The sequence below is a fragment of the Diadema setosum genome, chromosome 19 (genome assembly GCF_964275005.1).
Source record: "Diadema setosum chromosome 19, eeDiaSeto1, whole genome shotgun sequence".
Lineage (NCBI taxonomy): Eukaryota > Metazoa > Echinodermata > Echinoidea > Diadematoida > Diadematidae > Diadema > Diadema setosum.
The window spans coordinates 8213535-8285623 of NC_092703.1; the positions used below are offsets into that span (position 1 = coordinate 8213535).

General features: G+C 37.9%; 2 protein-coding genes across 2 annotated transcripts; both read right to left on the reverse strand.

The window, feature by feature from the left end:
* Positions 1 to 626: 626 nt before the first annotated feature.
* LOC140243030 (uncharacterized) lies at positions 627 to 4974 on the reverse strand. Its single transcript, XM_072322770.1, has 3 exons — positions 4662 to 4974; positions 1379 to 4094; positions 627 to 723 (listed from the first exon to the last, which is right to left on the reverse strand). Exons 1-3 carry the CDS (start codon positions 4972 to 4974, stop codon positions 627 to 629), a joined length of 3126 nt encoding a protein of 1041 aa, XP_072178871.1.
* A 14415-nt stretch (positions 4975 to 19389) lies between these two features.
* On the reverse strand, positions 19390 to 58261 carry LOC140242506 (polyphosphoinositide phosphatase-like). Its single transcript, XM_072322242.1, has 25 exons — positions 58191 to 58261; positions 57607 to 57705; positions 56743 to 56902; positions 55407 to 55461; positions 53823 to 53924; positions 52443 to 52493; positions 51794 to 51855; positions 50763 to 50903; positions 50144 to 50244; positions 49383 to 49545; positions 47646 to 47743; positions 46691 to 46824; positions 45395 to 45514; positions 44713 to 44761; positions 43691 to 43780; positions 42972 to 43030; positions 42090 to 42256; positions 40729 to 40864; positions 40074 to 40277; positions 38783 to 38863; positions 37989 to 38148; positions 36905 to 36984; positions 34293 to 34319; positions 25716 to 25817; positions 19390 to 23866 (listed from the first exon to the last, which is right to left on the reverse strand). Exons 1-25 carry the CDS (start codon positions 58248 to 58250, stop codon positions 23686 to 23688), a joined length of 2682 nt encoding a protein of 893 aa, XP_072178343.1. The 5' UTR covers positions 58251 to 58261; the 3' UTR covers positions 19390 to 23685.
* Between the last annotated feature and the right edge of the window lie 13828 nt (positions 58262 to 72089).

The window sequence follows — 72089 nt, forward strand, 5'->3', positions numbered from 1 at the left end:
CAAAGAGCAGATAATATTGCGGCCTGAATTTTTATTTCGTTTTAACCGGAATTTCGTTATGATCGTGTTCGGTTTAACGGGAATGCACTGTATTACATTTCACTGGTAGTGAAATGAGAATTTTGTTGACTATAATTGCAGCTGGTCGTAAGCCATGTACATTGTCGGGGAAATAATCTCCGAGCAAAGTAGTGTCAATTTTCCACTTTCCCAGCAACTTATCACTACGGAAAGATGTTTCATGACATGACAACCCAAAACTACAGGAATGGCATGAATAACCAAACATGCAGTATAGATTATTGCAAACAAAAGCAATATATGTTAATTTTCCTATCAAAAAGAAGTTGCATTTCTCACGGAATAAGGATATATCATATCCTACTCATGAAAGCATTGAGTTTTTAGGTGTCCAGTCCACAGATAATCATAGCATACAAGTGATATGTTCGGTCACAACGGATTAATTTTCTTTCTTGAGAGTCTTTGTTGATTTTGTAAGTATTAAACAGTCGGCGGAATATTCTGCCAGTCTCGTAACTAACGCGTGTCCCCACAAGGTACGTTAGTGGGCGTATAGTTCGGGCTCCAGATGGTGAGAAGGGGGAGCAGACGACGACGTGCGATCAGAACTCAAGCACGATCGATCGATCCCGAGCGAAGTCTTCACGTAATCGGTGTAGCTCGCTCAGATCCTGGGAGTGATCGAAGCACGCCGTGAGACTGTGTGCAAAACGTATAAGAATAAAACAAGAAAAATAAAATAAAATGAAATAAAATAAAACAAAACATCTCACTCCTGAGCATCTCATCTTCATGGCAAATTTAGCCTAAAATAACTTCTGTTTAGCGACCCTTGATGGTGCGCCGGAAATCAGTGTAATTATACTTATTCGGGGTCTCTTTCCTCAACATAAAACTGTCAAATTCAAATTTGTCCTGCACCAAATATATTCACCCCCCCCCCCCCGATTTACCCCTTAGTGACTTAATTATTAGAACATCTAATGCTACCTAAACACGTAACACACTTTGTTGTATTAGCTATTGTCCGGGGAAAAGATATCTAACACTTACACAGATTTGGTCCTTGGATGAACAAACAATCAAAAGAAAAAAAAATCTGAATATGTTTATGCTTCTATCCTGCTCTGGATGAAAAGGTAAGGAGGGAGAGGAGTGGAGCTAATTTTCTAGATTTCCTCGCTGAGGAAAAAGATGCAATTCTAGGTTTATTGGATGAGCATTTTACTGTGAAAATGATAAGAACTAAGGTCATTTCTTTTCGACCCCCCCCCCCAAAAAAAAAAAAAAAAAAACTCACTTACTCATACATCTCCCGTTCTTTGAATGAAACATTATGACCTACAATAATTACCTTATAACTCTTACAGTCGTCTCCCGACATACGTTAATGATGTCCAGTCCTTGAGCCGGCGTCATCTTGATACCAGTGACTACAACTCGGTTGAGTATCTTGCACTCCTTGAGCGACTCACACAGCGTCCTCACAGTTGACTCACGAGCCGAGTATGCACAACCTAAACCGACTGACACGTGTATTGTATTTAGCGACCGGAGCTTTGCAAGAAGGGGAATGATGGCATCCATCTGTCTGTCAATCTCCTCATGTTCACCCATCGAGGATGTGTTGACCTCGACATGATTCACATTTGGGCACTTACCCAGGAGAGTATCGAGTTCAAAGCCTTTCCATGAATCGAGCCGCAGCACAAGCTTCCTCACGGTCAACATGTCACCAAGCTGAGAGAAGAAATCGGGATGAAGCGTTGAATTCACCACGCTAAAGTATTTCAGCTTGGTCGCTTTCGTGAGGATTTGGGCGAACCGGCGAGTTGCCAAGAGAGTGAGATTACTGCAGCTCAGATATACTTTGCGAAGTTCGGGTGGTGGAGTTGGGACGTCACCCACGTCTTCAGAATGCTGACAGTCAGTATCTGAACAAGAATCTTGGAGAGTGAGATAGACTTCTCGAAGAACAGGAAATTGTCCCACACAGAAAACCGCCTTCAGCACAAGATCTGCGCATGTTGTTCCGATTGGCAATTCAAGCACTTCAAGGGTCTTAAAACAGCCGTCGGGCAAATGTGCTATATTCTGAATGAATGTTGGTCCAATGGTGGATCTAGTCATCATCAAGTCGGAGAGAGCTGGAAGTTCTCCAAGCGCGCACAACAAAGAATGTGTGTCAGTGTTCTCCAAATCACACCAGGAAAGACTCAGTAAGGTCACTTCAGGGCAGTGTTTCTCGTCCAAAAGTTCGATTAAGTTGAGCATGGGAACAAAGCCGACGGCTGCAAGGAGAAGTTTACTAACTGCGTTTGTAATTCCGTCCTTCCTTGAGGACTTTGCCAAGAAGTATCCGAGGGCGGCGATCGAATGGACGGAAGGATTCGTGAGCGCAACGATGCACTTGTCCGAGAAAATACGCATCATTTCCTCATCAACACATTGACTTTCTGGACTCTCGAAGTAGCACTTCAGAATTACGTCGTGTGACGCAAAGAGAGACGATAAGTGTTGGATGATTTCCTTGGCAACATTCGCATCTTCTCCACATGTCAGCATGAGAAGCGGTTCGAACCGCTCCACGAGGAATTTATCATTGAGTTGTTTTAGAACGTCGTTGAACTTTACGCGGTTTTTCTTCCACAAATAAGCCAGATACACAGCAGCACACTTCTGCATCGTTTCCATGTGAGCGAACTGCACACGGGTCTCATGTTTGACAATCGTGTGTTTCTTTTTGTTTCCACTGTTGACTACTTGTACTTTTGATAGAAGTCCAACAGCAAGACCAACATCGACAAACTCGCGACAAAAGGTCAGATCCTTTTGTTGAAAGCCCAGGTCTTCATCAAATGCTAAAAGTTTCTCAAGGGCAACCTTTCCGAGACGTTGCGTGGTAGATTTGGGGGGATGTATAGAAACAGCATTGTTTCCGTTCTTTTCTCGGGACCGTCTAAGGGGGATTCTGCGAATGGAGCTACAGAAAGATGACAACCTGGACTTTCGCCCAATGTCAGACTCCAATCGCGACCTATTGAAGCCCCCGTCAGGTTCATCCTCCGGATTCTTTGATTCATGATGAGCCCACAGGCATTTGATGATGTGATCGGCAAGTTCGCTATTCGTACCGAGTCTATTTCCTTGTCTGTTACCCTGACCATTGTCTGTTTCCCATAGATAGCAAACGATGGTGCAAAACAAAGGAATGGAGCACAGACTCCCCAGGATCACAGGACTTGCCTCTAAATGTCTCATGAGTCCTTGAGCCATGGCGACATCATCTCCAAAGTAGGAGACAATGAAATCAAAGACATCTGCAGCTCTGAAGCCCTCTACCTCTAGTAGAGTATACTCTCTCAATGTTGACTCTTTCATTTGAGCGACCCTCGTCGGTCTTGCAGTAACCATCACTTTGCACTCAGTCAAACGCCGATTCTCAAGTATTTTCACAATATTGTCAGTTTTGTCTGCTTTTGAGGATCCTTGTGACAACTCCTCTAGTCCGTCTAAAATCAGTATTGAGTCATGGGGTCTTAAGCGGATAAGACTCTCGATTCTTTCGGGAGTGAAAGTTGTGTCTTCTGGAAGAAGATTCTGTCGAATCGCGTCACCGAGTTGCGATTCTTCGCTCAGTTTTTGAAAGGGTAGTATGAACAAGAGCGGGAGGTCGTGGAGCGGTGACGACGGATTCCGCGAAACCCAGTCCTGTGCGATCTTTGCAACAACTGTGGACTTCCCCGTTCCTGGTTCCCCTCGAAGGAGAATCCGATTGATCGGAAGGTTCTTTTCGGCACTAATGGTAAAAATGTGGTGTCGATGGCGCTCAAGCGGAATCATCCTGTGACCTCGGAAGGAGGTGTCTTCGAGCGTAATGGCAACGTCCGTGAAATAACGATCGATGGCCACCCTCGACCGAGAGTCCCAAGGCAAGAGGCATGTAGTCCCCAATCGAGATTTGTAGTTCATTTCGAGTTCTCGTCGGAGTTGTTGTATTTCCACTTCTTGAGCTTTTGTCTCATGTGGTGCATGATCCATGTTGTCGATGTTCAATTGATGGGCAGACCCTGCAAGAATAACAGAACAAAGCTAGTCTTGCATTCTCAGCAAACGATAACCAAAGAACAATATAAGCTGTCGTGTACGAATTTTCAATGTAGTAGTTTACAAACATGTGAGCAAACATGACCTAAGGGTGAAAACTGGTCATTGTGAAACATGTTGATGATTATGGGATGAGTTTGGCAGACGCAGTTTGGATATCCTTCACATGACCTTTGCTCAAAGGCAAGTATTTTAAGTCGCCCCACACCAGTATTCTGTGTCAATGAATCAGTAAATGCAGTCCATACCAAGTGCAAAACTACGAATTTCCCTCAAGCACACCATTTTTAGTTTCTGATTTACCCGCTTTAAAGGAAAAAAAAACTTGTCCATCTTATACAATGGAAGAGAGATCTGATATAACAAACTAATTTATCCGGTCCAAATGAATTTATTTCCTTTCTTTTGTATTGTTTATTGAATGCTGATATAACAAAATATCTGATATAAAGAACAAATTGTCTTGGTCCCAAGGATCTCGATATACCGAGTTTTCACTGTATTAGTGAATCTGCTGTTATTGTCCTTACCAACACCAAGCTGACGGGCCACTGATCCTAGCTTGGCCTTGACAAGCGCATCCCGGAGGTGCACCCGCGCCAAGTTGGGGTTGGTCTCATTCTGGCGCCACTTGATCAGCATCTGGTAAACGCACTCAGTCATGTTTGACCGGTGATTACGTTCAAGGTGGGCCAATTCCGGTTCCCTGAAGCCAAGGCCAAGGCCCACGAGCCGCCAGAACTCGGGGCCTATTTCCTGAGCCATGTTCATCAGCTGCAGGTCGGTCAACACGTCCTCCACCTCCAAGGCAGTTCCCTTGAGCTCTTCGCCGAGGAGCGCCATATTCTGAAGATGACCTAAAGACAGGAGACGAACAACAGTAGCAACCACACAATAAAAAATATAAACATAATTACATCGACGATTGTTTGACTCGAGTGAATGTAACGGTGCAAGCATAGTGTAAATTCTTATGCGTTTAGATAAGATTTAAGATTATTAAAGAGGAAAAAAGAATTCCCTATACCTCCGGATGAGATTCAACTACATGTACGTACGAGTGCAGGTAGAGAGATTTTTTGTTTTTGTTTTTTTGGTGTCTTTACTGGCATCATTTCGGTATGATAACTTTTCGCAGATGGATGACCTCTGAGTGAGTGAATTGCCATAGTACAATGTTCACCTATAATCACCTAGAATATTCACCTATTACTGTAACTGTGTGATGATGACCCAAATTTGATTCTTTTGAGGGTACTTATATGTATAACATCATATTCCATATATCACGGAACCAATTTCACCATGATATATAAATATAGTCAAAATATAATATGTATATATATATTTGTGTGTGTACATGATACATGTGTATGTGGATGTAGATATATATATATATGTACATGTGTATGTGTATGTGTATGTGAATGTAGATATATATATATATATATATATATATGTATAATAATGATTTATATATATATATATATATATATATGTATTGTAGAATATTTAGGCAGTGAATACGCGAAAGAAGAATGAAGATATCTAGGAGTATATGGCATTGTGCAAACTGATTTACCCTTCAGATGTATAGCTTCATATCCACTAATTTTGTATCCATGTACTGTAAATAACTTGCTACCTCCATGCTACATACAGGCCTATATTGTAATTTTATATTCTCTTTTTTTTTTTGCAACTATTCTTTTTCTGTCGTTTACTGTTAAACAGATGTGTATGTGTGAGTGTGTGCATTGCTTTACAAGTATTCCCTCTTCTAGTCAGTCATGTCTATGTGTAAATTGTAATTCAAATATTCTACCATTTAACCATATACTTGATGATAATGAATTTTTCTGGACAATGTATCAATTTTTTCACCTGTCCAAACATGTTGATATTGCCAAACTGCAGTCCCTGAAATTGAATCTCTTTATCATTAACTCAACAAAGCCACGTAATTTTGGAAATCATCACACCCTTGATGACGTAGAGAACAGTATAGACCCAAATTGCAAGTGTTAATATTTATTCACTGAAAATTTCTTGACTAAATATGCAAGAATCCAATCTCAATTGTCTTTATTTCATACAAATGTTAGAAGTCTTCAAACGAATTTTGATCAATTTATTATGTTATTGTCATCCCTTGAATATACATTTGATATTATGGCAATATCTGAAACTTGGTTTACCCCAAATTCCAGCACTGACTTATAAAATTATACCCTTGTACATTTATGTAGACAAGACAAGATCGGTGGAGGAGTAGCACTATATATTTCCACAGAAATGCAATATGTAATACGACATGATTTATCTTGTTCTACCACAAATTATGAAATACTTTTTGTAGAGGTTACTCATTATAATAAATCTATTATTGTAGCCTGTGTATATAGGCCACCGAATACTGACATTTCTTGCTTTACTGATAAATTGAATGATGTTTTTGAATTATTGCAAAGTGAGAAAAAAGATATGTATCTTTTAGGGGATTTTAACATTGATTTGTTGAATTACGGTTCTCACAGCAAAACAAATGAGTTTGTAGATATGATGTTTTTTTATTGTATGTACCCATTGATAGACAAACCAACTCGTATTTCAGTAAATAGAGCCTCTTTAATAGACAATATATATACAAATAGATTTGAAAAGCAGTTTCACTCTGGTATAGTTTATGATGATCTATCATATTTCCCAATATTTTGTCTGTCTGAAGAGAAATTTCAGTGTAACAATAGATCATGTAAGTCTGAAAGATATCAAAAACGAATAGTCACCGAAGCTAATATGTTATTGTTTAAACAGGCTTTGGAGTCAACTGAGTGGTTTGATAGTTCTGAATGTTCTCAGTATTATGTTAGTTATGATATTTTCATTGATAAGTTTTGTATTATATATGACAAATGTTTTCCATTGCAAAGGATTCAACGCAGGAAAAGTGTTAAGTTAAAGCGACCTTGGATAACAAGTGGTATCGTGAAATCCATCAATCATAAGAATAGATTGTATAAAAAAAAAACTCTGGGAAGCCACAGGTCTCAGTATATTCAGAAATACAAATATTATAAAAATAAGCTTGTTAACATTATTCGTAAATCAAAACAAATATGTTATAAGAATTTATTTTCTTCACTGAAAGGCAATATGCAAAAAACTTGGAAAGAAATTAATACCATATTGGGCACTCAAAAACAACACAATTTTCCGAACCATATGTACATTGACAATATAAAATGTACATCAAAAGAAGATATAGCCATGCAATTCAATAATTATTTTGTAAATGTAGGTCAAAAATTAGCAGAAGCAACATCAATCTCGTCAAGTTCATTTAAAGATTATATTGCTTCAGGAAATGTTTCCTCCTTTTTTATTTCACCAACATCTATTCACGAAATAATTGAAATAGCTTCTTCGTTAGATACATCAAAAGCATCTGGGCCAGATGATTACTTCCCCGAGTAGTCAAGGAATGTATTCATTATTTTGCCAAACCTTTGTGTGATATTTTCAATGCATCATTTAGCTGTGGTATCTTTCCAGAAAAATTGAAGACTGCAAAAATTATTTCATTATTTAAAAAGGGTAAGCCTGAGTATATTTCAAATTACAGACCTGTTGCAATTATTTCAGTTTTTGCCAAGCTGTTAGAAGAAATTATGTATAAGAGACTTTATACCTTTCTGACAAAGAACAATTTTTTAATTCCCGAACAGTTTGGATTCAGGAAAACTTATTCCACCTCATTGAGTATTATTCATCTCACTGACTATATATTACAGGAATTTGAAAAAGGAAACCTTTGTTGTGGAATATTTATGGATCTATCTAAAGCATTCGACACCATCGACCACCACATCTTATTAAAAAAATTGCATTTATATGGTATAAGAGGAGTGGCATTACAGTGGTTTCAAAGTTATTTACATAACCGGAAGCAGTATGTGGTGGTCGATGGTGTTGAATCTGAATGCCTCAGTGTGAACATTGGTGTACCACAAGGCTCAGTTCTAGGACCTCTGTTATTCTTGTTATATATGAATGATATTGTGAATTCCTCAAAGATTTTAAAATTCTCATTATTTGCTGATGACACTGTTGTGCTTTTCTCTCACAAAGATATATCCTCATTAATTTCCACAATGAATAATGAACTTGAAATATTAAGTGAATGGTACAAGAGTAATAAACTTTTTTTGAATTTTAGTAAAACAAAATATGTGATATTTCATCCGAGAGGTAAAAAACTGTTGTTTCACGACCAAAATGTTATGATTGATAATACTTCCATAGAGAGAACTGAGTCGATATTTTTTCTAGGCGTACTCATTCATGAATCCCTTGACTGGAAGTATCATGTTGCAAATATTTGTTCTAAATTGTCAAGAAATGTAGGTAATTTATCCAAACTAAAAAGTGTATTGCCTTCTAATATCTTGGTAAATATTTATAATGCAATAATTTTGCCTCATCTTAATTATTGCAATGAAGTATGGGGAAACACATACAGAGTACACATTAACAGATTATACATACTTCAAAAACGAGCTTTGCGTAGTATAAGCAATAGTCATTTTACTTGTCCAAGTTCACCACTCTTTGTACAATTTCGGATACTTCCAATTTTAGATCTGGTCAAGCTGAATGTTTCGTTATTCATGTTTAAGTATCAGCAAAATATGTTGCCCGATGTGTTCAGAAACATGTTCCATATGAATTCCTCATTCCACTCATATCCCACCCGGTACCGCTACAATTTTCGTAAACCTTTTACTTATTCCACTCTAAGATTGCAATCCATACGTTTTACAGGTGTCAAAGAATGGAATTCTATTGATGGTGACCTTAAATCTAGCACTACATTTTCCAGATTTAAAGTATTATATAAACAGAGTGTATTTAGACAGATGGTATCCATGACTGACTAGACCTCCTTTCTTCCTCTACCTTTCTCTTTCTCATCTCTTTTTCTCTGTATACTAAGGATGAATGTGCGAGTGTGTGCGTATGTGTACTATGTCTGCCAACAAATTAAGCAAAGATATGTTTTTGTGTCAATAACAGATGACTTGAGTACACATTGTGTTATTTTAATTTGGACTAATCTTCTGTGTGTATTAGTCCATATCACAAAAAGTGCTGGTTGATTGTATGTACAGTATTTTATCCTTTTTGGTTTGAGGGCTCCAGCCACAAGCATAAATTTGCTTCTTAGGAGTCCCGGCATGTATTTGTTTCTTGTTTCTTGTACATTGTTTTATATTCTGCCAAATAAAATGAAATGAAATGAAATGAAATAAACAGTAAACGCGTCTTGAATGAAGCACACTCCATGCTTTCGCTGACCTCTCATTGTGTTTTGTTTATGCAGTTAAGCACTGGGACACAGCGAATACATCGCCGCACTGTATAAACAGGAACAGTGGCAATCAAAGGCACACACGCGCATACAAACATACACGGTAACCGTTCTTGTTAAGTCACATGAACATCCGGGATGGTAATTTCATCTCTTCCTTTCCCCGGTGCCATTTTCTTGAAGGCAGTAGGGTCTGAGCGATGACAGTTTTCCAAATTATGCGCCATATTGGTGCATTATTAATGTCACTTGTCGGATATGTTTGTTGGTTGGTTGGGTTTTCCACTCTCCCTCTCTCTCTCTCTCTTCCAGTATGAATTCAAAATCGCCATTTTTGTTGTTCCTTACTCAAAACAACAATGAAAGTTAGCTCACAATACCAGCGTGCGGCCTACAACCATATATTATGTCATTAGTGGCTTCATTTTTTTTTTTCAACAGAGTCTGAGGTTCATAGTTAATAAAACAGTATGGGACAGTGAATGATTATCATATTTGTCTGTTACGGCGCTACTTTGTTACACGTTTTTGTTTAAAAAGCAAGTGTGCTGCCACTGTTGGACGATGAAGTGGAAATGCCATGTTATCCTCCCTTCAAATATACACTATAGTATCTAAAAAAAAAAAGAACACACACACACACAAAAAAAAAAACTGTCAAATACATGTGACAATAATTATAATGCATTAGTTCATTGTTGCGACGTAAAGGTCGTTATCAACGACAGGAAGGAAATGATCTTATTTCTTTACCACAATGAGCGCTTTGATCTTTGGCCCATTCTATTCACCATGCTTTTGTTATCTTTTTATGGACATCAAAATCTCTGCAATCTGATTAATTGCCATGAATGTTTACTACGTTAACACCTAATAAAATAAGCGCCCAAACTAATTAACACAATATTGAGCTGGCTGTCGGCATATTATTCTCTTATTACTTTTGTTTGTATATAGTATAGTTTGTAAAAATTTACTGTTTTCCCCGTAAATGTTTTGCACTGGATGCATGACCATAGATAACGCCGTGGCATGTAACTGCTAATGAATGGAAATAATACATCTCAATACTTGTGTTTCCTTATCTTCACGCTCCTATTTTCAATTGAACACAAAATGCACAAGAGAATAGAGAATTGCGCGGAATCTGTTGGCGGCTGGAAACAGTCTTAAATATTATTTCATCGTTTTGTGCATCCATTCTAGAGCGAGATTTCACATGCACGCAGGCAGTGTGCAGCCTGTGTAACATACCGTGTATACCAAGAATTCTGCCGACCCAACTCTTTCGTGCATGTTCTTGTTTACACTTACTGTCCTACAGATAACAGTCCTATTATAATATTTTGTCCATTTGAGCCGCTCCAAACAATTGGAGTTATAGTATGAGTCACTCCGTAGTTTGGTGAAATAATGTTTGCAGATCTTCGGTCTTATTTGCGGGGGCGATACTTCGCCACACGCCAAAGCCATCCCGCAGTAAAATATTGTTATTGTTACCATGATTACTAATTCGGGGCACTACCACCCTCGTTTTGATTTGAAAATGAAACCCGTTGAATATCGAAATCTCTCCTTCATTTTTTACACTGTTTCCATACAATGTAAACTTAATTTACTTATCAATTGATCTTGGGCTTTCTCGGTAGACCGATCTTAATAAGATCGGTTGATGATCGGTTAAATGGTCAGTTGATGATCGGTTAAAGCTTCATGAATGACATAGCCTATAATCATCATATAGCCTATAATCATCATAATATGATGATTATAGGCTATGTCATTCATGAAGCTTTATTTGTTACAAATTACTTTACAACCTCTGCACAACGCATGTTTAATTCCACATGGGCATTCACCACTGGACAGCTAGGATTCTTCGAAGCTATAAGTTATTCATATTCCCTGACCCGTGAAGCGTCCACTCTGTCAACTCTAGCTGTCCCTCACAATAATTACATCTATATTAAATCCATTTACATCTGAGATCCACAGAAAATCGCGATGTGACACTATATAAAATCATCACATCCATTTTTTTTTTCAGATCCTACGATGAACTATGATTAACCAGCACTGAACTAAAATTCGTCCTCTCTGCTATCGGTCCTGTCGAGGCTTTCCTACATAGACCGTTTGTCTCCGCTTAGTCGTGTTTTAAAGGTAGTGGAATGTCTGAGATATAATTACAAAACACACACACACACACACACACACACACACAATATAAAACAAAGAGGTCCTGAAAAAAATTCGTGGCCTGTCGCATTTTATTAGGATCACTTTTTGGACATCTGAGTAGTTTCAAGACCAAGTTTCATCAAATAAATTGTGAATTTCTTTGAGAATTACATGTTCTTCCATATTTCACAAGAGGTTTCGTATTATCTCACATGCACGCACACTTACACAAAAAGTTGGAAACCTGCAGCCCCAGCTACACCAAAACTGTACCATCCATCAAAACTACAACTCCTCGTCGTTCACTGCATGTCATCTTCTGCCTTATGAGGGACTTGGCTTTTCTCTGTAAATATTGATGATAATTTTTATCTTACTGAATTTTGCAGCAGCCCATTTTCGTTTTTAAGAGCTGTATTTTTACTAAATCATGAACACGTTCGAGAGGATCATACTCTTATTGGCCCTGCAATTTTCGTTCTTGTTACGGACATTGTTTCTTTTCAATATTTTCACTGTTAATAATGATAAAAAAAACCACACACAGACGAACAAATCTCTTCTCTTATGACGTTTTATCATAATGGTATGTATAATGAATTATAGTACACTTGGTGTTAAATGAAATTGAACCGAATCAGAAGGAATGGATATAACCTTTAAAACAGAAAACGGATATGCGTAATACACTGTAATATAATCTGATAGGAACCTGTATCTTTTTGTAAGCACATTCCGGGGTGTGTTAAACGATTAGCCCATTAGTCTCTATGTAGATACAGTTCAGCACACGAACACGCCTGTCTAGCATCGCAGGGAGATCCAGTAGGTCTATAATAGCCCGCGGTTCCCCGGCGGAAGAGTGCCTATTTCCTTTCCTGTGCCTCTACGTTAGGTACACGTCATAATGACAGCAATTATGTGTAACCTCTCTCTGCCAAAACACTATGGACCTCTTTCACCATATTATATCATTCACAAACCATCTTAGCTCATCGCATACGGTTCTCACTAACACATTGATAAACCGCGGCTTGAAATTCCTTTAAAACTTGCCATAAGAAATGGCCCCAAAAGTACATTTTACGTATACCTTTTGGATAATATCAGCTGGTAGCTTTTGGTAAATTCTCATGATTTTTCACCGAAACGTATTTGCTCTCATCAAAGTAATGCAAGAAATGACTTTCATCATAAATATGAACTTTTGCTGCCACAAACGACGTCGAAATATGCGTTTTGCACAAAGTGTCAGAGAAAATGATATATGGAACTTCACAGACATTGAAGACATGATTAAGTTATGGAAATATCTTAGCAATGAGAAAAAAAAAAGAGAAGATAAATGTCCAGAAATTTAATTCTGTATTGGTTTTCTGAAATGCTATTCTGCAAATCTGGTTGACAAATTTTGAAAACCTTCGAGTAAGATTTGAAAAATATTGCTGTTTCCATATCTTCTTAAAACTGTGATATTCTTGATATGAAATTTTACATGTGGTATAAAATATGTTTATATTTGAAATTTAGCAAAAGAAAATCTATTGTGTATAACATAATGATATTTTTGAATAATTTCCAGAAGTTTGAGTAGGTCAAAAACTAGAAATGCTTAAAATACTCTCAGCAGGTTAGCAGTACAAAATGGACTATTAAGGAGTACCTATATGTAGGTAAAATAGCGCAGAAAATCAGCGGATTCCACTGATCGAGATTGATATGTCAAAGAACAAACTGAAGTTTTCGGGTAATAATTATCAGCACTTTTGAAGTCTCTTCAATGCAGCCGGTGTGGCTTTCAAAGAATGGGCAAAAATCATTTGTGAGGGATTCCAAAGCGTTACGTTATATCATCTCTCGCTTGACTTGTGGGATATCAAGAGACCAATAATACCACTACATACAATAGACATTAAGTGACACAACATGCAGTGAACTTTGAACACTATTGTACGAACGCTTTCGGAGTGAACAGGATTAAACAGTTTGCCAGAGCCTATAACAACATGCGCGGATTCAGTCGACAGCAAATATCAGTGAAAAGTGAAACTCGGTCAGTCTGTCCCATAGCCATGACAGTGTGGTTTGAATGTGGGCTTATTCAAAGAGCTCCTCGGTTGATTCTATAATCTATGTGCCAACATCGCTTGGTTGCAACTCTACGGCAATCTGTAATTGGCCGTATACTTATTCGTATTCAAAAGGAGTGGAAGGATAAATGAAGACAATTTTTTATATATGAAGAGTTCCACGCGGGAATGGGGGGGGGGGGGGGGGGGGGAAGAGGGTAAGAAGCACATTTATTTTATTTATCTATTTATTCAGTCTTCTTTAATAATAGGGTAGTCTTTTCAGAGCCAAAAGGCCTGCTTTCAAAAAGAGCCCTGTTAACATAAATATACAATTACACATCGGAACATATTACATTTGCATAAGTGTAAACAAAAAGTAATTACGACAAAACCAAAATATACCAAGTCAAACACAATAACCACAGGAAAAAAAACAAACAAACAAACAGAAACGATTAAACTAAGCTCATAACAGAACAAGACAGCCGGGGTAACCAACATGCCACATAACTTGAGTTGTGGCTTCAGTTGGCGCGCAAAACTGTAAGAATAAACCAGAATTTTCGTTAAATCTGCACTAAGAAGTTAATTGACTGTATTTGTGAGTGTTGTTGCCGTTCGAATATCGGTTGGGAGTTTGTTGTAAATACTGCATGGGTGCTATGAAAGAAAAGGATCATGTTTTTGGTTTGTTTGTTTTTTTTAATTCGGTGTTGGGCTTTGGAATGAACAGTGGATTTAGAGTAGAATGACGGGTGACATAATTATATAGGACGTTTTGTGGCAAGATCATTCAGGTAATACGGTGCTAATTTAGTCATTAAGCCTCCCTCCCCGCTTTCGGTTCTGAAAGGCGAAACAAAGAGAAACACAAGAAAAACCCCTGGGTGTCGGTCGAGATTGTTTTGATCAAGAGGAAGGGGGAGGTGTTGCTCCTTACCCCAATCACGAGCACTATAGCGCAGTCCGGACACCCCTCCCCTTTTTAATACCGAAGCCCCCCCCCCCCCTACACACATACACACCCACCACACGTACAGCCACAGTACACATGGAAACAGCAGACACTATTATCAACTTGTGCGAGTCGGAGTCATCAGCATGGTAATTGCATGAAATTATGTTACCGCACTGATATAGGGCGATTTGTTTATATCATTTCAAGCTCTATTGATAAAGCCCACTAAATAAGGCGTTTATACGAAGTAAAAGGTAAAATAATATCATAGGTGTCCAAATAAAATTGCATGATGTAGGCCTTTGGGCAGTGAAGAGGCACGGTCTCAAGAAGACGAGCGCGCGTAATAACCCGTATTGCGTGAGGATAAGCTTCAGGTTGTAACGTTTATACTGTTGATAGATATATATTGTAATAAGTCAAAAACCCAAAGGTCCATAGATCCAATCCATGCAGACATATCGAATATTGATAGAATATCGATCGCACTGCTTTACTCACCCTCTTCACTCAATCCTGCAAATCAACGACAAATACGGTATTCCGTCATTACTCTCAATGATTTTATTCCTGTCAAAAAGTCACTCGCCACTTGAAGTGTGCAGCCAGTGCTCAATATGGGGTGCCGTCGTTCTACTATAGCATTCAATACGTACACTTCCTGGTTGTTCCCGTCCCGCGGTGCTCGTGTTAGAGTGCACCCTGCGTCTAGACCCGCAACAATCAGTGCGTCACACCTCACCAGTCATGTCAACCGAAAAAAAAAAAAAAAAAAAAATCGCAAAGATACGACTTCACAGGTGACTTCAAAAGTAAAAAAAAAAAAACCAACAACAACAACAAAAGAAAGTCCAACATTACAAAGAGCAAGACAAAGATCGAAAAAAAAAATACCGAAATCAGAAAGTGAGCCTTCCACATTGATAGAGTACAAACATTTTGAGGGAGTTAACTCGCAAAGAATTAGTTACAGGGATATTTTGGGCACATTCCGACAGTCCCATTACACAGTCTAGTGCTCCCTTGAAACTGAACTTCTTTTCATGACTTTGGCTGGAGAAGTTTTTTTAGAAGGGAAATGAATGAATGAATGAATGAATCAATGAATGAATGAATGAATGAATGAATGAATGAATCAATCAATCAATCAATCAATCAATCAATCAATCAATCAATCAATCAATCAATCAATCAATCAATGAAGAGAACTGAAACGTCATGATTGTTTTTAATGTGTTTGTAGAGTGTTGGTGCAGCTGGACACTAGTTTAATTGCCAGTATACAATCTTTGAGAATGGGGGCGGGGGAACGGGAGCTCTGACTTCTGAAACAACCTACCACAACGTATACGCTAACTAACTCCTCCCCCCCCCCCCCACACACACACACACAATCAACATAATACAGTACTAAAGTACGTTATTACATATAGGCACCTGTAAACGATTAACTCTTACATTCAATATTAAGTGTACTGCAATATGTGTCACTATTGATAAACAGCGACCCAGAACTGATTCGACGTCATCTACTTACCTACAGTGAATCTTTTGTGGTGTCGAAAGGAACCGGAAATTAACTTCCTAGAAAGTTGAGTACCTTATTTCGGAAAGTTTATTTACTCAGTTTTACTTCATTTATTCCATTTTATGTTCAGGGTAGCCCTTAATTTTCAGTTTAAAAAACAAACAAACTGATTTACAAAGGAGCCCTGCATAAAAACAATACAAAACACATACAAAGTTACATACAAAAGTACAGTGAATCCCCTCCCCCCCCCCAAAAAAAAAAAAATATGCATGGATTACAAACCCAATACAGAGGGCACGTATCTCTCTGAACAAGTTTATCGGTAAACAAGTTGTTTACTATTCATTAGTATATTCCACAGTAAGTTTTTCCAGGGTGGTATTGCATACCTCCTTGGTTTATCGCATGATATCACGGGCTTTACAAATGCACTGTATATGGGGAAAAGAAGTTAGAAAAGTAAACACACTTAGCTTTTGCACAAGAAATGGTCACACTATATTCAAATTTATTTCACCACGTCCTACAAAGCATACGGATGTTGCGCTTAACTAGAATTTTCGAGGTCTCCTTAATGATCTGGAAAAAAAAAACCCAGATGTACTTCACGTTTCTTTTCTTTTTTTTTTTTGCGAATCGTTATATAAAATATTTTAGCGAATTAATTACGTCTTAGAATAATTCCACACACCAAAAAAAAACTTGTACATTTATACATGATAAAAATCACTTCTCTAACTTTTACTTTGAAAAACTTCAAAATTGTAAAAATCTGTATTATAACTGTATCGTGAAAGGACTGGCCTCGGCTAGCCTACTTCCTCTTGCTGAATCTTTGCAAACAATCATGGTCATATGTTACCTTGGACTATTTTTGTTATTTATATGTTTGCCAACGGTACTATTGTTTGGTAAATGTTATTTCATTTCATTGCATATATTTCATTATACTGTATACACATTACACATTTCTTTTCCCCACATTTTTTGCTTCCTAAACATTTTGGTACCCCCCCCCCCAATATCTAGCTACATGACTACCAAAATGAGTGTGAAATATGTTATGTTATGTTATGTTATGTTATGTAATGTTATGTTATGTTATGTTATGTTATGTTATGTTATGTTATGTTATGTTATGTTATGTTATGCTATATTATATTATTTTGTTATGTAATAATGTGTGGAGACAGAAAATAAACCAATTAAAACCAAAAATGCGTACTCATTGGGAAATAACAACCTCTTTCTAACACCGAATTTGTTGTCCTTGTTTCAGTTTCAGTTTAATTAAAGTTCCGAATATTTCCACGAAAATTCTACCTAGCGTTGACAGCTGAACATTTCGGAGAGGCAGATATTTCGTATTGAGAACAAATTTTAACACAAATTTGAGATGAATTTCCATCACAGATGAGCTTCTCCTCTTTTAGGAGTTCCTGTATTGTCCATCATGAAAATACTGTATAGTAAACTCATCCAGGTACATTATTTCCGCAGTACAAACTGTACATCAAATCTTTCGTCTTCTTCCTTTATGGCAAAGGCAGACTCATTCCTGTCATAAATGAAATTAATTTTCTCTATATAATTACAGTTTAAACGTTCTCCCTCCATCGACTTTCGAGCATTTTACCCGATTCTTAATCTGTTCTTCCTCACAAATCTCCCTGTCTCCTATTCTCCCGTCTCCGCACTGGTGCAACCTCAACTTCCAGCTCACCACTGCTCGTTGAATGTGTCTATGATTATGCCTACAGTGGACTCCCGTAATATAACGAAGTCCTCGGGATCGGCAGCTTTCTTTCGCTATACCGAGATTTCGTTATGACCCCCCCCCAAAAAAAAAAAAAACAAAAAAAAAAACAAAAAAAACAAAAAACAAAAAACAAAAAACAAAAAACCAAAACAAACCAACAACAACAACAAAACAAAACAAAACAAACAAACAAACCATAGAGTGGGTATTGCTATGGTGTGAATTTTAACTTCGTTGTAACCGGAATTTCGTATTTATCGTGTTCGTTGTAACGGAAGTGCACTGTATTAATTTTGTACTCTCCCTATATACATTCCCTTTCTCTCCGTCACTCTCCTCTTTCTATATAGAGTGTTCTTTGGCTTAACAAGTCCTCTAAAGGTCTACAATAACCACGGTGTTCCCATAAAAGCTCTCTTCCGAAAGACAATTACATACAGTGGAAAATACATATAAAGAGATCTGATAATAACAAAATACCAAGTACAGCAAACTAATTTCTCTGGTCCCAATGAATTCATTTCCTTTGTGTTCTAATTTTAGTTGATGTTCTAATTTTAGTTGACTACTGATATAACAAAATATCTAATATAAAGAACAATTTGATTGTCTTGGTCCCAAGGATCTCGTTATACCGAGTTTCCACTGTATAATAAAGCATAAAAGCAAAAAAGAAAAAGAAAAGGAAAGAAAAAAGCAGCTATGTGATCAAGTCAACACATATAGTACTTTTACATTATATTGGTAGTTCTTCCTTTGAAGCATGAAATTTTCGGAGATTAGCATGACTGTACGAAAACGTTGTGAAATGATGCGCGGGACTTACGTTCAGTGCCGCACACTAATACGACTTTCGGTCGCACGACTGACAGACTTTGGATCTGAAATAAATGGAATAGCTTCAGAATAATCACTCTTGTTTATTTCAGATCCTGAGTCGGTCATTCGTGCGACCGAAAGTCGTATAGTGTGCTGTGACCCGAGACTTGGATACCCTTTGACTTGCATCAGAAAAGCCGGCCAACAGGTTATCGATAGCCGAATAAATGTGGGGAAATTTGACCGCAAATATATTTTAGTTGTCGCAAGTACTGTAGTTATGTCATGACGTTGATGATACTCTATTGTAGTGGCTTCCAGGAAAAAAAATAAAAACAAATACAGAGAAACAAACAAACAAACAAACATGCAAACAAAATCACTGAATATTATAGGAATAACATTTACTGGTAGGTACAGGTATACATCAGTTTTATATTACCCTATCTCTGACGATAAATGAGGAGAGGATATATATATATATATATATATATTTTTTTTTACAGTGTACATTACACAACACAATAGAACTATAGACAATTCATCAAGTATTATAAAACACATCCGTTTAATTGCACTTTCTATCTCATTGGTAACTTACAAATTACACAAGCCAGTAAGGACATGTTCATCATATGCATGTGTGTACATACATAAATGTAATGATTACATGTCTTGGACAGGCGTATGTGTACATTAACAGCTCACACACAACATACGTGGTATAAAATATGTTATAAAAATGTCATCTATGAACTGCGAGCTTCACAGAAAATAAACTGTCTAACGCATAATTTCTGAGGGCGTGGCAGATTTTCTAGCACCAGAAATTTTGCCTGGGGAAGAAACTGTATTACACACACATGCTCCTAATTCACTTGCAGCACACAATTAGAATCAAAACATGGAAAATAAAAAAGGAAGATAACATCAATGGAACACAATATCTTACATTCTGTTTTTATTGTTTGTGTGTGTGGAGCTAAGGGTTGTCATTTGACATATAGGAGTTCAATTAGTTTTCTTTTTTTTTAAGATTTAAGTCAAATGTGTCATTTCTTTTCTTATGTAGCGACTCCAAACACGTGTAAGAAACTCTTTTGGGACCAGTAAAAACATATTTCTTGTTATACAGCTTTATACATCTCAAGTGTGCCATTTCCTTTGCAGTGGGCTCTTCATATGGCAAACTACTTGGGACCGCTGAACATCGATTGCTTGTAATATCAGAGTTTTGTCGATAAGTATGTCATTTCTTATGTTATCAGTAGGTTCTTATTAATAACAAACTCTTTGGGACTGCTGAAATCACCTTGCTTGTAATATCTGGGATACTTAACTGCCAGTGCGTCATTTCTTTTTCTTTTCAGTGGACTCTCAGTGTAAAAAAAAAAAAAATAAATTAATTTAAAAAAAATAAAAAAATAAAAAAATCTTTTGGACTAGCGAAATCGCCTTGCTTGTCATATCAGGGTTTTGTTTTTTTTAAAACAAAAACAAACAAACAAACAAACAAACCACAAAGTACATGTCCAGTAAACTAAACTTGGAGCAAGAAAATCTGATTCGAGTTTTGGTACGCTTGTGTTGCATAGTGAGAGTCCACTGGGTATAAGTGTTTTGATCAATCATGTAATCTTTCTCCTCACTATCTTACTTTGCCCAGTTATTATTGTAAAGAATCAATTCAATCCAGGCAAGTGACATGTGAACAGATGGTTTTGAAGACATAACAGTCTGGTGTTCGATATTCTTTCTTTTGTCTGCAACACACACACACACACAAACACACACACACACAAATCGTCCCCGGTTCTCTTTCACACTCTTGCTCTGTGCTTTCTTTCTTTTTTTTTTTTTTCATCATCACCCATTGATCCCACAGAATGTGTCAATCTCACACAGCTGTCAGAATACCATGGCATTCAACAGTCGACCTCCAGAAAAAAAAAAAAAAAACATATGATACTTAGGCAGTCTACAACACAATGCAGACTAAGCCTTGAGGTTTTTTGTTTTGTTTCGCTTTTGTTTTCGAAGCAGTTAGGTGTAAACTTCATCCGTCAAACAAGGTGAAAGGAAATTTATGCACAATGACATTGTCACACTGTAAATTTCACTTGTGGAATGCTTTAGAAAACAAAAGAACACCATCAGCGCAGTTTGTTACAATTCTTTTGTTTACTTTGCTTCTTTGACACAATAAGGATAGGTTGAGAAGATGTTCCCAGCTGTTGGATTGTCAACTCCACACTGCACGAGTGGAATCACAGTTTGTTGTTTGTTTGTTTGTTTGTTTGTTTGCGGGTTTGTTTGTTGTTTTTTTTTTTTGCCTTGGTTTGGGATTGTTTGTTAGTTGCTGTGTGTTTTGTTTTTTGTTTTTTTTTTTGCCTTTTTTAAGGAAACAAGTATCACCCATATACATTGTACCAAGATTCTTCCTGAAATAACATGGATGGTAAAATCATCTGACAAATTACCAAAGAAGATTTGTTCTTAAAAGGTTCAAATTGCTCAGTGTTATTGTTCTTATAAAGTCTCATTCATTGTGTTTTTATTGGACACCTTGTATCACCTCGCATCACCGCATATTTTTCATTGTTGCACGATAAGGACCATTTCTACTAAGCAGCAAAATACGCAATTAGAATAAAGGGAAGAACCTTGCAAAATATGGCAAACCAGGAGGTTGCATATCATATGGTCACAGATCATTCAGTTCACACGCACTGCCTTCTGATCAAGTAAATAATGTGCATAATCTTGTGGTAAGAATTCAAGACTCCAAATTTTTAACGTTCAGGAGAAACACACACATTGTTAACCCGTTGAGGACGAGTCCCGAGTATACTCGGGCAGGGGTCTATGGGAAATGCGTGTTGTAGCAAAATCAGTCCGTCCTCAACGAGTTAATTCCCTTATGATTAATTGTTTCCATACCCAGTCATATTAGTAAAGGCAAAATACTACTGTAGAATGAAATGCTGGTATGGCCTTCGGTTACCTGTGAGGTACATCATGTAAAACTTATATATAATATACATATACATGTATATACATCCCTGCAACCAACCATGACATCTAAATAATTACAAACAGTTCAAATAATTGTGTGGTGTGCTTTTTCATAGCTGGTGTACTCGCAAGTCTGTATTACACATCTTTTGAAACTAACTTATGAAGAATTTGCTCTCAGGAATGTTACAAAACGACCAGAAATAATCAACATTACTGTGGAATTTGGTGCAGTGCTAGCATGGCCTCAAAATGGGCAGGTAACCTCTGAGCAAGTTACAATGTATTTTCAAATAAAAGCATTGAAATAAAAAGCCAAGGATCAGAGGTGCTTACTGGAAAAAAAAAAGAATTGCAATTCTTGTAATCTTAGAATTACAAGAAAAAGTACTGACATTCTAAATGTGGCCATGACTTCAAATTTGACATGCATCAATGACTTGGATAAGGTGGCTTTGGTCATGGGACTGAAATGCCAGTACACGTACAGAGCAGCTCTTTATTTCCTCTGGACAGAAAATATCTTAATTCTTAAAAGACAACAACAACAATGCAGTTTTTACTCTTTTCAGGCTGCATCAATAGCTGCAGTCACACTGGCAAAAGATCAAGAAATGTAAGATTGTGATATTTAATATCTTGAAGTTTTGTCAGTGTGACTGCAAACTTCCCTGAAACCTCTCCAAACTTCAGTCTCAAATTAGGGATATTTCTTATTCATTTCGTATACAAAAAAAGACAAAAATCTCATATTTCAGAGTAATTTCATACCTTGAGTAGCAGACACAAAGTGACAAGCTTTCAGTACAGTACTTCGCAAATTAGAGTTGCATTGGTTAACTTTTCGCATGGACAATGCTGCATCAACCATTATGGCTATAAGTCCAATAGTGCGAATAGGAAGTATTACACGAAAGAATGAAGGTTTAAAATGATGTGCATAATTCCGACTTTAATAATAACCTTTTGTCAAAGACAGCACACAAATTGAAAGTCATGATTTCATATTTCTGGAAAAGTCCATATTGTTAAAGGGACATTCCACACAATTTCTTATAATTTCACACCATGGAGCACACAATTTGATAATGCCATAAAGAGATTTGTGACATTCATTGTGGTCATTGAGCAGATAAACCAATAATCTGCAAAACCAAAAACATAATACACTGAACAAGGATGATGACATAGGAGGCTCATGTAGTCCAGAGGAGTCCAGTAATACTGTATACGCCATATATTTCGCGAGTCTAAATTTTCGCGAATCACACCCTACTGACGATTTCGCGAGTTGTTAAATTCGCGAGCTTGTAGTCCAGTACTGAACGGACAAATGTACATGCGTACGTCACATTCACATCGGGATCAGAGTTAATATTTTCGCGTGTCTTTAATTTCGCGAATAGCACCCGACTCGCGAAATTCGCGAAAATAAAAACCTCGCGAAATATTCGGCGTATACAGTATAGCAATGAAATTCCATTACAATACCACCTGTGTAGAATTTATGCACGCTTTCTTCTTTTGTTCTGCCTCCTTGAGCACCCAATCATGCATTCTTATGTGAAGCTGCTTATGACATCATAAGCTGCTATAACAGCATCCTTGTTCATTTTGATTTCTTTAAAACATTCATATTCCTCATCGCAATAACTATAAATTCTGAAACTCTGTACACAATATAACCAATTTATGAATGTTCAAATGAAAGCCAAAATATCATCTGGAGGTCTCCTATAAGACCAGGAAAACCAAAATTGCACTCCTTTTGAGTTGAACTGATGGAGAGTACACTGTCTCGTATTTGACAGTGCATCCCACATTGATGGAGCAGTGCACTCCACTTTTTCAGCGGAAGCGCACCTCCCTGATGTAGCTCCTATAGAGGGCGACATCCTTTGCCGAGCACGGCTTCGGACCGTTGATGCCGCAGGACACGTGGGCCTCATACTTTGCCCTGGAGACGCGGTCCACCGTGGGCGGGGCCACTTGGAAAGACGTGTCCAGGGAGAACACGCTGCTGGGAATGCTGGGAAGGAATAAGCGAGGATTTCGAAAGAATGAATGAATGACTCTCGGACATCAGCACTGGGCGGGATTCGAATTCGGATCCTCCAATTGGGAGTTGGGAGTCTTATCCACTATACCACAGCGCCCCCACTGAAGATGATACAAAAAGGCATCACAAGGGATCCCTCTAGCAGGTCATTTGAGGGTAACTTTTTTCCTAATTTACTGAAAATGTGGTTTGTTTACGACTACTTCTTAAAGTTGGAAGGAGAGGAAGTGGTGATAGCTTTGTTTTCATCATCCCTGTGGAAAAGAAAGGAAGAAGACCAATGCCCTATTCAGCCATAAAATGTGCCCCTTCTTTGAATCCAAAATGCTCTCACTTTTTTATCTTCCCAATATGATGTGCCTGATCACAAGAAAATATTAAAGACTAAAGGTGTTGGAAAAAGACTGAGTGTCATTCAAATACTAAATTAGGGTACAGGCAATAAAAGGGACATCAAACTCAAAAAAGGGCAAAGTTTTTGCATGTTGCAATTGGGGTGCCCCCCTCCCTCCTTCCACCAGGTTTCCAAGCTTTAGAAATATATATAATCGTTATTCAATTCTTGCAAAGTCAAACATCCATATCTTCTCAATTCATTCCTATCTAGACACTCCTTCCCATCACATATTGTCCTCCAAATACGCATTTGATAATATCATCCTCTTACCCTTACTACATCCCCATCCCACCTCTTCCCCATCTTCTCCTCCTCCTCCTCCTCCATTTTCTCTGGCCATATCCAACCCAACTCCTTAACTATCCCCCTTCTTTCTCTATCCAGCCACCTTACTCCATGCCCCAAACCTTCCCTACCACACCCCTCCTTTCTCTTTCCTACCACCCCCTTTCCATACCCCCAAAGCTTTTGTACCCCTTCCCCTCCCTCCATCTTACTATCTCCTTGCTCCATACCATTCCCTACCAAACTCATCCTCCCTCTTTCTTTCCACCTCCTTACTCCATACCTCAAATATTCCCTACCCACTACCTCCCTCCTTCCTACCACCTCCTTACTCCATACCCCAAATCTTCCCTACCCCACCCCTCCCTCCATCCCCCACTCCACACCTCATATCTTCCCTACCTCAGCCCTCCTTCCTACCATCTCTTTACTCCATACCTCAAATATTCCCTACCCACTACCTCACTCCTTCCTACTGCCTCTTTACTCCATACCCCAAATCTTCCCTACCCCACCCCTCCCTCCATCCCCCACTCCACATCTCATCTTCCCTACCTCAGCCCTCCTGCCTACCACCTCTTTACTACATACGCGTACCTCAAATATTCCCTACCCACTACCTCCCTCCTTCCTACTTCCTCTTTACTCCATACCTCAAATCTTCCCTACCCCACCCCTCCCTCCATCCCTCACTCCACACCTCAAATCTTCCCTACCCTGCCCCTCCCTCCATCCTTCCAACTCCTTACTCCATACCTCAAATCTTCCTTACCCCACACCTCCTCCCTCTTTCTTTCCACCTCCTTACTCCATACCTCAGATCTTCCCTACCTCACCCCTCCTCCCTTCCACCATACCTCAGAACTTCCCTACCCTGCCCTCTCCCTCCATCCTACCACCTCCTAACTCCATACCCCAACCTTTCAAACCCTTCCCCACCCCACTCCTAATTAGTACTACCTCCTCATTCTATATTATACCAGTTCTCCCTACAACACGCCCCTCCCTCATTCCTATCTGCTCCTTACTCCACACCTTAACCAATCAATTCCATATCCCATCCCCGCTCCCTCCACCTTACTCCCCCCCCCCCCCATCCCACCCCTTTCCCATACAAAGCAGGGAGGATCTCCTTACATCCTTGTAGCTCTCTTCATGCAGCGTCTGACCTTGGTGTTGGAGATATCCGAGTGGGCTGTGATACACCCATGCCGCATGTTCATCCCAATGGTGGTGTACCTGAATCCAAAAACCCATGGATACATAGCCATTAAACCTTAATCAAAAGCCATATGTATGTTTTCTTTACATTTTACTGGTGTCATATCACTTAATACGCCCCATGAGGACACACAAATCATTGATTGCATGCAGGATTCATATATCTTCATCTATTTCTATAACTTTATCTATTTTGTCTGGATGTGAATCCATCTTTATTTCTCTCCGTTTTACATAATGGAGAGATTGAATGCAGAAAACAGATAACACCACTTTCCACTGTTTATTGAAGGAAGGTCATCCTTAAATAGAGAAAAACAAGATCTTTTTAATGATATTGCATGACTTACATAACAAGAGATATTTCTGAAGATATTAATATAATCAGCACACACACTTTCATTATTTTCCTTGTTTTTCATCAAACTTCAATCTCAAATATCCTAAGTTGATGAAAAACAAATATATACATTTTGTGTTGTTAACTCTATATACATATACATGTTGGTAAGAAATATAAATAAATAGATAAATATATATATATATATATATATATACATGATGGTATTATTATCCGCGTGTTGGAATAAGAGCATGAAGACGATGAAGACAAACAAGTTGACATAATGCATTAGAATCCAACTTCATTTATTTGTAAACCAAATTTTCGACCCTTGCACGGATCTTCCTCAGGGTAACAGTGATATTTGTATTTGAAGCTCAGCACAGAAAAATAATAATAATAACAAAGAAACGCGCCTGGCTGGTAAACGATCAGTTTGATTTGAAAATGTCTATGTCTTACTTCTTATGCATTTTATGATACATTGTTACGTCATAATTGAGTTTAAGGATTTTGCACTCATGAAGATAGCGCAAATTATGAGCTAACAACCGTGCGTGTTGGTATGTATTTTGCGCGGCTGGTAAACGATCAGTTTGATTTGAAAATGTCTATGTCTTACTTCTTATGCATTTTATGATGCGTTGTTACGTCATAATTGAGTTTAAGGATTTTGCACTCATGAAGATAGCGCAAATTTTAAGCTAACAACCGTGCGTGTTGGTTGCTAACCTAGCTCAAACTCTAAGCTGACAACCAGGCGCGTTTCTTTGTTATTATTATTATTTTTCTGTGCTGAGCTTCAAATACAAATATCACTGTTACCCTGAGGAAGATCCGTGCAAGGGTCGAAAATTTGGTTTACAAATAAATGAAGTTGGATTCTAATGCATTATCTCAACTTGTTTGTCTTCATCGTCTTCATGCTCTTATTCCAACACGCGGATAATAATACCATTATATATATATATATATATATATATGTGTAATAATTACAGAGAGAGATACAGAGATTGAGAGAGAGAGAGGAGGGGGGGGGGGGGAGAGGGAGAGAGAGAGGCCAACTACTTCATAGAAATCCTAAAACCAGTATAGTTTCAATGTTCCATTTCAGTCATTTGTGTTCTAGCTTTCATATTTTACACAAAATATCTTCGGCAATCTGGGAAGGCAACTACAAGAAGGGGGGGGGGGGGGGTGACTCAAGCAAAGGGGAGATGTTTTCAGCAGGGTGGGAGGCATTTGCATCAGCTTGATTCAGAGCACACACAGATCAGTTACGTTCACGCGGTGTTCCTAACTTCAACAAGCTAACTTTGATGGTAAGGTCATAGTTAACCAGTTCCATGCTGAATTCTGAAATCCCAATAGACTTTGATAATACACAGGCTGCCAGGTTCTCGCAGGGAATGGGTTAAGTACAATGCCGATGCACTCTAAAGTTAGCTAACTTAAAGATTACTCGATGATGAGCACCACAAGATTTCTCAGGGTTCACACTCTATGCATGAGTTGCAGGGGGTTTATGCATTGTTTGGACAAGATACTGTATACACCATATATTTCATGATTCTAGCTTTTCCCAAATCGGGACTTCCTGACAATGTGGCGAGAGTGATTAAATTTGTGATCATGGAGTACAGTACCAAAAGAAAAAATGTATGTGTGCACATCACATTTATGTCGGAATGACAGCTGATAATTTAATGCGTGTTTAAATTCACAAACAGCACTCCACTCACAAAATCCGCGAAAATGAAAATCTCACGAAATATTCGGCGTACATAGTAATCAACAAATTTGAGAGTATGCATGACCTTTCCACGAACCCCTATTTCCCCTAGCTTCTAGAGGAATCTGCAGAACGTAAATTTAGTGCTCCTCATACTGGGGTCGTCACAAAACTTCCAGTTCTGTGGTTTAATCATCGAGTGGAACTTTTGCTTGTATTCAGGAGAACAAGAGCTTGTACTTGATGATTAGCTACAATTAATGATGAGCTTTGTCTTGTGGACGTGTCAAAATTCAGGGGCCGGTGGACAATCTTATCTCTGCAATAGTATCACAGAGTAGAAAAAAAAAATGATCACACTACCAAATATCCCACATTTAAAGTAACCCAATGTACCCAAAACTTTCACAAAAAGAATATGAACATGTTCATATAACTTCTCATTGTGAACAATTTATGTTCATATAACTTCTCATTGTGAACAATTTAGTACAAAACTACTTTCATTTTCAAAACGACCCCTGAAAAATCAGAAAAAGGTGTGTCATGCAGTTGGTGAAAACTTTTAGGATTTATCTAGTCTTTTGACAGTTTGAACACAGCAAAATTGTTTGTTGACTTGCATCTAACCTTTGAACTGAAACTTAGCTGAGCTTGAATCCACTTGGGAAAGAAAAAACAACATCTGTTGCAGAATACTCCCATGAGAAAAATACATTCTCTAAGCAGACATGGTGTGAACAGAATTGACGACAAACAAACGGTTCGATCATCGCCATAGATTGGATGACACATTCGTCGCATAGCTGGACACGCTTCGCAAGGTTGACTTCACAAAAGACTCGACCTTCGCAGCTGTAAATCTGTCCGCACAAAACATCCGTAATCCTGTCAAAAATTCTCAGCACTTACAGAGCTTTTACATAAATCTTTCAACCTGAATTTGGCATCATCAAAAAATTCTTGTCATATTTCGATGATGATAGTCCACTTACAGGAGAAATAAAAGTCAAGGGGTGAAATTCTTCGTGATTCTCTGTGAGCATGAGCAGTCTCGGATACTATGTGTATGTGGGGATACAGTGGTATACCGTATGTCAAACAAATATAAATTACAATGGAATTTAACCTAGATTTCACCATTAAGTTGTTTCAAAGATTTATTTCTATGTCCACTGTACTCTGACTTCTTTTGACCTGAGTACCATGACTGAAGTTGTTTTCTTTCTTTTTTTTCAGTCAGCTACACTTAACTTGACAAATCTCCACAACTATATTTCTGTTCTTTGATGCTATTATCTTCAATTCATGCTAATATTCATTGTTGGAAGAGTAAATATTATTCATCATTAGTAAGCCCTCTGTATAGTTCATAATCATACTATTACTCTTTCTGTCATCTGCCAAATCTTAAACAGCCTCTTATTTGCTATAAAATTTAGAAAATTTGGGAAAACTGAATTTAATAGTATAAATTCTGTCTTCAGTTTGGATGTTTTGGTAAACTTCATTCTGATTTTGTGCAGATTTCACTGAATTCAATGTTTCCCTCGAATCTTCCTCCAGCACATATTATAGGCCATGAAATTCAAAGCTGCCAATTTCATAAGATAATGATCATTTCTGCAACAAATTTCTCAAGGAACTGATGGAGGTAAACAATCAGGTACATAAATTATACGTGCACCATAGCATCAAACTTTAACAAATTCCTCATAGACTAGTATGAGATTGCACTGCAATGAAAGTGTGAAGGATGGGGGTAGAAATGTAATACTAGTATATATACCATCGTTCATGCAGGCAAAATTCACATGCAATGTCAATCAAGCATGTATAAAATACAGCTGCACAAAATGTTTCACTCTCCACAAGAGGATGCCATGAAACAACCGTCAAGTGGAATATGAGAGATGACAGCCTGGCAACTGGATTGTTGTTGTCGTTGTTGGGTGTGGTGGTTTTTTATTAATCTTTCGTGGCAATAATAGGACAAAAAGCTCTGCTCTCTTTGCTAGCGGTGAAGCCACATTTTGCTTTTATTTCCCAATCTAAAATCTATCTAATATTATCATCTTCATCATACATCCTCTTTGCCACAGGGAGATATGCCCTTTTAGACCATACTTTTATATACAGTATGCCAGTAAAAAACAAGTATGATTTGTGGTAGGAATAACAAGAACATTTTGTGAAAAATTCCCTGTCACCTACTTGTCTAATCATTCTGTGCACACTGGTGCAAATGCATTGTGGGATTGGCTATGAGCTTTAGAAGTACTTGCTTGCTTATTTTTCATTTTGCCACAATTACAGGAAACTTTCTGAAATGCAACTCGCTATTTCAGTCATCATACATGGAATTTCTTAATGATCACATGTGGAATAGGATAAAAAGATTGTCAAACTTTCACGGGGTGCTTTTCCCTAAGAAACATTTGATTCTGATCAAAATTGTGTGTGGAGATTAGATCGTGTGACAACGGCATCACTTGATCATCCCCTACCTGTATAGAGAAATCATGACGGCTTTATGATAATTTGATGCAAAAAAATGGAGCAAAATCGAACAAAGGGGAGAGGGATTGAGTGTGAGGGTTGGGTGAAGGGGGAGGTTTTGGGCGAGGGGGAGAGATATGGTGAGGGGGAGGGGTAGGGTGAGGAGGCAGGTGTGGGGAGGGAGCATGAATTTCCATCATGACAAGAACGGCAAACTGTTGATACAATTGATATCAAACTGCAAGAAGCAGAAGCAAGTGTCAAGAAAGCTGATGGTACTGAAAGAAAAAAAAAGAATAGAAAAATGTCCTTTTTATCTGGTAGACTAAAGAGGCATGACGTTCATGAGGCTTTCACGACATCATATTGGTCTCCTTTTGTGCACTCACAGAGAGGGAGATAGGGGTTTCTCTCAAGAGTACAAAAACTATGCACAATACGAGCAAAACAAGACACGTACTACGTTTAAAGCTTGACATATCTGCTGCACGTTTAAAAAAGCAGATTATAATTTCGGTACTCAAGCAACAAAAGAGAATACTTTCCTCACTTTGACTGAATTTTTATTTCTAAAAGTCTTTTATGTCCTTCAACCAAATCTCACGACTCAAGTACCTGGTACAACCTTGCCAAAAAGACATTATTGCAAACACACAAACAAAGCAAGAACGAATACCTTATGTTATCATCATTCACATAATTTTCATTTTGTTTAAGATGAAGTGAAGAAATGCCAAATGAGCAACAACAAAAAAAGAAATGGATAAGGCTTGACTTCATGTCCTATGGTACAGGATATGATACAAATGGGTAAGGCAGGCATATGTAGATCAATACTTGGTTACATACTCTCTTGTGCCAATCAAACATCACATTAAAACCAATCATGCTTTATTACAGAGACAACTGCACCACTAAGGATGCAAAGAAGTAGACTCATGCATGTATGATCTATAAAAAAAATGGAGAGAAAAAAAAAAAGATGAACAAAAAATGTGCCACCGATGAGTCAAGTTTCTTATCACTTTCATTCCTGTCTATCTACATGACAAAGGGTCAAAAGACACACAAAGGGAAACCCTTCTAAAGATTCAGGACAAACTCAACCATGCCTTCTCCCCTCCCCTTTCCTTTTTTAAAAATTTTGTTGTTGTTGTTGTGAGAATATAAAGACCATCGAACAAGAATCTCTTAGCAGTTTTGAAAGTCAACAGTGTGTATGGCGGAGTACACGACATCTATTATTTAACCCATTAAGGTCTGGGGGAAATTCTGCTGCAGAAATCATCAATGTTGTCATCGGTAAAGTGGCTGATGTGCATTTAAACAGGTATCTCACATTTGAGTCAAAAACATTTAGATGGAACTCATTGAATTGATTAAGTCTGGAAAAAACAAACAAAGTACTGTCTACGCCGAATATTTTGCGAGGATTTTATTTTCGCCAATTTCGTGAGTTGGGCGATATTTGCGAAATTAGAGACACGCGAAAATATTGACTCTGCTCCCCGACGTGAATGTGATGTACGCATGTACATTTTCCATTTAGTACAGGACTCCACAAGAGCGGATTGGACCACTCGCGAAATCGTCGGGAATTCCTAATTCGCAAAAAAATTTAGACTAGCAAAATATATGTGACCCTGCACCACAAAATCAACAAAAAGTCGCCAGACATGGATTTTTAGTTAAGGGCAGATTCTGAAAGAGCAGACTCTAAGCTTTAAAATGATGTATAACTCAATTCAAATGGACTCCCCTAACCTACCTAAATACTGGAAAGAAAGCACACACTCTGGAAAAGTGTGAACTGAGAAAAGAGGCTTTGAATCACAGGGTCTACTCAAGCGCTTAATCTTTCATCAAGTCGTGCTATCTGTGCGAAGAAAGGGACAAAACACAGGATGTCGACCACTGGAGCAATAACAATGAAGGAATTATCAGATTAAGCTGAAATTGAGCATGTTCTTTCAACATATTCTGTCCATGATTAATGCTAAATTTCAAAGCAGTAGCGTTATCCTTTCAAAAGTTATCAGACTTTAAAGTGAAGAGTGTACAGAGGATTTCAAGAAATCAAAGGGGCCTCTAATACATACCTGATCATTCTACTCTTCCCCCAAAAAGGGGTTGTAGTAAAACTGCAAAAGCACATTTTCCTATTAGTGTTATGATCCCAAACTAAAGAATAATGTAGAAGAAAGATAACTCTTTCAGGAAATATGAAAAACTCAAGATTGACTTAGTTGACCCATTTCACCTGTTTTGAGTCCTCACGTAAAATCAAGGGGTGAGACTTTTTGTTTGTTTTGTGATGCACAGTAACATAATTTTCATGCATTATATTCCAATTTGAGAGAAAAACAGGAACCCATGACACATGATGGTTGTAATCTTCAAAGTTTTTAACTTTGATGAATAGCTTGTAGTTTTAAGCTACGATGTGTGTCTACACGACACCAAATCTTTAAGACCAAACGTTCGAGGAGAGTCCCGCTTGATGACACGCAGTTTTAGCAATAATCTTGATAATGTGCGACGACACAGCAGAGTACAACACACACTGGAGGTTGACCCAGAAACTATTTGGGAGTAGGGCTTACAGAGAGGTCATGCTAATATTTTAGCTTGTTGATTATCGTGTCCACACAACGCTAAACTACAAGAGAGGGCCATCACGGCTTGTGGGTAGAGCGTAAACCCTAAGAAGCATTGTGATTCTAATCACTGACTAATCTTTAAGATTGCTAACTTTTGAGCATCTACTTAGGGTCTAACTATATGACAAGCTAATCACTGAAGTTAAGGTCTTTCAGATTTGGAATGCCATGTGAGCATAATTCAAAGTCTTTTAAAATGTGCTGTCAAGTAAAGAATCAATTAGAAATCACAAGGATTTCAAAAATTCTGCAACGTAAATAAACAATTACTGTACATATATGAACAATGTAGGGTTAAATTGAAAGAGAATTTTCTTTTACTCGACCTCATGAATCACCAACAATGAATAGTAAAATATGATAAAAACAGGGAGGTGTTATAGATGGAGAAAGAACTCCTGCTCTCCTTTTGAAGTCACACGCGGCACCGCCAAGAAGTAATGCGCTTAATAACTACAGGTGGTAACCAGGTGCTTTGATGAAAGAGATGAGCATTCAGTAATCAGGACTTAGAGCTCTCATAGCAGAAAAGATTTCCCCTGCTGCAGTTCACTCTTTCTCTGTCTTTTAATACACTGGCAAAAAAGAATGTGTGCACCTTGAATTGGAGTGGCAAAAAAAAAAACCTGCAGTGGAAATGTTACAGTTTCCACGGCAAAAAAATATAAAAACACACTTAAACACTGTTTAGCTGAGTATTTCTTTACAGAAATACTCTTTTATAACGTGATGAATTCTAATGAATCCTTTCCTAAACTGTTCTGAACAAATTCTGGTATTTCATTCAAAACTTTGCGCTGGAAATACAGTTTGTATCATACTCCAAATTTTGTCTTGGAGCTAGAGCGGCACAGGGCATGCATGACTTCAAAACAGAGAGGAATGGTAGACATCTCATAGTAATGCCCATGAACCCAAGCAAGCGTTAGCATGGATTACGATGAGTTGCCATTCCATCCATAACAGCTCCTTGATAACATGACATAGCATCAAACCAAAGAAATGTGGTTTCTGGACTTGATCGGTTAACATAGCCAAAGCCAAAAGGAAGGGGAAAAATGCAGAATCGAAATGCACACAAGTTTGAAATTTATGGGTAAACACTTGCAGCATATTCCACGCAATTAAAAAATGCATTTAAAAAAGAAGAAAAGAATATAATTATGCAGGCATCATGAAAACAGGAAGAAAGTTAAAGCAGAAGTATTACATAATTTCATGCGATATGCAAAGAGACTTTGTATCAAGAAAGGATTTACCCTGCATACTCCATTATTGTAGATGACCTGTGCAGAGATAGATGAAGTGAGCACCGCAAACATAAAGATGAAAACTCGTAAAATCATTGCAGCGTTTCATTTGACTGCTGTATTAAAATTAAAAGAGCTTTAAAAGGAACTGATCAAGTGTAAAGTTAGCCTGAAAAATAGTGCGATTCTGAGCTGGCATCAGCAAATAAACTGTTATGCAGGCATCACGCCGTCCCAAAATTAAGCAAAGATAGACTCACGATAAAGGGAACACTCAAAGTCAGCTCTGGTGGCAAAAACATCAGACCATTCGTGAGGGTATCTTAAACCGTCATATGACCACATGATGGAGTTTCTCTGCCTCTTTAAACTTTGTGAGTGGAGGCAAAATCTTTGGCAGGCCAAAAAATAGTCTAAAAATCTTAGGGCCTGGTCCCACTGGCATTAGGAAGATTTGCATTATGAATTGCGCACAAAATTGGTTTATATTCGCTAAACATCTGCAACCAAAATTTTATGAAGCTCAAAAATCCTGGCAACGGAAAAAAAAAAGTGCATCTGCAGATAATTACGGATGTGTGCGCATGTCGGGCGACTCATACAAGCATGTTTCACGAATATTGCGGATGTTTAGTGAATATAAACCAATTTTGTGCGCAATTCATACTCAAATCTTCCTAAAAGCCGGTGGGATCAAGCCTTTACGGAGGCTCATTTCATGATAAAGATTCACATCTTCATGCAGCCTTCCAGTGTGGTTTGGGTGTTATCATGTGACCCTCTGTACGCATCGTATTTGCTCTGTCCGCTGCTTGGCTTTTAAAAACATTCGGGCCAACTTTGAGCGAAATTTAAAATTTCATATTCACATGGCCATCGTGTGTCAATTTCGGGACAGCGTAACACCACCCTTATAGGGAAATTAGTCACGAGAAGAATATTTGACTTGAACGAAACTAGTGACCTACGAAAGACAGAGAAGTGAATATCTATAAAAAACTTGACAACAGACAATAAATTCTCATTGCCTGAGCATGTATGAAGTATCTCCCGTGGCACCCTTCAGGTACCTAAAATGGTTTACTGCTCTTTTGAACATCAAGACAGCAACAAACCTTACCTAGGTCATTTTGAAACAAAAAATGAACCAATCTAGAAGATTTTCCATCTTGCATGATGCAAATTGGGTGCCATATGCATTATGTCTCTACAAAAAGATTGTAGTGTGGTGGTAATGGGTGAAATGCTCCCTATAGATCAGTGCTGAGTTGAAGTATGCCAAAAAGATTTTTTGTTTGAGATTCTTCAAACTGAAAGGTTGAGGAAGGGAGCACTGACCTTTGAAGTTGACCCAACCAACCACAAGCACTCCCCCCCCCCCCCCAACACACACACTAAACAACCTTTAATTTGGAAAACCTGCATCACCCTATTAAACATACAAGTAAGTGAAAAGTTAAAATCTGTGACATATAAATAATGATCATTACCTTTATTCAAATAGTAATGTGTCTATAATGCAATGAAGGATTTTGTTAACCACTGAGTAATACTGATATTGGCAAGCACAAAATATAACGAAAAGAAAGAAAAGGTTAATGACATGGTAATACAAGTATGTATATCGACTATATGCATGCCATAAAACTTGAAATTTCATCTGGCAATTGAGTACATACTTTTACAGGTAAAGTCATTTTGGTATAACTTGCTTGGCATTTTAAAGGGTTAACCTGAGAATATACACCGATGTCAGTGTCTTACAAGCGATTTTGGATAAGAATACATGAGGACTCGGCATGGTTGTTGGTTGTTGATGATGAAAAAATTCACGTATGTCAAAGACATGTACTGCAGTAATAAATGCAGGGCAGAGATATAGTGTTTTTGGTTTTTTTTTTGGTTGTTTATTTGTTTGTTTGCCCACACCAGCCTTGTAGGACTTACTGCAAGTTTACTCAACTGTTATAAATGTCAACCCTAGTCTCATCATGTTTGTTTTTAGTGTTTTCAGTTTGAATGCAAGCAGCCAAGAAATATATGTATATAACATGTATATTATGTTTATAACATATACATATACTTATATACATATATACACTTACATACTTATATACTTATATACAAGAAATGTATATGTTATAAACATATCATATCAACAAACTACATGCGGGACGTAGCAGTGTGTGTAGGTACATATATGCAGTGTGTCTACCAAAAGTGAAATACTTGAAAGTAGGAATATTCTTAAGTTACTAATAAAGTAGCATCTAGAAGTTAAATAATGGTTCCTCCTATCTGTTAGATCAAAGTCACGCCGAATTCTACCGACACAGGCAACATGCTAGGAGTAGAGATTCCAAATTTGCCTCTCCTAATTTCCGTACATTCATTCTTAAAACCACAGTCATTATTTGGTCAAAGTGCTTTCAGTAAGACCTCTCTACAGTGAGACATGCAAACCAGAAACAAATAATAATGACTATAAATGAATAAAATGTATAATATCAAAGGCAGAGCGCATAATAGAATACAAAGTGCAAGCAATGCATGCCGAGGAGTGATGAAAGACAAGAGATGATATTAGGCAAGACCAGCTTGAAGTGTAGGGTAAAACTTACCGTTGGTAGAGGGCAATGTCTTTCCTCTCGGGTAACTTCACTTCCACCCCATACACAGCTTTGGTAGTAGGGAAGAGATCCTGTAAAGGGGGCGGGGATGGGGATGAAGAACGGGTGCACTAATGAGATATAGAATGTTCTGAATATTTAGAGGTAGAATGTACAGAATATTTTATCAAAAAGTAACAAATAGATTTACACACTGAGAAACTATTATTTGGTGTCTGAATTAGTTATGTGTGTATTATTGAGAAAAAAAAAATACTCTGAATATCTTTAAAATTGAGAAATAAACTTATATAAGAAGCTGTTATTTCCTGTGCAAGGAACTTAATTCTGATGTTTTCACTGCACACTTTATTGGAATTGTCTTTATGTGTGATTTCTTATTCAATATTGTTCAGCTGTGTTCGTGGAAAAAAAAAAAATCATACACCTGAATTGAAATAATTGTGGATGTAAACAGAGTAATTGGAACTGTTGGAACAGGGCAAAAAAAAAAAAAAAAAAGAAGCACTAGAATGAGAATGACTGCTCCATTCTCCATTTTACTGTAAATTTCTTTAATTTACTCTAATAAAACTGCTGTCAAATGATAGTAACAATTTTTTAACAAAGATATACAGAAGTAAGCCACAGAAATGTGGTTTCTGTGACCAAGGGAGTTGATTCTGTGTCACGGTCAGTCTTGTTGATGACTTCACCAAGCTTTTCTGCCCTGCTCTTTGGGAGGAGTGAAGTGGGAAAAGAATGTAAGTCTGCAAGTTTGCAGCTCTTTCAAGCATGAAAACATTGATTTAACCCGTTGAGGACGGACTGATTTTGCTACAACACGCATTTCCCATAGACACCTGCCCGAGTATACTCGGGACTCGTCCTCAACGGGTTAATGGTCTGTACGTGAGAATTGACAGCACTTGCCTCATTCTTAAGGGAAATGCCAAATACACACATACAACAGTGCACATACACACACATATACAACATTTGGTGCGTATGTCCCCCTGAAAACTGAACCCGGAAACCTTACATTTCAAGCAGTGACACACATCTAACCACTGAGCCAACAAGCAGCCCTCTTTACCTTCATGCTGACAAAAGTGCTGGACGCCACCCCGGTTCCGACGTCAGACGACTCCGATGTCTCGTCGCTGCTCGTCGACGAGGAGGAGGAGGAGGAGCCGTCTTCCGACGAGGTATTTGGAGTGCCTGCCCTCGTGGTGCGGCTGGCCTTGGCATTTGCACTGAAGCCAATGACAGGAGCAGAGAGTGTGAGTACAAATACCAAACATTGCCAATTTGGTCCACTGATAATAACAAATTTAGTGACAATATGATATATGGAATAACAGTAAGGAAAAACGATGACAAGACAATACTTGAAACAATGACGTTGATAAGGATAATAATATTGATAATAGTGACACTGAAAATGAGTGATAACAATGAAAAGATGATGATATTAATGATAACAATAATAGTCACAATTATAACTGATAATATTGATACCAAGTTCTCGATGCCATCAAGACAAATTTCATTAAATCTGCACAAAATCAGAAAGAAATTTCTTTTAAAATGCCATATGTCAAAAGAAAGAAACAGAAACTTGACTCCTCCAAAATGAATGTTGCCAATTTAAGAATCACTTATAAATTCAGCGATTCACAGACTTTTGAAAATTCTGCTACACAACTAAACACTCATACATGAACACAAAAGGGTTCAAAAGAAAAAGGACATTTTATGCTACCCCATGAAACATTTCATATGGACAGCACAAATCATATCAAAGAGATACAGCACCAGAACATAAAAAAGTAGTTTTGGGGACTTCCAAGTGTTAGCTGTACAAAGTGAAACGGTAGTCTTACATACCTGTTTTCATCTTGCCTCTTGCTTCTGACAACTCGTGCCGTATACGGGCTAGGATTCTTCGAATCCTTTGGCATGAAATTTCTGAGGACAAAAGATCAAGTGCAACAAATCTAAAGACAAAATTTTGTCTAGTTAAATAATACAGTACAAAGACAGACCATTCGATAGATTAACAACACAGCTTGAAGTCTGAAAGTCTTATAGATTAAAAAATGCCAGCTGAAAAGTGAAACAGGCCTTATTGCAGGTGGCAACTTAGAGTCCGATTGGCAAATATCTAATGGCACAAGATCTTTGGTTCCCACATGTCACATATCCTTTTTTTTCACCAATTACACATGACTGCAATTTTAGATGCTGAAAGAATGACACATTCATTTCATATTCACTTTGCAAATTTCCCCCGGATGGGAATGTGATGTGAGTGATCTCCAGAAACACTCGCATATTACAGCAATTTTTAACATCTCTCTATTAAAAGGAAAAAAAAAAATTCTCAGAAAGAAAATGATCAATACAATTTTCAAGGCATATGAAGATTTTTTGTACACGTATATTATTAGACTAATATTTATGATAGGAATTCTTGTCATTTTGCATTAATTTTCTATGTTGTTAAAGACTTTTAATAGGTCTTATTATTTTCAATAAATATCTGCTTCAATACGCAATTTGGTGTCTCCTGTCATTAACTCTAGTGTGCCATGGTGTAAACCCCCTGTGTGCCTCATTATTCCGAGACTCAACACCTGAGCACTTTTGGAAAACATTTTGTTTTTCAAAGTCATGAAAATTTTTATAGAAGCTTTCATGAAAAAGAAGCAGTATGGCAAAGTTGTAAACTGCAAGCTTGACTGCGATGTAAAGTTCGTGACAAAGCCATAATTGTTCTGATGCTTTCATATATTGCAATTTATCAATTGGTCTGTGCAGGGTAGAGCTTTTCAGCAAAACAATGAGAAGTTGTCAAAGCCTATCAACTTCAGTCAAGCATACAAATGTGACGCCATAGAGTTATATTGTGAGATAATGTTCCAAACACTTGAGCCATGCTCTATCAAAAAGAGAGAAAAACTAAATGATAATTAAGTCAGACCTGTCTATAGTGGCTACCAAAGGGAGACAAAAAAAGTGGCCATTATAAACAGGTGGCCTCTATAGACATGGTGTTTAACATGGCTTTTCGGGGGTGGGGGATTTGTGACTGAATACAGCAGCTGGCCCTCATAGACAGGTGGTTGCTAAGGCAGGTTTGACTGAACAAGATTTCAAACGATGCTTTTGACCTCACCTCATGGAATGAGGGATGAGCTTGAAGAAGAGGTTGTCTTCCAGGAAAGTGAGCTCGCCGGGGCGGTACAAATCGAGGTACGTGTCGATGCAGTCCGGGGGAACCTCTTGAGGCAAGATCGCTCCTTCGGGCACAGACTTCTTCACCTCCTCCATGGAGAGCGGTAGGGCCTCTAGCACCCCGGGGTCGTACCAAAGGGTGCACCTACAGGTACAACCATGACACAGATTAGAGACAGAAATAAGCATGAACATGTTTGTGCAGTCATACGATTGCTCCTGAAATAACTACAACTCTCGTAAAATGCCAAATTATATGTGGCACCATAATAAAACTGCATGGAGCATATTACACATGATGAGACAGTATCATACATTTATTAGGAAATACGGCAAGTTCTTTTTTGTTGTTACTATCCATGGATAAGATCATTAACTTGTATCTGTATCATTGTGAACAGCAAAAGAAAAACAAAAAACAAAGTAGGAACTAGCATGGGATCTGAACCCGCATCATCTACTGCTTAAAGGGCAGCAGTCATGCCATGTAACATTCTCAATTGATTATTTTTTTTTTATTAATTGTCTTTTGAAAAGCTCTGATGTAATCCACTGCATGGTCTTATGATTAAAATTAAAAAGCTCTAAAACACTACCGTTTTTCCACACCGGTGCCCACTGCGTCCGAGTGGTGCAGGTAATAGTCAGTGGGTAGGTCCCAGAGGTTTGGCAGGCCTTCCCTTGGTACATAGATCCCGAGGAAGAGATTAATGGCGCTCTGCTTGTCAGCATCTGCAAAGGCATCAAATGAAACCAGCTCAAAGAATGCTACACCATTGCCTACTCACAAACTCTGGCTCAATATTGTGTTACCAATCAAATCTGTAATTCAATCAGACACCATATCATTCTCTTTTGTCAACTGTCCCTGGTTTCACTCTCTAACCTTACGAAGGACACCAACTGTCAAATACCAAGAGTATTTTGAATCACAAAGAAAAACATAAGTCATGCTACTGTGCTGGACATGCACTGGATTTTTGTCTTCTCATCATACTGAATAAGAGTGGAAACTAAATTTCTTTGTCTGCTGACAAACCTATCTTTATCCTCTTCACTCACCATCAAAAACAACTCAGCGATAAGAAGGAGAACACTCTTGTTCAATTGAAATGTCTTTCAAATGTTAATTGCTAAGATAAATGAGACAATGTTGCACTCCAAGATTCTCTCATGATCAAGTTAAAACAGAGCGACACAAAACTGCAGCGAAACTGATTAACTTTGGGGTCATTTCACTTTTCATTCATCACCACATGCAATTTGGAGGTAGAAGCAGAAACCAACTTCTGGTGTTGAGCTGTCTTTCAAAGATGAAAATTGTGAATTAAAAAAAAAAATGGTCGCTTACAGAGTCTAACGATAGCTCAGCAAAAACCGTTGAGACACTGACAAGATTCTTGTCATATATTGCATTACTGAAGCACAATCCTATCTGTATTCATGGGTACAGATCTCACATATGACCTTTAATCAGAATGCTGGCAGGATGGAAAACTTTCAGTTTTTACTGAAAGATGACAAATTACATGCGGGATAAGTATGATGTATGTAAAAAGTTGTTGCCACATTATTAGCAAAGCCTGAAGCAAAATTTCCTTTGCCGTGGTCAACTCACGATGCACGCATGAAATTTGAAGTTTATAGTTTGTTTTTTTTAATCCATTTAATCAACATGCAGCCTGATATTCGTCATCAGACCGTTGTTGAATGTGATTTCCTTCATTAGTTAATTTGTCAGCAAATCTGACAGTTTTTCATATATTCCATCTAAAGTGTATCGAGGATCAAGTTCACTTTACTTTAATATCCGAGCTGAGAATCTCCTATATCTTTATTAAAAGATGAAGAAGTACTATCCTGACATAACAACATAACGACATAAAATTCACAGCTGGGGACACATGGAGGAATGCAAAAAGAGCAGGGACTGTCCGGACTGCCCCGCCTCACCCACCGGAGAACGCGTTGCTATAGTAACGGGAGAGCGTCTGCTTGATGTCCCTGGAGTGCGAGGTCCAGGGGGAGATCTTGCGGTAGGTGCTGATGGAGTGGACCAGCTGGGAGCCTCCGTACTGCAGGGCGATGGTATCCCCCATGTCTTCATAGAGGTCTTCCAACATTCTGTGCATTAAGACGGATGAGAGTGGAAGAAGAACATCTCCATCAAACTCATTGAGAGTACACTGTCCTTTAACTCTTTGCGTGCCATGGTGTAACCTCCTGTGGTGTGACACATTATTCTGAGACAGTAACGCATGAGCACTTTTGGAAAACATTTTGTTTTTGAAAGCCACGTAACTCTCTATAGAAACACTTATGCTACAAATGCAGTACAGCAAGGCTGCAGAGAAAATTGCAAACTTTGCTGTGATGTAAATATGTGTGAGGAATGGGATTTTGTTCAACACTTTCAATGCACTGTGGCATATTGGACTTTATCGATCAGTTTGCGCGCGGTTGTGCATTTGAGCAAAATATGTGAAGTTGGTGAGCTGTTAACCGAGTTGGGTGTGCGAATGTCACGTGAATGTCACATGAACAGTAGATATACATACACGTAGGCAGTTGGTAGGTTTTTGGTATGCCTAGCTTAGCCTGCTCTGTATACATAAATATGCCAAAACAGGACTGTAGTCTAGATCAAACTTGAATGCAAGCCTAACAGCCAAAAATGCAAACCAAATGATTAGTCTTTCTTTTGGAGTTCTATCTTTAATATTAGTGAGGTATCATCTAGCTATTAAATATACACTTATTACAGTACATAAAATCATAATCTACAAGCCAAGAATGAATGTTGAATTGATAAACTGAGATGATTTCTGGAAAAGAATACCTGACGACGTCGGAGCCAAACTGCAAGTGCGGCTTGTCAACCAGACCCAGCGAGTACAGCTGAAAACAACCAAAACAGACAAACACAAAATAAAACGAGAATGTTGAATCTGAAGCAAAGTAATCATGAATGTTGGGACATCTTAAACTTCCTTCTGTACGAGTAAGATAGGAAGGTTAATGTGACACTTATCAAACCAGCACATGATCTCAGTGACTGACAGCATCACTACCATTACATGCATCACATCAGAACCAGGCTCATCGACATGAACAGATACCCAGTCACGTAATCAATGTGCAGTGGCGGATTCAGGGGGGAGTGCACCAGGTGCGCCCCCCTTTATTTTTTGTTAAAACCAAAGAAATGAAAGAAAAAAATGGAGGAAGGGGTGCTTGCGCCCCCCCCCCCTCTTTAATTTTGTAAAGGCGCCCCCTCTTTACGGAATCCATGGATCCGCCCCTGAATGTGCACCCGACAATAAGCATGGCAGAGTCAATGAACTTTAATTGTTGCAAGTTGAGGAGGAAATAATCTGTGCAGTCAAAGTAGAGGAGAAATGAAAATGGTTCCGGTATTCCATTCTTCTACTTTTTTCATCACACAATCGTCTAATTCAGAGCAATTTCAAGTACATCGCAAGTACTGTACACCAACACATAATTCTTACCAAACTGGATGTTTCAAAAGAAAACAGTTCAGATATTAATGATGCCTACCTGGTGACCCAAGGCGTACTTGCCGATGACAAACTGGGCGGTGTTGGTGCGGTCAAGACAGTCCACACAGTTTGTCCTGACCACGCCAGTCTGCAGGACAAAAGGCAACTAATTAATTCACCAAATTCCAGCAGGGTGCTGTCAACCACTCTACAAGGTGCATATGAAGTGAACACCTAAATGGCCATAAACTGATGACATCTAGTTGATAGGTTATGAAATGGATCTATGGTACCTGAAGCAAATGCAACTCAAGATGTCACATGCCATATAAAAAAGGTCGTGATAGCATGATTATCCACTACGAGGCAGTCATTTCAACAAGCTCTACTGTTTTATGGAATGGATTAATTATGATCATAATATATCTTGATGATGATAAGAAAGAGATGAACTAGAAGTGATGACAATTCGTAAACAGATATTATACCATCACTTTGCTGACACTGTGCAAAAGTTACAGGCATGTGAGTTTATTTTACAATGTAGCTGGATTTCATTTAGGGACTAAACTTTGGGTGGAATGGACAAACTCATGTCTGGACCGCATACCATGATGGTAACTGGATGGACGGATTAATGGATGGATAGCTGAAATAACATGTTACAAAGCCACTTCACATTCACAAACTGCCATCCTAGCTATATAGTCTAGGGGACTTCTTTAAGTCTGGAAATTGAATCCTGATATTGTTCTGACTTTCTATTAAAAGGGCATTCCATTCTGTGAGAGACAGTCCCACTCTCAATTTCTCAAGAAATGCCCCCCCCCCCCCCACCAAAAGACAAACAAACAAACAAACAAACAAAAAACAAAAACAAACAACAGAACAAAGAGAAAATGCTGAGCATTTTTTTTTCTCCTCTGGACTACAGCAAACAGTCTAGAACAAACCTACCCAACAACTATACTCTGTACAACTACTGAGTAATAATATTACGATGCAGAAAAGATACATCAACCAACATATCAACAAAATATGCGTATAGGCAGTCTATGTACTCTTTGAGGCAGAACCGACCTGTCTGATGAATATGTGACCCGGTAACTCTTCATCCGTGACCTCCATCCTGCGGGATAGCAAGTGATACCAGATTAACAATCCTCAACGTTTTGCATCTTATGAGTGACACAAACACTGAACAGTAGTCAATAAATGGACCTTGTATCACACCATGAGAAATATTTCATAAATTTTGTAAATATTAACAATTAAACAAATATATTAAATTCAACACTGACATTTTCTAATACTACAAACTTTTCCATTTCTTACAAAGCATTTTACTATAATAATGGTGTCTTGAATTGACCTACAACAGTGTACGTTTTATATCTGCTGCATAATCTTTTGTGACCGCATCGACACCGCCAAGTTGATATACTTGTGATCAGCATTCATATGATGTATCCGAGGCAAGTTTTCAGAAAGTGAAATAAACTATACAACGCTGCAAAGCTCAGAGTTTAAAAGTGAAGTGATACCAAAAGTAAATATCAGTGGGCAAGCTCAGAGTCCAGAGATTGTTGGAATAATTATTGAAATTCAAAATCAGCACTTTGTGATTTTATCAGGATTTCATTTGTGATGGGTTACATCACTGCTGCATGGACAACCCATGACCATGATGCTGAGATAATGCCATTCATTAGAAGTCATTTGCATAGATGAAGACATCCTCGGGAGAAGTTTTCACCCTCACCTGGACTCATCTCTCACCGGGACGCTGGGGTGGATGGCTTGACCACAGAGGAAGATACCTGTCCTCTCGACGGAGCGGGCTGCAATCTTCTCCAGCCGCGCCATCACATCACTGTGCTTACTGCAGGAGGGGGGGGGGGGGGGGGTAACAAAGAGAGGGTGGGGGGGGTCAGTAACATGAAGGAGAAAATACAGACCTTAAAGGGATCGTATAGTTTTGTTTGAGACCTAATTTCAGGTTTCTAACATTTTTGGGTGAGATAATGAAAAACCTCTTTAAATATGAAAGAGCATGGAAATCGAGAGGAATTCAACGTTTATTTGATGAAAACTGGTTTAGAAATGGCTGAGATATCCAAAACAGAGCGATTCTGATAAGTGTGGAACCCACACTTTATTACGATCGCTTTGTTTTACTTTGGTTTTGGATGTTTCAGTCATTCCAAACCCGATTTTCATCAAATAAACTTTGAATTCCTCTTAAAATGGTATGCTCTATACTATTTCATCAGTGTTTTCTTGGTATCTCGCAAAAAGTTAAAAGCCCAATTTTCATCTCCACCAATACTGTACCATCCCTTTAAAGACATGTTCCTTATCTTAGATGCTGGCTAGGGTGGGGGAAAGGAAGACATCTCATGCACCGTTTCCTCATGACCAGTTTTAGCATCCATCAAAGGTGGATTGTGCTATAATTATCCTGAGGCTGTTTTAATTGGAATTCTAAGCCACTTGGCACGGCATTCTAAACGTGTGTACTAAATGAAAATTTTATGAGACATTGATATTCATATTGAGGTGCAAAACATTCCTGCATGCATCATTTAGGTGAATACAAAAGGATTTTTTTTTTTTAATGTTAAGCAATATTTTGTTGGGTTGCAGGCCCTAGAAAAAGGTATATTCCTACCAACTCCCCCCCCCCCCCCCCTCTGATCAAGGGACATTGTCAGGAATGTTACGGAGCAAGACCCATTCATCTTCAACTAGCATGAACAGGCATCTAACATTGCACACGTTTTAGTGTGTGTAATGCCTATCCACACCAGTTCTAGCAGTGAAGCACAAGGTACTATGTCTACAGCACATTATGTAAGTTTTAAACCCTCAAAATGGTTAGAATTAATCAAGGCCCCTTGTAATAAAACATGTCAAATAATATAATTCATGTTAAATAACATCCACATTCCAATGAGTGCTTTTACCAAATGGACAACCTAAATGGCAGTAACCCATGTTATGCGCATAAAGTATTATGGTAGTGTCACATGTAAGCCATGGTTGAGACTGAACTCACTTCTTGGTGGACCTTGCCATGTCAAGATGTATGTACTGGATGTGGTGCTTTGGAGGGAGAAACTGGTTGAGATAGAATATACTCTGACGGAGAGCGTCAGTCAGGTAGCTTTCCCTTTTCCTCTTCTCCCGTTTCTACACAGAGGACATTGAAGAAAATAAATAGTGGAAGCAAGATAAAAGCACATACAGTTTTATTGTACAATTTTGAAAGATATGAAATCTGCAGACTAACATGCAATTTTGAAATCTGAGTCTTGACTATTAAATTAGAATAGCTTGTTTTCACAAATCATTCTTTTGAACCAGATCAATCTTTAGGCATGCAATAAAGTTTACTTTTCAGTAAGAAAACCCTGTACCAGGTAATTTTGTTGAAATGTCTTGTGTTTTTGCTTGGCCCTCAATTTCCATTCACAAAAACTACACTTTGATTCTCACAAGGATCTTTGCCCATATTTTCCTAATGCAGTACATAACAAGCAAGAATAACTTTTTTTTTTACACTATGCAAGGTCCAAATAAAACAGAAAAAGAATGAAAAAACTATTCAGCCAAAAAGAAAAGAAACCAAGGACAAAGAAATCAAAAGCATTCTTACAATGACTGCAATCAACATACTTTGACTTGCCAATGTACAAACTAGATATAATCACGGTAGTATATTGAATGAATGAGTTTGACGGCAGAAATAACAAAATTATACCAATTTTAAGAAAGAATGCTGTCTAATAGTGTCAGTCACTGACAAAGGAAAGGGAAAATATGCAACATGGAAACGCTTCTCTTGTAGTCATCTGGGTTCCGCAGCAAAGCTCTAAAAGGACAACCATTCTAAGGGAGACAAACGATGGACTGCATAATATAAACAAAAAAATTAACAAGCTCTGGGCTTGGAGGCGGGATTTTAGCCAAAAGTTCCTCTCACTTGTGAGTTTTTGCCTCCCAATCTTTACCTTGACAAGGTTGACGATGATGACAGGAGCTCCATAGCGACTCAGGAGGTCGTTGACATGGCGACCAGCCAGGTGGGCAAAGGGATCCGCCATGTCAACTATAACACAGAGTATTGAATATTCATATTCATATTTTGAATATTCATATTTGTTGAGGATGGCCTGATTTTCTACAACACCCATTTCCCATAGACACCAGCCCAAGTATACTTGGGATTCGTCTTCAACAGGTTAACATGGATTTAGCAAATGAAGAAAATGAAACTTACAGGAAGTTACAGTAAATCTAATAGCTATGAAGAATAGTTCGTGACACACTCAGTTAAAGTTTGAAGACAATGGGACATAGATTTTAACTGTTAATAATCATAAAGTTTTAGGTGATTTAATTTCTTCATTCTTATGAAAAGTACACATTCAGGAGGAGCCACGCAACAAAATTCTAGATATCGTCGCTGGGGCGACAAGACCTCGTATCTGCAAAATGTTAAATGTTCAGGAGAGTAAAAAGACATGGCAGCCAAAGCACTATATCAAATGGGAGAGCCTTTCTTTTGATATGCCATGGTGGCTTCAGTCTTGGCGTAAGAGAGTTAGGATTTGGGCAGAATGTCACTTAAGTGATTACCTCACCATTAATCCAAAAAAAGTCATTTTCACTAAAATTTCAGATACAAGGTCTTGTCACCTCGGCTATAATATACTATTTTGTGTTATCCTTTTTATCATAATGGTCTACTACTGTGACATTATAAATCATACTTGTAATGCTCCCTTGATATGTATTTCATCATTTTACCAACTATAAATTGCATTCGTTACATGAACTTCAATAATATTGTAATAGTGATAAGAAATGGTGTTCATTCTTTGGAGTAAGTTTTTGTTTTTGTTTTAGTCATACGCTATCAATGATACACAGGCAAATGAAGAATTTGATCATTTTGCTTGACTTGAGATCAGTAATTGTAATCTGATACCACAACCATGGGTCCAATCTACACAAATCAGACACAGTGAGACAAACGTCATGAGATTTGAGAGTGAAAAATTCAGCCGTTGTGAGGCTGCGTGAAAGATTTAGGTGGAGGCCTCCCACCTCCCCCCATTCTCTTAAAATTTTCATGAAGTGTTCTTTCTCTACTCACTGAGCCTTAAAGGGACTGTACAGTAGTGGTTGAGGTGGGGATTCGTGTTTTGAATATTCCTAAGTGAGATAATGAGAAACCTCTCATGAAATATGAAAGAGCATGTGATTGTAAGAAGGATTCAACGTTTATTTGATGGAAATTGGTTTTCAAATGGCCGAGATATCTCCAAAAGTGATAATAATAAAAGGCGACATGCCCCACCTTTATAAGGATCTCTTTGTTTCACATTGTTTTTGGATATCTCAGACATTTCAAAACCGATTTTCATCAAATAAACTTTTGATACCCCTTAGAATTGCATGCCCTTTGACATCTCATAGAGTGGCTTCTGAATATCTCGCAAAACGTTAAAAGCTAAATCCTCACCCAAACCAGAACTGTACACACCCTTTAAACCAACGCTGCACACTAGCACTGGTCCGACGGTCCCTGACCACTAAAAATCACTGTTGGACCAGTAACTTTTTCGAGAATTTACCAGCAAAAAATGGAAAATTCTGTCGGTCCAGTAGAAGAAATGGGCTAGTGTGCAGCCCCGCCTACATATTTTGGGAAGTTTCCCCTTCAAGGGAAAGAGACTACTCACTCATGATTGGCGGCTTTGGGACGATGGTTGTGATGTCCTGAGACCAGAGGGCCGGCACCGAGCCCCTGTGCTGGACGTAAGATGTGTAGCGCCCCCGCTTGAACTTTGAGAGGGAGGCGTCGTGGACGATCTGCTCTGTCTCGACCTCATTGGCCACTCTTCCCTAAAAAAGACAAAGATGGGGAGATAATAATTACACAATCACTGCCATACCATTATAGCCTTCTGCTGCTGCACTGTAGGAGAACTATTTGAGAAGTTCTCTCATGTACACTGTGCATATATGTTATTGATTATGTTGCGATGGAGAAAACTAAACAATGAACATGAACATGTTCTATCACACAGCAAACCTACTCTCTATCGAGTTGGTAATGACCATGAATAACCACATTCAACCACATCGTCGGGTCTTGAGCATGGTGGTCATCTAGTTTTAAAACTTTTTGCCCACCTTCTGGTAATGTCAGAATTTCTAAATCATTGATTGTGCAAGTCTGGTTTAGGTGTTTGTTGTCGAGTTGTTCATGCCCAAGCTGTGAACAAAACAAACAAAATTCTGCATGGTACAAAAACAGATTTAGAGCAACCTGCTACGATGAGCAATATGTTTTTTAATTCCATTATATGCCTGTGAATGTTTGTCAGTCCTCAAGAGCACAGACTCTCAGAAATTTTCACTAATGCACACATGCAGAAAGAGAGGTAGTCAGTGAAAAAAAGCAAAGCTCCCCAAAAATATCAACCAGATATAAACAAACCTCTGAGTTTGCGCCCCTCTTCAGGAACCTTGTACCAGCAAACTGTGAGGATCTCCTGGCGATCAGCGTGATGAGCACCGGCCTCCCAAACACACACACATCTGGGTTGATGTCATTCAGGAAATCAACTCCTGTCCAACCATTTTTTTTTTTTTTGATTCACAATTTAAGAGTGTTAGTGGCAAGAAATTAGTCTTGACACAAGCCCTCACAACACCTCGATGTAAAGGCTTCCAAACAAAGCATCTCTAGACAAAAGTACTTTTCAGTGGACTTCATTTCAGTTACACTAGTCGTGCAAAATTGTGCCTGGTGTTTTCTTCAGGTTTAAGGAAACATCTATTATCATTGTTATGATTGTCATTATCATCATCATATCATTACCATTGATAACACCACTGTTATTTTAACAGTTCATCATTAACACTATTATTAGTACTATCCACTATCATCATTGTCAACATTATCACAATGATAATTTTCTATATCATCATTATTTTTATGATTATTCTCACTATTCTATTCATTACGGATACTATGTCCATTTACAACATCAATGATTTGTGAAGATTATACATCTCTAACGGCTGAAGGGTCAAGGGTCAGGGGTCAAGGATACTGCACTGTCCCAGGAATCCGTGGATGATGTGGGTGACCCAGCAGGGGTGCACCCTGTCCCTCACCCCTCTCCACAGGTAGTCATTCCATGCAAACCTGGCTTCAGGCTGGATGGGCACGGCACGGGGCCGACTCGACCCAGCTGCAGACATCGGGGATGATATTGAAGTTTGTTGAAAAAAATCGGAAATCAAAATTTTCAGGTGATTTTGATACATGGAAAAAGCAAAATGTACATAGACTTGAGAAAAAAAAAAATCTGAAATCAGATTTAAATCTACAGAATATCATGCCTGAGACATACAGCTTGAATGGAGAATGAAAAGGGGGAAAAAGCATCACTGTAAAAAAGAGGGTGGTGATTTGGTTGCAATGTGGTGTGTAATCATGCCGTCCCCTCTGGTGGGAGGCAAAACAATCTTGTCTCTCGAGTAGGATTACTAGAGGCTCTGTGTGCAAGGGAATCATGATTCATGCACATAAAAAATTCCCGCTTCATTTATTCATCTCAAAGAATAGGGTGCTACCCAGGTGGAGTTGTCCACATACCGATTCCACACCCACACACACACACACACACACAAAACAAACAAACAAACAGGCAAATGATGCCGACCCCTCATGGTTTGGCCCAGGTGACTAGCAATAATCAGCAAATAATATCAACCAGGCACATTGTGGCATACAAGAAGAAGACTATACATGGACCTTCTGCGTATGAGGCCATTACCCCTAGACAAATTCAAAACAATGGGCAGGCTTTCATTGACCCCATGTTTCATTATAGAACTGATACGTAAATGCACATGATGTGACATTATTTGAAATAATTTGACTGTGAAAAGTGGTAGATCCAAAATATTCTTCCTTGCAAATGAGGACCAAGTTCCTTGTGATATTAAAGCCTCATTACAATGGTCATTGGGGCCAGGGTTTGACATGGCATCATAAAAATATGACACCAAATGAATATAACCCTACTAGCTACTCAGGAAGAGTTGTGATCCAACTGTTGCACCAATGTAAACTTACCACTCCTGGCTTTGTAGCCAGTCAGGTTGTACTGTAGTGAGTGGGTTAAGTCATAGCTGTAGCTGTTCACACGAATGAAAAAACAAACAAACAAACAAGCAAACCAAAGAACAGTGTAAAAATGGCAATTTTTACACATTTCGTGTAACGTGAAACTCGCGCGAAAATAAAAGCACACATATTCTTTGCTTTGTCTTGTGCAATATCATTTCATATCTTTCCTTTCAAGGCAGGTATATTGTGAGATATGACTGTGATGCTACTTTCAGTTTTCTTCATCTCCCCTTGTCCTGTAGTGTGATTGAATTTGCTGCTGCAATGCGGACCAGCTATCCTTAACAATTGTATGTGCTGCCAAAGCCATTAACTGCTGTGGTTGTATGCGAAATTTATCTCACCCAGTCTACTGAGTAATGCATTTGCAAAATCAGGAGGATGTGGGTTTAAATTCCACATGAGTATGTATGCCGGTGAGTATTTTATCAGGGCTATTACTCAAAGACAATGAATAACTGGTGTTCATTTACATCAAAAGAGGGCAATTTGCCAATCAGTTTGCAATTATAACAATAACACAGACCCATTCTCAGTCGGTGAAATTGTAGAAATTCATCTACAATTTAAATGTAAGAGACAGTTTCAAGCTCACCTGAAGTAGAAGTTGCTCGAGAGATCCACATTCTGGAAGATTTTGAAGTACCTGTTTAATCAGATGTAAACCAAGTCACAAAATTAAAACTTTCAAACAGATTTTTCCTATGCCGATAACAAAACATCCCATACTACAGTGTAACATAGGATGTCTTCTTTCAAGAAGTTCATTAGAGAGTCAATGTGCTTTCCACACTACTGAAAGTTTTGATTGCACTATTTATTTATTTTTCTTCTACATACCCTTTCCTTTCTTATATTGAACTGCTGAAAATTGCATGTGTCTATAAAGAATTTGGCTCCTATTCCTTCAAATACAAATGTATATCATTCAGAGCATGTCCATAAAGAGTCTCAGCATATACTGTATACGCCGAATATTTCGCGAGGTTTTTATTTTCGCGAATTTCACGAGTCGGGTGCTATTCGCGAAATTAAAGACACGCGAAAATATTGACTATGATCTCGATGTGAAAGTGACATACGCGTGTACACTTCTCCGTTTAGTACAGGACTCCACGATCACGAATTTAACCACTCGCGAAATCCCTGGGAATTCCCGATTTGCGAAAATTTAGACTCGCGAAATATATGGCGTATACAGCATACTACAATTTATGTACTAGATAAAATTGCATCTATCAATGTCGTAGTGTAAACACCAAAGATAGTAGATAACAAGATACGAAGGCGCGCGATAAAAATGGACACAAAATGGCTACCCTACATGACGATACAAAAGGGAGCTAAGTACAAACTCAGTACACCTAGAAACATCATTCATTTCCAAAGGTAGTGGTATTCTTATCATCTTAAAAAGATTTAAAAATTATAGTCCTAGCTTTTTTTCGATTAAAGGGATAATTTTGAAGAACGAGATTTTAGAGTAATAAGGATTATTTCGTGGAGGTAAAAATTTGGCAACAACGTGATCTCACAATCAAAGACACTTAATAAACAACAACATCTTCAAAGACAGCTCATCTCAGGCAAAGACACAAATCATCTGAGACGCGCTGTCCCTGAAACCGCTGCTGTTGTTTATGAAGTGTCTAGACAGCGCGTCTCAGGTGATGTGCGTAATACGCTTGAGGTCCGCGCGCTGTCCATTTGTTTTGTACATGATTAGCGTGCACTTTTGTGTCTTATTATAAAGCGTCTTTGGTAAACACTAATCTAAACTCAAACGTTTGTGCACGACAAACTGAAAGAAGAACATGAAATTCTATTACACAGAGTTGTACAGTGACCAGCAGTCACATTATGGAAAGCTCAACTCTGAATACTGCATTCCGCTCAAGGTAAAAAGGATTGTCAATTTTGAACTGCATTCATCTGGCCTAATCCGGTTGCGACCGGTTTGCACTGCACTGCTCACCTGGCTTCATCCGGATGCTGCTTCCTGAAGCTCTCATGGGCAATGGGAACCATTGTGGTATCCTCTATCTTGTAGATGGTGTGTCCTCCAATGACTGCTGATCTGTAGATACGAGACCATATCACTTAATTGTCTCATAGATTGTATTGTATTTCGTACTCTACTGAACTATTTTGATCGTGAAGAATGTGACACAAGAATACATTTGGAAATGTAAAATCATTACAGTACAAAAACACTCTTCTGCACACATCAAACAAGCAAAGTCCATTGAAATTTGTTCAATGTAAACTATCAATCATGCAAAATTTTCATTTTTACAGTAATACATAAACCTCCTCAGTTCTCACAATCATTTTCATTGCTCTTGATATCCCTGTTTGATATGCTGCCATTGTAATTTTCACTGCGACTTTTATCACTACCATCTGTGCAGTCACCAAGACGATGATGATTAGAAGTAATAAATGCAGATATACATGTACAGTATTCATCGCATAATCGGGACAGGTTGGGAGTAGCAAACATGGCCCCTTTAAGCGGGGTGCCCGATTTCGCGATGAGCACTCACTATACACTAACGGCATATGACATGTACATGTAGTGCACACATACACACACACACACACACACACACACATGCATAGTGACGTACTGTACATGTACATGAATACACAGCCGCGCTACCCCTCGGCGCGACCCTCTAGCTCTCCCTGCATTCTCGCAATGATGTAGAGTAATCGCAACCGGGTTCTTCTTCTGTCACCTCTCTTCGAACACAAAATATGTGGATTAAAAGCTAGCACTTTCTTAAACATTCGTAGAATTCTTGGACACGTAGGGCGTTCCGTATAAATACATATCCACATTGATTGCCCAGAACTGATGTGGGAACGTCAATGAAAAGTCCTTCAATCATTCAGTCATCACGGCTTGATTGTTTACTTGCCGCGATCACTTCACTGTACATGTGTTGTCAATATGTAGCGATCTAGCTCGCCATATATACACACGTACAGAAAAGCGAAGGCGGGCAGCGAGCTGAAATGTACATGTACTGGATGGACGGAGGTCCAAACACACCAGTCCGAAGCTTGCTTTGTAAGTTCGATGTAAACGACAACTGTTAGGGAATCTTTGAAATATTGTTGTGGCATTTTGGTAGATTTTTTGTGTAAAATGTCAACAAAATCAAAGATCGCTTGAAGAAAAATTGTCCCGTTTATCAGAGGTCCCCGCCCGATTATCCAGTGAAAATAACGTGCATTGGAAATGTTTCTGGGAAGCGTATGTCATTTAAGCGAGGTTCCCGATTATCAGATGCCCGATTATGCGATGAATACTGTAATAGCATATTTTACTTAGGCACAATCATCATCATTATGATCATTTTGACATTATAACCTTTAATCCAGAAATTTCTACTTACTCAAAAATACATGATTTAAAAAAAAAAAGAATCATAAGCAAAATGACCCAGGTTCACATGAATTTGATACAGACACATTATTGTATTGATGAGCAAAATCGGAGTGTCATGAGCAAACATCTATTTTTCAATTTGCCCCCAAAATTGCCACTTACTTTTTCCTCTTTGTAATCAGAACAATGTAGTATCCCTCCAAGAATCTGACAAAACCTGAAATGAAAAAAAAAGTGATGCTGTATCTTCAGAATAATTCTGATGTCCTTTTTAAATAAATAGAGTGAATCATTCTATTTTGCATTATATTAAACTTTGCACAAATTTCATGATATTATCAACTTGCCCCCCTCAAAAAAAAAAAAAAAAAATCCTCTTTAAACACAAATGGCACCATGTATTGCACTCCAAACTGGAAAATCACTAAAGTTTTCCACTGAAGGGGGATAATACTTATTTCAAATTTCATCAATATGGTTCTCACTCGCAAATTCAATCGCTCGCAAAAGTGTCTTCAAAGTCTCAATTCTAAAGTCTCAATTTTGATACAATCATCATTATACTACTGAAGTATATGACGTACAGTAATTTGATCTATTATCACTTTCTCATTCTTGAAATACATTTTTAATATTGTCAAAAGGACTATTAATCCTTAAGGCAATTTGCAAGTCAAGTAAACCTGTCTAAATATGCTCGTACACCCAAACATTAACATTTTGGCCCATAGCAAGCTGATATGATTCTGGGATAATTTCAAATGCAAACAGAATTGCTCAACAAATGTTCAAAGTGTAATGATAGGTGGTGTAATGTAATTATCTCATTAACAAAAAGTTTAGATAGTTGAAAATTGCATTTTAGACACTGAGCAAGAGTAAACATGTGATATGAACATTAATCAATGAAGCTTGGAACAAGTTACTTTTTTTATACATGATTGTCCATCATTAAAACAAAAAGGAGTGACAACTGACTGTACTCACAGTAAATTAAGTTAAAGGTAGCATTATGGTTAGAAAAGCAGAAACTGACACTCATGTTTTTCCTTTCACGATGAAATATTTGATAATATAAAATGGTCTATAACAAACACACAAATTGTAAATACTGGCCAGTGATTGGTCATAATGCAGTCACATGAATAATGCAGGGAGGATCCAAACTGTCATATTGTGAGCAGTGACATCAAACCAGGTAACATACATGTAATTTTAAGAAATTGCCTGGCTGCTGACTTTAAACAGGGCTAAAATGAAATGATGTGTATTTATGTGGACCATTGCGTATATCACAGCATATTACATTGTCTTGTCTATGGTCGTAATATCACACCTGACTGCCGCAGTGAGAGTCCCTTCGGGTTTATATTTTCCCACAAGATTACATTATCCCGAAATGTGCAATTAACTTCAGCAGGGATGTCAAATGTTATATTACACCCAAAAAAAGGTAAAATCTGTATAAAAAGAGTCATGCTCTGGCCAGATTGCTCACCAGCGATGCCAAATGCCGAAACGCACCGCGACCATCCGGCCATCCCACTGGATGAGGATGAGGACGAAGAGGAGGACGATGATGAAAAATGTGACGGTCCTTGGTTGCCATGCTTGAGGGTTTGGAGGAGATCTTTGATTTGACTCAAGGTGTACGTAATCTAAATGAAAAAAAAAAAGTACCACGTGTGTGCATTCAAATTTTGGTTGTTGTTTTATTTCTGCACTGCTCTGAAACCCTCTGTCAAGGCTGTCAAGTAGAAATATGCTAATAATGGAAAAATCTTTAAATATTACAAGGTCCACAAGGGAAAAAAATCTGTTAGAGTTATTTTTACAATTGGGAGCAGTGATTTAAAAAAATGTTTGAGTTATCGCATTTGATGCATATGCTTAGGTCAGTTGTATCACTAAACATCCTAAAATATATAAATTTTGCAATAAAGCCTAAAATATAAGGAGGTATCCTTATTTTTCTCACTAACCATAACTATTTACGGTTTAGTCGAGAAATTCTTTTATTATATCATTGTTCACATTTTCTATATTTAACGATACTTAACATTGATTATAATGATTAAAGTTTTGAAATTGGATGTTTTTTCTCTAACTCACATTTTAGAACTATTTTGAAGCACTAAAGCTGAGTTTTTGTTTCATCTGCAAATGGTAAACAATGCCTTTAATCAGGGCTGCACACAAACCCATTTTTTTCTACTGGTCCGACCTGTCTGTCGGACCTGCATGCACCCAGTTTTTCCGTTATTTTTACTGGTCCATTTCTGAAAAAGTTACTGGTCCAGTGCCAGTGTGCAGCATTGCTTTAATATATCAAAACTTGTATTTAACAGAATATTCACTGCACCTTGTCATCTGTGATCTCCAGTCCCCTTGCCTCTGTTCTGTCAATTTTCAGGACCCTAAACTCTGTCTCAGAGTTGTTCGATCCCATGATGTACAGTCGCTGAGGGGATGGAAGAACAGTGCAAACGAAATCCAAAAAAAAAAAAAAAAAATTAGCTTGACTATTTCAGTCCAACCATCTGAGAAGAAGCTACTGACAGTGGAAATCTGAAAACAAAGATGTTCTAATAAAAGGTGGGACCCATCTTTCATTAGGATCACTTTGCTGTACTTTGTTTTTCAATATCTCAGCCATTTCAAAACTGATTTTCATCAAATAAACTTTTAATTTCTCCTAGATTGTATGCTCTATATTATTTCATATTTAAATGGTTTCTGATTATCTTGCAAAAAGTTCAAATCTACATCCCTATCTCAACCAAAACTATACCATCCCTTTAAATATTTACATAAATAGGGTGCATTCCTCCCATTTGAATTGCATGCTAATTACATGGATCTTGAAGGGCCATAAAAAGGGGGAGGGGTCAAATACAAGAATGGGGCCAATAACATGATTCTGCCTGATTAAAATCAATATCTTACCGCTTTGGTCTCATATAGCACGATTTTCTGGATGTTGCTGATGAAGAAATCCGTCTCCATGATGAAGAATGGATGCTCTCTCCACGGGCAGGTCTGTTCAAAATTAAAAAGGACAAAATCAATAAAGTTTTGGTTAATCAAATGCAACTGAATTTCAATGGAATGTACTCTGATGTATGATGCTGCTGCACTTCACTCTTAATGTGCCACATTCACACACCCAACTCAAGTCGACGGCGTGCCAAGTTCACATATTTTAGTCAAACGCACAGACCCGCCAAAACCCATCAATAAATCGCCAAATGCCACAGTAGAATGAGAGGTTAACTTGCAATTCTGTTCCTCTCACATGTAACTCACATTGTGTGATGATTAAATATCAAGCGGTGTTCCCTACTGCTTGGATTTTCATGTAAATTCTGAATTTTGTCATTGTTTTGTATGCAAAACTTATGCCTGTACAATACTTACTGGTCAGGATCATTTGAAAGGAAAATAATTGTATATTTGCTATAAAATCTACATCACAGCAAAACTTTCTCTACAACTTTGCTCATTCCATGTCAAGCATTAATTTTTTTTTTCCAAAAAGAAATTTAAAGCAAGCGGCCCAGGCGCCCATTGACCATAAAGCCATCCTTAAATTTTGAACGTCAGCTACATGTAGAAACCTAGATCTATGCTTTTGCGTGCAGTCGAGTGAGGGTTTTTTGAAAAACATGTTTTCCGCAAGCCTCCCTGCATTGCAGTCTCAGAATAATGTAGGCAATCAGCAAAAGGAGTTTACACTACACTACAGACCACCATGACCACAGGTAGACTCTAACGTTACAGTCCAGAGTAATGAATTCATGAATTGACATGTGGCGCAGAAAGAGTTGATATAAAAAATACTTGTCTTTTCCCATCATAAAACATTTCTCTCTGTTTAAAACCGTCACTAGTAAAACACTAGATCTAAGTTACTAAGTAGGACTACGTACAACTGTACGATCCCGTGATATACAGTGCTTCTCGGCTCAGTAACACTGTTAACAGTCATCATTAACACTGCACTGTGCACTGCTAGCGCTGCGCTTAGGGTAGCAGCAAAGATCGTAGACTAGAGATCTTTGGTAGCAGCATCGACAAGCAACTCACACAACCAACATAAACTTGTACATGCGGGACTAAGCACATAAGACTTGTCGAGAACCCAAGGCCATTCAAGTATAAAGGAACCTCTCCTCTACAGAAAGTGTATTCAATCACTAACCTAAATCACTTGCATTATGATCAATATGCAAATTATCAGTATGGATCGAAGTAATGTTGAAGAACTCAAATAGCAAAGCCGATCACAACCTACCTCAGACTCAAAATTGACCACCAGTGGAGTACCACCAGTCTTCACTACGCCGAATATATACGCGGCCCATTTCCTGAATTGAAAACATAACAATACGTCATGACTGACGAAAGACACGCCCCTCACATCCAATAGACAACAGAGTAAAACAAATGCTACTCTAGTATTGACATATCATTTTGTCAAATCTATTTTGTAACTTAACTTACAATATTCATTAATGTTCATTTATATTCTCTCCTGAAATATAAAATAAACGAATAAATCATATGGGCTTATACCTTCCCCACATTATAAAAAACAAAACAAAAAGGAAACAACCACAGACACTATTGATTGAAAATCTGCCCCCTACCAGCAGCTACTCATAGTTCTTTTAAAATAATCATTGTGTCATTATACTGTAGTTACGTACCAATGGTATATAGTATACATTGTATGAATGAAATCCGTGGCCAAATGAATAGCAAACTGAACAAAATTAATTTTTTCTCATTTAAATTCTTGGGTAAAGTTAGCTTGTTTTATTTTCTTGTATATAGCTCAAAACGAGAGCTTATATAGACACCATGCATATAGGCCCTATGCGACCTCTTCTCAGGAATCTCAGTTTCTCAGTTCCCCTTAAATTCCTTTCTGTCTGTTATATATGTATTCCCTTTGTGTTGTTCTCCTCGGCCAAATGATATTGAAAATACTCTAGATGTAGTTAAAGTTGTTTATCTGTATACGTACAAACGTATATATTTGTTCCTTCAGTTCAGAATTATCCCAGTCAAGCGAATTGTTATTCAATATTGTTCAGTCTCCTCCATTGCACCTGTATTATACCAGGGGTACCTTACAATATGCTGAAAAAAAAAAATAATATCCTATGTATGTTATACACATATTTCTATTTTGAGTACTCGATCATGTTTACACTTTGATGTGATTTTGTCATAATGATTTAATTTGTATTGAGCGGATGAATAAAAACAAACTCAGACTGAAACTAAAATTTGTCTCAAAAACTTGGTAGGCATGTCAATATTTTCAGTAGGGTGACAGAATCTAAAATTCATAGATGGGTGCCATGCCCCTACAACCCCGGGGACTCCCAGGGGGCCCCCAGAACCCCTATAACGCAGACTCAACTATGTGACCATGCATGCTGTCAGTAAATGCACAATGAATGCACTTTCAAGGAATTTATGGATGCTCCAGCGGTGGCTTTTTATTGGGACAGGGATCGAATAAGGGACAAATTTTTACATTTAGATCTGTTTTTGAATATAACGGAATAACTAACATTATTTCATTTTCAGATTAGAGTAAACGAACCCTCGGAATAATGCGATAATTGGGTCTACGGCAATTACCCCCTGGGCAATTACCCCGCACCCTTTCCCTGGCCCTAATCCTAATCCTAATCCTAATCCTGAACCTAACCCTAACCCTATTCCAAGCTCCTAACCCTAAACCTAACCCTCGACCCTAATCTTTACTCTAACCTTACCACTAACCAGTATTTGGCCGGAGGGTAATTGCCCTCTGGGGGTAATTGCCCGGATACGGCGATAATTAAACATTCGGATTAATGAACATAACGTAGCTTTGAGTGTTTTGGTATAATTAACCTTCGGGATAACTAAATTTATTTCATTTTCGGAATAAAGAAACCTTCGGAATAATGAACATGGCGTATCAATCAACATTAATTTCTGAATGTTATTTCATTGTTCACTTTATTTGTTCAGCCTCCAAAACATACCATACAGCATCACCTTGTCTGTTTACACGGGGTCGTTTTCCTTTTCTCAAGAAAAATTTGCGGTGGTATAGGCCTACCAAATGCTGATCTTCGCTATATAGTACATGGGTGTATGCAAGGGGGGGGGGGGGTCGGGAGGGTCGTACGACCCCCCCCCCCCCCCCAAATTTTCAAAAGGTCCCCCTTTTTGTAAAAGACATTTTTGTTTTTGGAGGGCTTTTTACTCTATAGGCCTACAACAGGGAAAAAAAGTGACCGGTGTTCCAGCAAATTGTCAAAAACCTCGTATATTTCGTAACTTAGTTTTAATATGCCATAATTTACCTTATTTCTAAGCCGCACTGCCATGCCAAAAAAGTCACTTTTGTATGCACCAAATGGCCCCATTTTAAGATAAAAAATTCAAAAACTCCCTACCGTGGGAGGGGGGACACCCCCCTCCCACACCCTCCCCCCGCTCGGTCGCTCCGCTCCCTCGCAAAGGTAAAGGTCCAAAAATTTTGATTACGACCCCCCCCCCCCCAGAAAAAATCCTGGATACACCCCTGTAGTATTTCATTACGCCATGAGATCACTAAATCATCATCGGTTTTTACTGACTGACATCTGTTTAGAGTCTGTTTGGGGCACATTCACGTAACTCTGTTTTTCACTAGATATGGTATGCAATTGCGCCATCTTACAGTATCTGACGATGAGGGCGTGACACGATATTTGCTCCTCCGACGATAACTATTGCTCCGACGAAATTTTCTCCAAGGAGTTACAGGGTTTGGGTTAGGGTTGTGATAGGGTTTTAGGTTTAGTTTGTTGTGAGGATTAAGATTAGGATTAGGGTTATGTGCGTGGGTAGAATTTATGTTTGGCTTAGCATGCAGATATTTCATGGGAGCAATACTGTCCCAGGAGCAAATGTTATGGATTCCATTAGGAAAGAGAGCTTAATTGGCATAATATGATCTCTCCTAGATGCTTTCAATTAAGTTTGAAATAGTGAGAAAAAAAAAAATCTTAGACTGTTATAGTCCGTACGTGTGCGGATAGAAATTCAAAGATGTTCGTGCACACAGTTATGAATGATAACTGGTTTTCGTATATATGATCTGAAAACGTCTGCTTATATTATAGAATGGGAAACGTTTGTTTACTTTCAGTGCTCAATATCCACCCCCCCCCCCCCGAAATAGTGCATATTTTATTGTTATTTTATATGTCTGTAGTCCATATAAGTGTGTGCCTACCTTGCATGTTTGCCATTTTGCCTCTGACGAAGATTCTGCTTGCATTGAAAATTTACCCCCCCCCCCCCAATCTCAATTTTGCTCTCCTGAATGGGTCGCTAGAATACTATCTGATAAACAGTTTTCAGCATTTTTGCCATTTTTCTGTATTTTTTTCTGTATTTTGCTTAAAGGGACATTTTTCCACAAACAAATTGATTCAGCAAAATAAATACAGAATGATTAGTAAAGACTCAGGGAAAGCTTAGGAAAAAAAAAAACTTTCGGGGGAAATAAACAGATTATCCTAGAACATCTATGTAATGCATTTTGCTTGGCTCCTCCATAAGGCCCGACGTTTAATCATTACTTTAACTTAATTTGGTAAAGACCAGGGAATGTACGCTCTTGGAAAGAAACGAACATTTTGTGAAATCGTTTAATTGTGTATGTCATTGTAGTATTGTAACATAACAATGATAATAAGATCTACCAATCTACCATCCGAAAAAAAGAGCAGTGTGGTATACTATTACTAATATGTATTCGTCAAAACCTCAACAACTTCTAACTTTGGAATGGATTGACATTTTTTTTTTTAAATCCCTAGTGCTTAAAGACATTTCAAGTGATAATGCGCTGCATAGATATTGTGAATTATTACTATCATTGTCATTATTTTCCTGAAGCCTTCACCGAGTGTTTCACTTTAAATTTTCTTCTCTCACAGGATCCGTATAATGTTTTAGGGAATACTAGTACGACTTCCCCTTCAATGGGTAATTTTGGCAGATACTACATTATTTCAGTCATGAGAGGATTCGTGTTTCTCCTCTTATCACTACCTATCTGCAAAGTCTATACTCACCGTTACTTACTGATATAGCCTTTGAGTTATTGTGACGATTCATCCGTTAATATCGATCACTTTCTTTTGTCACTTCCACTTCAAATTACGGTAGGCCTATACGTGACAAGATCTTTTAGAACTTCCAGTGTAGAAACGTTGACTCGTGTCTTTCACTGCTCCCTAGTTATGATTTCATTTTTGTGGATAGATCTATAAATAAAGGAAACTGATGATAAAGTGGAAATGATTGTAAAACCATTTCATTTAATGTAGATTAATCAAATTGATGACACCGCTTACGTCATGTAAGCTGACATCATCCCTATCAGTGCCTATACAGGCGGTTTAGCTTTTGATTTTGGTCGTCTTATAATAAAAGTTTTTATGCTGAAACTTATGATAATTACCCATTCATGTGAATCATCATAGGTAAGATTGACTCTACAACGTGTTCAGTGTTCCATGCAGCTCGTTTCTGTGTGTAGTGCCATTTAGTGCAATATTATTTACCTTTTTACATCTATATAACTTGAATAACATCAAGTAGAATGGGCAGTGAAATATTTCTACATCTTGTCTAAAATTCACCTCCTGTGATTTTATTTTCTTTCTGGACATTCAGCCTGGCAGTATACATCACAATCATTATCCTCTATTTTTGAAGTTTTATGTCACGCAATGTTAAAATTGTTCGTTTCCAAACGAGTAAAGTCCTATTTCTGCATTACATAGCAGAGGTCTCATCAAAATCGGATATGAAGTAATGTTAAGGAATCTATTCCGTTTCACTTTTTTTTTTTTTTTTGGACAAAAGCAGGGATATTGGTCGCAAAACACGTAAATGACATCATTTTAATAATGTCATCATCTCACGGATGTACACAAGAATTCATGAAATCCTTACTTAATGATTTAACAACTGCACCCCTAACCACTTCATACAAGTCATTTTTTTTTGGGGGGGGGGGGAAGGGGCGGGGATCAAAATTATTGCGACACTGTTAACAACTGACTCGCATGCATTTTTTATTCTACTTTCAAAACTAAAGAAAGAAATTTCAGTGAAGATTTCTGCTCAAATTGATGGGAGAGTCTTTAAGTGAAGACATTTTCACCTCATCTTTTTGACATTATTTTGTGGTTGAGACCTATAATCTCTGTTTTTCGTAACTTTCGTACTTTTTTCGTAAGTTTCGAAACTTACATTTATTTCATATTTGAAACTTCTATAATTTGTGTGATTTTGTTCTGATATGTGTATTTTATGATTATGAAAGTGATGAAATGAAATGAAATAAAATGATTATCAATTCAAACATTATCATCACAATCATTATTACAAAATACAACTTTATTGTTCCTGAAAATGAAACCTGAAACATATATAGAGTGGAACTTCATATTAAAGAAACACTTTATAGCTCACTTTTCAGAAGGTCTTAATTAGATTCACTCTGGAACGTTCAAATTTATCTAAATTCTTGTAGAAACTTTCGGCATTTTTCTAAAAACATAATGGGGCAAAGGAGCCTCTCACTTCACAGCAGGGAGTGCGATTACCAAACGAAACAAGAGTCCTGCAACAAATTCAGATTCTACCAGCAGTTGAGATATAGACATTAATGTTCACAAAGATTATGGTACAACAAGATTCGCCATGCCGGTCAGTATAATAATTCGAAGAGCCGTATAAAAGAAACTGTGCTTGTGTTTGTTGCTTGTTGTGCTTCTGTTTCCAAAGGTATAATCTAAGGTTACAGTTGTAAAAAGTCTCTCAACCTCACACCTTTTCAAAATAGGAGGTTGTTTTTTTTTTTTCTCAGTGACGCCAAACTTGACTAAAAAATTACTCATTGATTTTTGTCAGAAGACGACATGTCGGGCAATCTGTAACAAAATTTTGATCAAGCAAGAAGTTACCAAACCGTTTGGATTTATTTTCAATTTGCTTTAAGTACTCGAAACGCCTTCCATATGCATGCCTTCAGGCAACACTCACATTATGTGTGCAACGCACACACACACACACACACACACACACACACACATATATATATATATATATATATATATATATATATATATATACATATACATATATATATATATATATATATATATATATATACATATATATATATATATATATATATATATATATATATATATATATATATATATTATATGATATCAGAAATATTGTTGTCTTGAGGAAATAATGTGATTCCAAACAAACAGAAACCTCATGAGCTGTGCAATATAAGTATCATGTGTACAGGCCGCGGTCATTCAGCAAACATCGATCGTTTTCTGTGTCCTATATACATGGTTTGTATGCAAAATTAGCCATCATTAAATTTTATCATCATTCCTAATGCTATGTGGAGCTGGAAGTCAGTACAATGTGCAAAATTTGTTAGTCAAAAACAGCAATTTAGTTACTGGCGGAAAGAAAAGTTTTGAAATTACTTAATCGTCAGAACATTCAGATGATTTAATTGATAACATAACAGTTTATTATGATAAGACGAAAACTTTTCAAAATAGTTGTCTCATAAAAGAACTTGAATATGAAAAGAAGACATACAAATTTTTAATTTCAGCAGTGAATGACATCATGCTGGAGCTACATGTTTCTTGCGTGGTCAGTTCAGTCCCTTGTCCTTCAAAGAAGAAAAAGAAGGATATGAGGAGAAATCTTAGAAAGATCCGGTACAACAATAATAAATCTCTGTTTATTCAGCGCGCCTTGGAAAAATATTACAGAATTTACCTTGACCCAATCTTACGTATCTCAACATTAGATTCAAATTTCATTCAAAACCTAACCGTTTGCATCGCAAGCGTCTTGGAATATTCACTCTATTTCCGTCAAATAGAATAAATAAATAGAGAAAAGGAGTAGCATTTTAAAAAAGCGAGGGAGAAGGGGGAAAGGAATAGGCAAAGTTAAACAATCTCTTACACTTTGCGCGTGCAGGAGATGCGAGTCTCTGCCGCTAAGAGCGGGGGCAGAGCGATTTTAAAGCGGTCGGCGCAGGGCCGGCTAAGCTAACGCATTTTTCAATGGACAACTCCCGGGGGACCCAACCGGAGAGGTGGCGTCGCCTCGTCCCTTCAAGCTCGCTTGCCTGCTCCCTATATACCCGGTCCTTGCCGAGCACGCAAGCCCGCCGCGCGTGACAAAATAAACGAAGGACCTCACCGAAATGTAACTGATATACTGTCAGTTTACCATGTGTTGGCATCGCACTATGTGCCTTCGGAAATGGGCACCGTTCATCGATTTACAGGGCAAATACGAGGAACTGAATTGAAGACATTGCTTGGCGGGGACAGGTGGGTTGGTTTAACGCGCATAGTTAGAAATCGTTAAAAGACGGACGAAATGAAATTCTGCGATTGGGCGCGCCAATTTGGAAGCGCCACGACTCCAATTTATTTCAATTTGTTTTCCGCTGCACCCGTATATGCACAGGCGGCCTTGTGCAAAATACCGTGCCGGTTTGGGTCGGAAACCCAATCCCGTAAAAGATAATTTTCTCATTTTTTACTTGGCACGCTTGTTCAAACGGTGTTCAAACGCTGTTATGAACCGCCCCTGGGGCTGAAAATACTCATAAAACTCTTCGCTGGATAGATGGCTCGAAGGCAAAAACACTCTAATTGTGTCCTATCGGTTACATAATGTTAACGTCTGCAGTACAGTAAGTCAAATGGAGAAATAGAATAAGCCGAGGAGGCTAAACGGGGACTGATGTATTCACACATTAAAATGCAAAATTACTGCTCGATACATGTCGCACTAATAATGCATAATGATATTTTGTCAACACGAATATAATATGTAGGCCTACTTATTGTGACCCTGCATGTTGTAATTGGAAAAGAGAAAAAAATACATAATCGGTTTAATAAATTTATTTCGTGGTATCATGTTTGTGAATAACTGATTCGGCTCGACAATAAAACAACATTCACCCCCTCCATGTCCCCCCCCCCCAAAAAAAAAAAATAATAATAATAATAATGGGAGAACAGCAAGGCTCATAAATTATGGAATACACTAACGGAAATGTTCTCACGCGAGATAATTTTCTACATTCCGGAAGATTGAGGGTAATTAGAAGTCACCCTTCCCCCATCCCACACGTGCGCTCGCGCATACACACACACACACACACACACACACACACACACTCTCTCTCTCTCTCTCTCTCTAAACTTATAAAAAGCACGTTCAATTTTAAAATAGTATCAATGGGTGAAAATGAAGACGTCGGATTGCACGACACTTTCAGAAATGACATAAGGCCCTTGAAATAGTCTCATTTTCATAATTAAATTGTCAATACACATTACGATGACCTCCAATTCAGTCATGATTCAAATATTCTATCGGCAGACTACACGACATCTTGAAAGTCATTGTGAGTAGAAGATGCACAGGAAATTCTTTGTTGTTTTGAAATATACCTCTATCTCAAGATTTGGACACAAAGGAATCTCTCTCTCTCTCTGAGGGAGGATGTCTTAACTTTTCTCTCAGTACAAGTAATAAAATTCATGGGTAAAGGATCATTCATACATTCTCAGTGAGATCGTTCACAAATAATTATTTCGTGGTTAGTTTCCAATGGCATAAATATCCTATTAATTCTTGTTTTTCATAAACCTTATTTATGTACAGATATATAATTTGACATTCTCTAAGATTTGTCCTCCTTTCCGATTCAGCACATCCAAGAACAAAATCATTCAAGTTTTAGTAAATTTTGTGGCACTTTTTTTTCACTCGGTTGCTTGTACAACAGACCGATTTACCGTTATTTTACTAAATTTTTTTCACCTATACGTCTTGGATAAGGTTGTTCCTCACGTCAAGAAAGTTTGTCTAAGTTTTGCAGAGCACCTACCGGTTGGTGCCAACTTGTCTCCAGTTATTGCGAATTATCGAACAGAAACTACTGGATTGAGTATTAATTTGTTGTAGGTCTTCCAGTTTTTCATGGAATTTTGGAAATTTACTAAATAGGAAATCGGCCGATTTGATAAAAGAGAGCAGTGTATGGTTGACTTTATACACAGAGAGATAGTGCAGACACCACACGATAAAACATCTCAGGTATATAAACTTTACTCCCAGGAACAAACTCTCTCCCGTTTCCTGGATTGAGAAAAAAGAATCACATATAAAGGAGGAGGGGAAAGTAGGGAAAAACAGAAACAGCATATGAAAAAGGAATAAAAAATAAGATGATGATAAATCAAATTATATATGGTGATAGAACAAGAAGAATTTATGTGTGTGTTGTGTGAAGGGGGTTTTCGCCAGATTGTATGTTTTAGGCTCTCGATTTTTTTTTTTTTCTTAGAAGCATTTTACTTGGTTGCATCATTTCGTTTTATTACTGCAACGTAGTTGGTTTTGTAAATGATAGTGACGCGTTTGATTTGATTAATGCGTTCATTTTTATTTATTTTGTGTTTATGATAGAATTTTATTTTATGATATCTACATGTTATGTTACATTATGTGAATGAATTGTATGTTTTTTAATGTATTCAACCCCTTTGAAAATCAGCTCCTTCTGAAAAGGCTTCCAAAAAACAAGTGAAAATAATTCATATCATATCACAACAAGGAAAATAGAGCAGGAAGAAGATGGTGAAGATAATAATACTAGTATATAAGGTCTTCTTTATCCAGGGTAGCCTCTTCAGTGTTGCCAATGCTCTACCAGAGGGCCCTGCCATTATAATTACCCTAACTTTGCCAGGTATTTTGCCCTGTGTTCCTCTTTGCCCCGGGTTCCCCTACCCATTTATACACCTGAGTCGAGGGGGACATTGTGGGTAAAAAGATCTTGTTCAAGGACTGGGCGGGAATCGAACCCGGGTCCTCCGATTGGGAGTCGGGAGGCTTATCCACTCTGCCACAGCGCCCACAGCGCCCCAAGATGATGACGACGATGATGATCGACGACGATGCAGCAAGCCATCTCTAAAGATCTCCTAAATTTCTTCTAATTATACGTCGAACAGCGTGAGAGCCGCATAGACAAACTCACAGTGATATTAATGAGGCTATACGGCCTTGGCGGGGAGTCGCGCAATATTAATCAAGTTAGCACCTCCAGCAAAATCACCAACGAAATATTGACAAATGCTCTGGCCAGCTCCGAACCAAGCAGCGGAAAGATGGAACAAAAGCGAGTGCAGCAAACGAATGCAAGGATTTAAGTATGCATTTACTTTTCTAATATAAATGTAGACATTTGAATTTCTGTCTGTATAAACTGTTGTGTACAGATGTAAGTATTGTTTGCCAACCAAACACAATAATTTTGCTGTTTGAAGTGGCTTTGTGTTCGTCTCCTTTGTAGAGCCTTCTACAGTTCTATAGACTATTGTTTCTTTTTCTTTTAATTGGACATTCTTTAATTTGTCTCGTAATTTCGTAATAGAAGAAGAGTGACAGGGTATCATAGTCACCCCTGGATGTCTAAATTACTTTGTTGAAAATTAATTGATGAACGTATAAAGTTGTTTAAAAAATAATAAGAAAAAAAAACGTTGGCAAATTTTCGTTTTAAATTCGTTAAACAAGATCAGATCATTTTAACAAACTGACTGAACAGAACCTCATGTTACTATACCATCCCCTCCTGGTTGAAACAGAGAAAAATAAACTGATGTGCATAACTTAAGGTGTTTCTACGAAATTAAGAGGCTTATTTTATGGCTTAGGCTCATGACATCAGTGATAGCAAATCCTGTAATACACGTGATAGATAAGACGTATCAACTGAAATGAGCGACTTTCCATGAAGTGTATCAGAAGTTATCATGAACAGCTGATGAAACAGCAATAATTGGGTCCAGCTAGTTATTGCAAAGATGTCATACACGGCCATTCATACCATCTGATGAACAACATATTCAGAATCACACTTTTTCCAATGTGTAGATTCTGTTAGAAATAAGACTTCTTTTAGTGTTCATGAGTCTGTTTTCGCAGAGCCGATTTTAGTTTTATAAATATACGGTGTGTATATATATACATATATATATATATATATATATATATATATATATATATATATACAGTAATACATATATATATATATATATATATATATATATATATATATATATGTGTGTGTGTGTGTGTGCGTGTGTGTGTTTGTGTTTGTGTGTGTGTTCATTTCCGATGTCTTTCAAGTCATTATTTGCTGCTATTTGAGAAAAATAATGATGAAAACAAACAATATTTTGTCAGCGATTTAAGAAAATTTTGTCTGTAAATCGCACGATTCGCGGAAAAATCATAACATAGGAACATCGACAAGATTCCCACTAGAATATTATTTCGAAGGCAACAAAATTGGAGCCAGCCAAAGCAAATATTGAATTTAATCAAACGCCCAATGAATTCTAATTGGCCCTGAATGCCCGAGGAAAGATAGTTTATTGACATTTTCGCACGTCTTTAATTAGAAATGTATCTCGCTCTCAAACGCTTGTTAGATTCGCCACCATCCAACACAACACGACCCAGTTCACGTTTAAATTATAAGCTAGTCATTTCACGTTGTTTCTTCCTCTGTCATGAAGAGATTGGTTCCCTTTAACATAATGCTTTGATATCGATAAGGTAAGACGGGGAAAATATGATTTTGGTGTGCTTCAGGATGGAAATGTACTTTAAACACTGCAATGATTGACCTTTCATGATCGCATATTCATGCACAGTTGAGATATATTTGAGATTCACAATCATATCCCGATTTACATTGACAATTACATTTTCTTTTGCTAAAGTACAAGACTTATGTTTCAAAATTTCAATGTATTTCATTACTTTCTTACTGCAAGTCTTACTGCAACTCTATTCATTATTCCTTTGAGATCTTAATTTTTTTCTTAATTTCTGAGTGTACACTCATTATTCTTTTTCTCTAACAGATTTATAAAATGTATCAGTCATGCCAGTAGTATGACTGTTATCATAGCTGTATCAGTATACCCGTACATAGATAAGTGTTTGTGTATGTGTGTGTGTGTATTTGTGTGTGTGCGCGCGCGCGCGCGTGTGTGTGTATTAAGAAATGATGAGGGATATTCGAATAAGTATTTTGGGAGGGAGAAGATATGGCTATATAGTATTAGAGTATGAAATGGGTACAGGACATACGCCACCCAGAAGTGTCAATCACATAGCCTATAAGTATAAGCTTTGTGCGTGGAGCTGTCGAGGAGTCACCTCCAAATCCGCCCCACTTTCACCGGGGAGTGGTGGTGAAGGGAGGAGTAGAAAGAGAGGGAGGCAGGGAGGCAGGAGAAGAGTTGGTAAGTAATGGTTCGTGGGCATCCGAGATCCAGAGAACGAGGGAAAGAGAAAGAAAGATGGTGGAGTATGAAAGAGAAATTTGAGTGAGAGAGAGAGAGAAATAACTTAGAACAAGAAGGCGAGGATAGTTGGTAACATTTGTAACGGAATGAGTTTATTTATTTATTTATTTATTTATTTATTCTGTTTTCTTTATACAGGGTAGTCTCTTCAGTACATAAAACTGTTTTACAAGAGAGCCCTGTATTACATGAAAATATCAAAATACAATTTACAATTCGAAACAAATTTTAAACAGTACAATGTTACAATGTTACAATCTATAACAATATATTACATGAAATACAAAACAAAATACGACAAGTTAAAACGGCA

Bases quoted from the DNA above. Each gene is read 5' to 3' on its own strand.
- LOC140243030 (XM_072322770.1), bottom strand. From the start codon at position 4,974: ATGGCGCTCCTCGGCGAAGAGCTCAAGGGAACTGCCTTGGAGGTGGAG. The intron at 4,095-4,661 runs GTAAGGACAATA...TTATTCTTGCAG, and splicing joins GGCCCGTCAGCTTGGTGTTG to GGTCTGCCCATCAATTGAAC. The intron at 724-1,378 runs GTAATTATTGTA...TTTTGCACACAG, and splicing joins ACGACTGTAAGAGTTATAAG to TCTCACGGCGTGCTTCGATC.
- LOC140242506 (XM_072322242.1), bottom strand. From the start codon at position 58,250: ATGGAGACGGATTTCTTCATCAGCAACATCCAGAAAATCGTGCTATAT. The intron at 50,245-50,762 runs GTATCCTTGACC...ACATCAACCCAG, and splicing joins CGGATTCCTGGGACAGTGCA to ATGTGTGTGTGTTTGGGAGG. The intron at 34,320-36,904 runs GTAAGTTTTACC...ATCTCTGCACAG, and splicing joins GACATTGCCCTCTACCAACG to GTCATCTACAATAATGGAGT.